The sequence below is a fragment of the Hevea brasiliensis genome, chromosome 9 (genome assembly GCF_030052815.1).
Source record: "Hevea brasiliensis isolate MT/VB/25A 57/8 chromosome 9, ASM3005281v1, whole genome shotgun sequence".
In the NCBI taxonomy this organism is placed as follows: domain Eukaryota; kingdom Viridiplantae; phylum Streptophyta; class Magnoliopsida; order Malpighiales; family Euphorbiaceae; genus Hevea; species Hevea brasiliensis.
This window is the reverse complement of record NC_079501.1, coordinates 33,919,313-33,991,401: the sequence shown is the minus strand read 5'-3', so window position 1 is coordinate 33,991,401 and position 72,089 is coordinate 33,919,313. Positions and strand designations below refer to the sequence as shown.

At 33.8% G+C, this 72,089-nt stretch overlaps 1 protein-coding gene and 1 non-coding gene across 4 annotated transcripts; both read right to left on the bottom strand.

The window, feature by feature from the left end:
* Positions 1–40,669: 40,669 nt before the first annotated feature.
* On the bottom strand, positions 40,670–45,628 carry LOC110638564 (ubiquitin-conjugating enzyme E2 28). 3 transcript variants are annotated; one of them, XM_021789161.2, is made up of 6 exons: positions 45,477–45,628; positions 45,287–45,411; positions 44,308–44,435; positions 41,663–41,767; positions 41,479–41,553; positions 40,925–41,070 (listed from the first exon to the last, which is right to left on the bottom strand). In XM_021789161.2, exons 2-5 carry the CDS (start codon positions 45,354–45,356, stop codon positions 41,491–41,493), a joined length of 366 nt encoding a protein of 121 aa, XP_021644853.1. In that variant the 5' UTR covers positions 45,357–45,411; positions 45,477–45,628; the 3' UTR covers positions 40,925–41,070; positions 41,479–41,490. The 3 variants fall into 3 exon arrangements, with proteins under 3 accessions (XP_021644851.1, XP_021644855.1, XP_021644853.1); XM_021789159.2 differs by lacking the exon at positions 41,479–41,553 and having other exon boundaries at positions 40,670–41,070; positions 45,477–45,626; XM_021789163.2 differs by lacking the exon at positions 41,479–41,553 and having other exon boundaries at positions 40,670–41,070; positions 45,287–45,380; positions 45,477–45,624.
* Positions 45,629–61,088: 15,460 nt separating this feature from the next.
* On the bottom strand, positions 61,089–61,194 carry LOC131183690 (small nucleolar RNA R71). Its single transcript, XR_009151728.1, has one exon. It is a non-coding gene; the product is annotated as a small nucleolar RNA R71 (small nucleolar RNA).
* Positions 61,195–72,089: the final 10,895 nt, after the last annotated feature.

The window sequence follows — 72,089 nt, the reverse complement described above, 5'->3', positions numbered from 1 at the left end:
TTTTTCTATGCCTTACACAACTATGCCATTTGCCCTAAACAACATCTAAGGACTTACCATGTCACACCTTACCCCTCTGTAAGGCATAACATGATCCCGTAGAATACTAATGAACTACCGAACTTCACCTACCGATAACTCATTAAGTACCCTACAAGGGATTTTAAAACAATTTTCTTACATTTTGGAAGTGGTGAGCATTTTGGTAGGAATTAAAAACCATTTATTCAAAGTTTAAATACTAGTGAAAATTTTTGTCCATTTAAATTTTGCCGCAAATTTTATAAAAATTTTGATAGAGTTCCATTTGTAATTGGAGAAAACAGTTCTTCAAATACCTAAAAAAAACACTTCCAAAAGTTTTTCACAACTCCCAACCTTCAATAAATCTCAATCAACCCAATTCAATCACTTCAAAGTAATTTCCACAATACAAATCAAAATTCATCATCTCAAAATATTTAATACTTCATTCACAAGGCATAAATCATAAAATTCATATGTACAAATATTAAATTTACGGAAGGAAATCCAAAATAATATTATTACAATTTATTTACAACTGCTCAACTTACATTGATACATACAACATTTCTATATTTACATCAAAATTATCTACAAGGGTATAAAATAATACCCGTACAAAATGATCGATGTGGTCCACAATTCGATAGCAGCTCACTCTGCTACTTTCTCCTTGCTCTTATCTGCGACAGCAAAATAAGCTATCGCTGAGTATAAAAATACTCAGTGGTGCACAATAAAAATTTAAAATACAATAAATAAATCATTCATTGGTGAAACACAATTTAAATATTTCTCAAATTAACAAAGCTCATAATAACACAATTTAGTCAAACAATTTCATAAACACAGTGTTGCCAAAGTCATACACAACTTAAGCCATGACACAAAATTTCCGATCAATGCCGTGTTGTACACCACGACAAAGCAATCTCAATCCCATTAATCGAAAATCAATGAGGGAGGTGGCTAGCTAGCTAATGAGTACTCATCCGATCTCAACCTCAACTGGCAAGCCAGAGAGGGAGGAAAATAAACGATCTCAACCCCATAAATGGAGGAGGAATAATGTGATACTGTCATGCTAAGTGTGAACATAAAATCAATTCAAAACAATTTATTCAAACAATTTATGAGAAATCTGATCAATTTCCAAAGTCACATTTACGATTATAAAATGGCAACACAGTACATAATTAATCAAAGAAGTCAAAATTTTGAGATTAAAATATTTAAACAATTATTATTGTGCACAAACCTGACGTGAGTCGCCTTTAGGCCTTGACTCAGTCTCTTCGAGTTTCCAAGTCTTTTTCAGCTCAAACACACAATTTCACAGTGTTTCAGTACCATAACTTAGCATAACTCTAAAAAATAAATTTAACTTCATTTTTACTAGCTCTATTGCGTTAAATTCGACGTTCTTGAAATTTTTGTGTTTCGGGTTACTATTCACTACACTATTCAAGTCAAATTGTTGACTTTTTAAGGCTTAATAGGTATGGGAACTCCAACTTCACCCACATACCACATTTTGGTCATTAAATTTGTTGGTTTTGGTCATTTTCTCAAAGCTTAAATCCTTTTGGCCAAATTGTCAAATTTTCAGTTTTGGTGCTCTAAGTTGCATTGTTCTATTGGTCAATCTACTGTTGGAATTTGGCAAACATTTCTACATAGAAAATGTTCCTTATTGTCTTAAGTTTATTCTCATTTTTGGATCACCTCAATTGGAGTTTTGTAGCTCAAGTTATGGCCATTTGAACTAGGGCTACCAGATTGGACACAACCCAGATTTTCTGGGCAATTCTGGTGCTGGCAGATTTGAGTCACCAACTTGGGGTGGCCAAATGGATTGGTTGCTGGCAGAATTTGGACTTGTGTTCTTCATGAAAATTTTAGGTCTATATCTCATCTAACCTCTGGTAAAATTTCAGGTCATTTCGACCTGTCTAGCTCGAGTTATGACCAAATGAACAAATACTGTTCATTTGGTCAGTTTGTACAGTGGCAGACTGCTCTTATCCAAATTTGGTCAATTGGTTCACTAAGTTTTGGTCACTTTTTGGGCATGGTTCCTAAATGAAAATTGTGTCATTTTATGCCTATTTTCATCCCCAATTGGTACCATATCAATTGGACTTGTAAAATTTCAGTTTTGGTCCTTCAAAGTTGACTTGGTCATGCTGCCAGCAGCATGACCATTCACCCTGCGAATTTGGCTTCACTTCCAACAATTCAAACACAACTCATTTGGTCACAATTGACCATTTTTCACTTCACAATAGGTCAAACATGCCATTTACTCATGTCTTGCATTTTTGGTTCACAAACCCTAAGTCCCAAAACCCTAACTCACTTAATTGTTACAATTAATCACATTTATGCATTTCCATCTTACTACCATACTCATGTAAGTTTACTAACACCTTTAATTCATTCTAAACACATCAAACCATACAAAATCATACTCCCCTTCAACAGGCCAAAATTTCAGTTTGGTCCTCCCCATATTTGTTCTCATTTCATTAGTTCCAAGCTCATTTCAACAACCAATTAGGCATTTAAAATGGAAAAATGACAAGTTAACATACTAACCTCAACTTAAAACACCAAATCTTCAATTGTTCTCCTTCTTTCTTCTTCCCTTTTTGTTCTTAGGTTGAGATTACAAGTTCTAGTGAGGTTTTTAGGGGAGTTATGTAGATTGAGTGAAGGAATTTAAGCTTAGATATAAGCTTAGATGAAGGATTTTCATGGAGGAAATTGGGAGGATGTGGGGCGGCATAAGGGAGGAAGAAGATAACTATTTAATTTTTTTTTCTTTTCTTTTCTTTATGCATTTTGGCTTATGGAAGACCACAAAATCCAAATTAATTAATCAAATTAATTAATTTAGTTATGGCATCATGCATGAGGTCATGCATGATGTCATCACCTTTTTACTTTTTGATTTTTCTCCTTTTTTATATATTTTTCTATTAGTTCTTTAATTTAATTCTCGATCCCGAAATTTTCTTTTCTCCGATTTTATTTGACAGTTAGGTCAGGAGTCAGCTCTCGGGGTCAATCGACCAAATTGCCCCTCGCCGGTTCATCCCGGTTTACAAATAATTTCATATTTCTTCCGGCTCCCTGACCTAATTATTTGACTGTCTTAACAGTTCTTTTTCGTGATTTTCTCTTTTCCACTGTGTTCATAAGGGTCCTAAGGACCGTAGCGTCACATTTTACGGTTCGAAATTTGAGTTTAAAATGACTTCACAGTCGTTCCCGAGGAGGTCATCCATCGCTGTGACTCTCAGCTCGTTTAACTTCTTAAGTTCTGTTTTTCTTATTTATACTTAACTAATTGAACATTACTAATTATTGGTGTTTATGGCTTCTCTAGTTGTCTTAAGTATGGTTCTAATCCCCTTAATTGTCCGGACCGATATCGATCACCGGAACAGTGAAATATACCAGGCTATACAAATAGGGGTGTTACATACCAAAAAATATCTGTCATGAAATGTTGTGGGTTTGTATTTAGGACTGCAGTCCTAAACTACCTACGTATCCCTCTCGCTATCCTGAGGAGGAATCAGACCCCTCGTAGTTCGACACTTGAAACTATGGTGATGTATGTTATTCTACGCCTTACACACCTACATGTGACATGTTGATGCATGTTCTTCTATGCCTTACATAATTATGTCGTGCACCCTAAACAACGTCTAAGGACTTACCAAAAAATATCTAATTTATGATTTGAAAAAATTGGGATGACTGGGTCTCAAAATTCTCTCTAATTTTTGTGCTTCCTGTATGCTATTTCCTATCATGGGAATGCAAATTTTATTGGAGATTCTATAAAAAAAACATAGTTTTCTGAGGGATCTCTATTGCAAAAACTTTATTTTAGCCTCAAAATTTTTGAGAAAAACCATTCACTAAAAAGACTTCCTTAAGGTCACAATACAATTTCCCTCTGATTTTTCTTTTTCTTCTCTCCCCCTATGGTTTCTGCCTTGACTCATTTCTCTTCCATGAACTCCATTCTCTATGCCCTAACTTTTGCCTGAAATGCCCTTTTGAGTTTTCATCTCAGCGGGCTTGCTCTAACTTTTGCCTAAGCGACCCTTTCGGGTTTTCCACTTAGCGAGCTCTTTTTTTTTTCTTTTCTTTATCTTTTTTTAAATTAGACAATTACCAGGGCATTCATATCAAGCACCTATCTTGTCATGCTCAGAAGAAATAGATTAAATCAAAACAATAGTTCAATTACTTAATCATTTGATGTATCCCTCAAGACACAAACATTTGCGATCATAATTAAATAAAATTCATTCCTAGTTAATGCAATAAAAACTTCTTTATTTATTCAGGTACACTATTACTCCCTCTTATATTTAGTTTTGCTAAATTTCTAACCTTTCAAAGTTAGAAATAAGCTTTATAACTTGCCGAATGGCCTTTTCAAGTTTTCCATCCAGATCTTCTCTCATCTCTCCTTTTGCCTAGACTGCCTTTTGCAGGTTTTCAATCTAGCATTTTTTCTTTTCTTTTCTTTTCTTTTCTTTTTTTCTTTGGCCCTTACTTTTGCCTAGACCGTCTTTTTTAAGTTTTCAGCCTAGCGGGCCTATCTCACACAAAGTACTGTTTGAGCTTGTCTAAGTTGGCTGGTTCTTGAAATTTATTCCCATCCAGGTTTGATATTCTTACAACACCTCTTGGCAAGATCTTTTTGACTATGTATAGACCATCCCAGTTTGGTTTAAACTTTCCTCTTAGATCAAAAAGGATGGGCTGAGCTTATTTCAAAACCCTGTCTCCCTCTTTGATCTTTCTTGGCTTCACCTTCTTATTAAAGGCCCTTGCTATCTTCCTCTGATAAGCCTACATATGATACAAGGCTCGCATCCACTTCTCATCAATCAAAGCTAGTTCTTCATATCTTTTCTGGGCCCACTTATTTTCCAGAATCTTAGCTTCTAGTGTCACTCTCAAGGATTTGACCTCTAGCTCAATGGGTAACACTGCTTCAGTCCCATACACTAAAGAGAATGGGGTCGCCCCTGTGGATGTTCTTGTAGTAGTGCGATAACCCCAAAGAGCATAAGGGAGTTTCTCAGGCCAATTCTTATAAGTTTCAACCATTTTTCTCAGAATGGTTTTCACATTCTTATTTGCTGCTTCTACTGCTCCATTAGTCTGTGGCCTGTATGGTGAGGACTTGTGATGCTTAATCTTGAATTCAGTAATTAATTCTAAGAAATCACCTTTGAACTGGCTACCGTTATCTGATACTATCTCATGGGGTACCCCAAACCTGCAAATCAAGTTCTTTCTCACAAACTTACTTATCTGTTTGGCCCCCACTACTTTATAAGATTCAGCTTCAACCTACTTGGTGAAATAGTCAATTGCCACAATGATAAATCCATGGCCATTAGAAGCCGTGAGAGAAATCTTCCCAATAATGTCTATGCCCTATATTGAGAATGGCCACGGTGAAGTCATACTGTAGAGTTCACTGGATGGTAGATGATTCAAATTCCCCTCAGAATGGTTTTCACATTCTTATTTGCTGCTTCTACTGCTCCATTAGTCTGTGGCCTGTATGGTGAGGACTTGTGATGCTTAATCTTGAATTCAGTAATTAATTCTAAGAAATCACCTTTGAACTGGCTACCGTTATCTGATACTATCTCATGGGGTACCCCAAACCTGCAAATCAAGTTCTTTCTCACAAACTTACTTATCTGTTTGGCCCCCACTACTTTATAAGATTCAGCTTCAACCTACTTGGTGAAATAGTCAATTGCCACAATGATAAATCCATGGCCATTAGAAGCCGTGAGAGAAATCTTCCCAATAATGTCTATGCCCTATATTGAGAATGGCCACGGTGAAGTCATACTGTAGAGTTCATTGGATGGTAGATGATTCAAATTCCCATGGATTTGGCATTCATGGCATATTTTCACAAATTTAGCGCGGTCAGTATCTATGGTAAACCAGTAATAGCCCAATCTTAAAATTTTGCCTGCTAATGCCCTTCCGTTCATGTGAGGACCACACACTCCTGCATGTACTTCCTCCATTATCTGCTCAGATTGCTTTTTTGTCACACACAAGAGCAATAGTCCTTTGAAGAACCTTTTGTAGAGTTGCCTCTCAGCCAAAGTGAACTGAGTGGATAATCTACGAATCGTAGCTCTATACCTACTATTGGCTAACTGTGGGTATTCTCTTACCTCTAAATATCTTCTTATGTTTTCTTACCATTTCATCTCATCTTCTAGATCTAAATGTACTATTATTAACCCTTCATAGCATGGGATTCTACTCCTCATCAAGATAACTGGGTGGGTCAGCTTTTAATCACCCTTCTCCCATAAGGATGCCAGCGTGGCTAAAGCATTAGCCATCTGATTCTGAGTTCTAGGCATGTGTTTCATAGTCACTTCCTCAAAGCTAAATAATAGTTTCTTACCATACTCTAGTTATGGCCTCAACTTTTCTTCTTTCAATTCCCATTTTTCTTCTTTCAATTCCCATTCACCTTTAACATGGGAAACCACTAGCATTGAATCTCCTAACACCTCCACTTTTTTTAGCCCCAACAGCTATTAATGCCTTTAGGCCACAAATGCAAGCCTCATATTCTACAATATTATTAGTGGCTGGGAAACATAGCCTTTTTGACATTAATAATTGTTCTCCATTTGGTGCTTCCAAAACTACCCCTATACCGGCTCCGCTCTTATTCATGGCCCAATCAAAGTACATTTTCCATTGCTGGACCTCTACTAGCTTGAGACTCTCATCCAGGAAGGCTGTTTCGACTTTTCCCTCCTCATTAACTGGATTTTCAGAAAGAAATTCGGCCACTACACGCCCTTTGATGGTTTTAGGAGTCTCATACACAATATCAAATTCAGACAGTAGGACCAACCATTTGGCCAATTTTCCAACTAGTGCCGGTACTTTAAATAGGTACTTTAAAGGATCCATCCAGGATACTACAATAACTCGATGGGTCTGAAAGTAGTGCCTTAACTTCTTAGTTGCCCAAACTACAGCCAGACAGGTTCTTTCTATTAGTGAATAATTCTCCTTATAAGCAAGGAGTTTCTTACTGATGTAATAAATGGCTCTCTCCAGATTCTCTACTTCTTGTACCAACATTGCCCCCAGGACCATGTTTTCCACTGATAGGTAGAGGATTAGAGGGATGCTAGGGATGGGTGGTGACAAAATTGGTGGAATTTTCAGGTACTGCTTTATCTTTTCAAACACCTCTTGACATTGCTCATTCCACACCACTGGCCGATTCTTTCTTAGTAGCTTAAAAATTGGTTCACAGGTAGTTGTGAGCCTAGCTATGAACCTACTAATGTACTATAATTTTCCTAAGAAACCTCTAATCTCTTTTTCTGTTCTCAGGGCTGGCATCTCTTGGATTGCCTTCACCTTATCTGGGTCAACCTCAATACCTTTCCTACTGATTATATGCCTTAACAGTTTGCCTAAAGTGACCCCATACACACACTTACTAGTGTTCAGTCTCAGTTTATACTTGATGACCCTCTGAAAGAACTTCTCTAATGCCTCAAAATGTCTCTCCCTAGTTGGGGATTTTACTACCATGTCATCCACATATACTACAACTTCTTTGTGCATCATGTCATGAAACAACATAGTAGCCATTCTCTGATAAGTCGCACCAGCATTTGTTAGCCCAAAAGGCATGACTTTATAACAATAAGTCTCCCATTCAGTGATAAAAGCTGTCTTTGCCTTATCTATCAAATCCATGGGAATCTGATTATATCCTGAAAAACCATCCATGAAAGAGTACATGGCCATGTAAGCAACACTGTCAACAAGCACATCGATGTGAGGAAATGGGAAATCATCCTTATGAGTAGTCTTATTTAGGTCCCTATAATCTATACACATCTGAACTCGCCCATCCTTCTTGGGGACTGGCACAATGTTGGCTAGCCACTCAGGAAACTTAATTACTTTAATGAAATCAGCCTCAATTAGCTTTTTCACCTCTTGAACTATTTTTTCTTCCCATTCTGGCCTAAGCCGATGCTTCTTTTGTTTTACTAGCCTCATATTAGGGTCTATGGGGATCTTGTGTTGTACTATGTCTCGATTAATTCCCGGCATATCTTTATAAGACCAGGCAAATGCTTCTTGGTACTTTATTAATAAGGCTACAAATTTATCTCTTTCTTTTTGGGTTAAATCTTCAGCTAACTTAATGTCTTTAGGATCATCTGGTGTACCCAAATTAATAGAGATTGATTTTAATGCATTAACAGAAACAGATTCTAAATGATTATGAATGCTATGCGTGTAGCCATTAGGATGAACATCAAACAAGTAAGCAAAAGGACTAGTCATATTATTAATTTTTGCCTCAAAATCATCATCAAATACATCAGAAATAAAAATATCAGTATCACTACTGTGAGCATTACAAAAGACAGACTCAAACTTAAGGGTGTAGGTCCAAGTGCTTGGCTTCCATGTAGACCTTAACTTGATGGCACTGACCTCCTGTTCTAATTCCTCCACATGCGGTAGCTCCTGGTCATCAGTCCATGCAATTGCGCCCTCCCTGACAAACTTGGTGGGCTTGAGCTCCTCTTCATCTTCAATTGGTTGATAGCCCAGCCCATATCTAGTGATCTGCCCCTTTATTTTTGGAAAAGTCATTAAGCCATTAACTCATTTTCCCAGACCCATGCCAGGAAAAAACTTCATCCCTTTCATCATAGCGGCCACCCTAGGGTCCATCTAGTCTTTATAGATCCCAGCAACTTAGAAACTAGACAATAGTGGTACCGAACCACCCACTTGCAGCATAGCTACTTCCCATCTCTTTCAGCATTGACAGTGATTATACCATCTTGGTGCGGGATCTTGATCTTTTGGTGGAGTGTAGAGGGGACTCCACCTAAGGGATGGAACCAGATTCTACCCAACAGTAAGGAGAATGTCATAGGGATGTCTAGCACAGTAAACTCAACTTCGGTTTCTACAGGCCCCACCTTAATCATAGTCTTGAATACCCCTATCATGTTTCTCTTTGAATCATCATAAGCCCTGATAACCAGATCAGAACCAGTTAGTTCAGACATAGAAATTCCTAATTTTGGCAGAATCTTCAGAGGACATACGTTGATGGCTGACCCATTATCTATCATTACACAAAGCACTTTCCACCCTCCAACCTCGGCGGTCATAAACAGAGCCCTGCTATGGTTTCTCCCCTCAGCTGGGAGATCATGATCAGAGAAATTAATATGACCCCCATCTTCTATAAGCACAACTTTGGCAATCTCTTATAGAGTTATCTCCGTGGAGACCTTGAGTACACTTAGGGCCTTGGTCAGCGCGGTTCTGTGTTTTTCTGATGCCAATAACAATTCCCAGACCATTATGCTAGCATGAGTCCTTTTCAATTACTTAAGGACCTGATCGTCCTCTTTATCTGTGTCCTCTTCAGCCAACACCTTGGCTTTCCCTCTCACATCATCCTTCTCCATGGGTGGATCAGGATAATATCTATCACTCTTAGTCATGTGGCTCACCCTACTCTTTTCCTCTCCGTCGGAGTCAACCAAAACATCTAACAAACCTTCCTCATCACTAGAACTATCCCAGATATCAATTGTCATCATAGATCGAGGTTCATCAAGCTTTTGGATAGGTTGGATAAGGTTGAGAACTTGGTCAGGGCCAATTGAGGTGGTAGAAATCATGTAAAGTCCTGGTGGAGGTGGAACATTATGGTTGGGCATTGGGTTGGTGCGTGTGTTGGGTCGGTTTTCTGGGTTAGCTATTTTCTTAGCATTAATCAGGTCCTGAACTTCGTGTTTTAGCCAAAAAAATCTATCAGTGTCATGGCCATGAGTTTGATGGAATTGGCAGTATAGGTTAGCATTGTAATTGGGTGGAAGTGGGTTTGGTGGTGGTCTAGGTGCCAAGGGTTAGAGGAGATCTCGAGCTTTGAGTCGCCCAAAGACTTTAGATAGGGGTTGGTTGAACTGAGAGAACTTTCTAGGGGTGCAAGACACAATTTGAACCTCAATGACTTTGTTTTCCCCAGTAATGTTGCCAGCTGACTAGTATCCTCCCCTATTAGGCTGATAATTCTTCCTTTCATTATTTAATACATCCTCCACTAATACCCCAGCATCATATAGCTGTTTAAAGGTAGCTAAGGGATAATAACAAAGTTTCTCATAATAACTAGGCTGCAGACATTTCACTACCAATCGCACTTGATCCTTTTCAGCAGGCCTTTGGTCATCTTCATGGCCTTTTTCCTCCATCTCAATAGATACTCTGAAAAGGTTTCATTTGGTTTTTGCCTAGTGGTCTCTAAGTCTCTCAGGGTAACATCTAAAGCTGTATTATAGGAGTATTGTTGCATAAATCTCCTAACTAGCTCCTCCCAATCTTTTCTCACAGTGGCTTCTAGCCCATGATACCATGAAGATACAACCTCTTCTAGTGACATAGAAAAGAATTGAGTGACTTGGTTCTTAGTCTAACTAGTTGTTTTCATGACTATCAGATAAGAGCTGAGGTGGGTTTTTGGATCACCAGTACCATTGAATTTAGGCAAATCAGGCATCTTGAATTTTTCGGGTAAATTTCCATCCATCTGGATGTCAAAGTCATCTGCATCTAAGAGCCCCATTCCAGTAAATTCAGCTTGCTTTTTCACACTGGCCTGAAGTTTTTCCATCATCTCAGTAACAACTCTAATCTCCTCACTTGTCCCCTTTTTTTTTTTTGGCCTTGTCTTGGAGATAATCTTCTTCATCCCAAACGTTATCAAAGGCCTTCTTTTTACCAGTCTCTTCTTCGGGCCTTTTCACCTGAACATCATTAGGCCCACCCATCTCTAGCTTCTTCTCAAAGTTGGCCATGATTTTTCCTTCAAGCTCAGCCATCTTGACATTCAAAGCTTCTTCAAGCATCTATTTAAACATGACCTTAGTGTCTTCCATTTTAGCTTGTGCAGGTGTAACTCTTACTAATCTCTTTCCCTCCCTAACCCAAGTGACCTGATTAGAAATCTTCCTGATGTGTTCCAAAGCTATGTTTACTACAAGAGAAAAAAAAATACAAGGTTTTAACATCTTATGCTATGTACAAATGCAATGCATGAATGCATGAATATGCACTTTCATTTTTACCTTTGCCTTTACAAAACCAAAACTGAACCAAAACTGAACTGTATAAACCAAACTAAAATCAGACCAAAGATTTAATAATAAACCGAAAAGAATGTCTCCAGAACTGAATCTTCGCCCCCTTATACCTTCAACTCTGACGTGTAGGGCAAGAAAAAAAATTCTATCCTAGGCTACGGTACACTAGACGCACAAACAGGAGGTGGTCCAGGATGACCTTTCCTCTATAAACAAATGATTTGTATCCTTAAAGTTTAACCATAAGTAAGCATCCTCTTGCTTAACATGGGTTTTTAAATGGACTTGGGCCTATACACACATTGGGTTTATGCATAGGACTAGGTTCATCTCAACTACCACTAGAACTTATGGTTTGAATAGTAAGGATACGAATCCAGCACAACAAAAATCTACGGGGTACCTAAGGTTGAAATCTATGGCTCATGGGTGTAGACCCTTATTTTGTGATGAGTATGTGCATTGACGCCGTGGGAAACCCGATGATGAAAAATTATATGACTGTAAGATGAAATTGGAGGCATGGAGCTGAATTATTAATTCCGTGGCATGATCTTGAAAAAATAAAAATAATAATAAAGTTTTGGGGAAATTAATTTAATTAAATTTAAATAAAATTTTATTTTGTTTAAATTTAATATGGATAGTTCTTAAATGAATCTAACTAAATTTAATTGGGCTCCATGGGCCTAAGAAAGCCTAGTTAGGAATTTTAAATGGGACCCATTTAATTATTTTCTAAAAATTAAAATAACAAAATATCTCTCTCCTCCTTAGCCCCATCCTCTTCCTCACTCCCTATTAGTGCCTTCCATTTTTTTTCTGTCTTTCTATTGGTTGAAACACCTCACCCATATCCTAGTTTTATTCGAATTCTGCAATCATAGTTGTTTAAGTCATCTAAACTTTATCACCCTAAGACTCTAAACCTTACCACACCTCTTCCTCACTCCCTATTGGTGCTTTCCATTTTTTCCTGTCTTCCTATTGGTTGAAACACCTCACTCATATCCTAGTCTTATTCAAATTTTGCAATCGTAGTTGTTTAAGTCATCTAAACTTTATCACATTAAGACTCCAAACCCTATCACACCTCTCTCCCAAAACCCTATAAATACCCTACTAGAGAAGGGAAGAGGGGATGATGAGAGGAAGGAGGAAGAGAAAATTCAGAGCTATAAGAAATTTAAAGATATTCAAGACTCTTTGAGTTCTTCCTTATTTTTTTCTTTTCTTCAATAAGATTTTCATACAAGATTTCTGGAAGGTCAGTTTTCATTGTTTTCTTTTCAAGATCTATGCCACACAATATTTTAATTCTATGCTCTTTGTCTTCAATTTATTTTATATGTTCATATAGATCATGTAATCATGTTTAATTTGAGAGGATACACAACTCTGCACATGTTTAGTTTATGTCTCTCGTATTTTTATTATTTTTCTTTATTTTCTGAATTTGTAAAAAATTTGTAAAAATTATATTCATATTCTACACGAAATTCCATTAATTTTAGGCTCAAGAATCACTAAAAAAGCTTTAATATTTTGTAAGTTATGGCTGTTTGAAGTTAGGGTTCCTATAGAATCTGATTTACAGGATATCCGAGTTGTGGAGCCCATATCTCCCTTGTTCCTTAATATTTTTGTGTAAATCTAGTGTCTAAAATTAACTTCAGAATCTTATGAATCTTTTCTAATTGGATTTGCATTCATATCTGTTGTTGTTAATGAGTTATGAATTTTACAAAAAAGTAGTACGATTCTGTCATTTAAGTTACGATTTATGTAGACCATTCGGCTAGGGTTTTATTTGATTTATAAATGTTATGATCTTGTATGATATGTAGGCTGTCTTCTGTAATTTTTTTTTATGATTTTTAGGCATGTATAACTATTTTTAAAAAATCGGATTTCTTGCTACCGTTAATCTGCCAGAATTTAGAAATTGTATATTTATGCATGTTCTTGTATTTTCTTGGGTTTTAATTGATATTTGATCTATTTTTCTATGTTCTTTTAATTCAAGAAGTGTTATGAAGTGTTTGGATCATGTTAGAAGACTTAGACCATTAGGTAGTTGCAACTAATTATGAATCTTAACCCTTTAGGAGACTAGAGTTAGAATCCAATGTAAATTGTTATTAATATTTTCTTTATCTCTTTTATTTTCTTTAGTTTCTTTATTTTTTATCACAAACAAAATTGGTAAGTAGCCCTAAGATAAGTACCAAAGAGGGCATTTGCGTGGAGCTTATATGGAGCTAAACGGGAGTAAGCCAAGAATATCATTGCCATACTAGAAGAGAAGACCCTTTTTTAAGGGTAGCTTGCCCCAGTGGCAACTGCATTTATTAACAGGTAAGTAGCTCTAAACTTCTCGAATAATCATTGGCATGAAATTGTAGTAATAATAGAATTTTTATTTGGTAAATTAAAATTAACTTTGTTTTTAATTTAACTGACTTTTGCATGTAATTAATTTAAATAAATACTTTGTAAATTAAAATTAATCCTGTTTATAAATTAAACTAAAATTAGCATGTAAATAAATTTAATTTAATACTTGGTAATTGTAAAATAAATTTGCATGTTAGAAATCTTTATTAGGTTGTGATTGTTTGGGCCTTATGTAATATTAGAATAAATTACACATGTACATAATTAACTTAGTTTAATTATCCTTAGGGTAACTTGGTAAAAATTAATTAATTAGGTTGAATAGAAACGTAGGGTTATTTGAAATTGAATTTGTTTGTAAATTAAATTTTCAATAATAAATTAATTTTAGTCATATGGTAAATATCATTTAAATAATTAGCAACCCCATAGATAGGAATTACTTGTGCATGAAAATTGTGTGTAAACAAAACCCCTTTTGTGAATTACTTGCATGTGTAGGATTAGAATTGTATTTTTTAGGATAAAGTTTAATAAAGGAATAATAAATAAGACTTCTAGAAACATTAGTAGAGGACTGGCACTCGAATCAACGAGGTTAGACCAGGCATAAGGGGTGCCTAACACTTTCCCCTTACGTACCCACTATCCCGAACCTAGACATTGGGTTATGGTAATGACGGTTGTGGAAACTCTGCAAGGAGTAAGTTGCCATCCATGACCCTCAGAAGAAACACTGAATATGTCCCGGTTATTACCCGGGTGGCGACTCCTATTTATCTATGCCTTCGTGGCTTAAATCCTTAATACCGTGGTAGTGTTATGGGAAAACGGTACTTACCAGTGGTTTAATTCTATTAGGGTTGTATGAAGTGCATGTTTAGGAAATACTGTCTAAGGAGGTAGTACTTAAGTGAGACCATTGTGACTCCACCATCTTTTCTGGGCTAGGTAATGCCAGAAAATGCACTAGGTAATGCCATAATTTACATGGAATTATATCATCCATTGGAATTATATAAAATGCACTAGGTAATGCCCGGGAAAGATGGTGGAGTCACAATGGTCTCACTTAAGTACCACCTCCTTAGACAACATTTCCTAGACATGCACTTCATACAATCCTAATAGAATCAAACCACTGGTAAGTACCGTCTTCCCATAACACTACCACGGTACTAAGGATTTATGCCACGAAGGCATAGATAGGCAGGAGTCGCCACCCGGGTAATAACCGGGACATATTCAATGTTTCTTCCGAGGGTCATGGATGGCAACTTACTCCTTGCAGAGTTTCCACAACCGTCATTACCATAGCTCAATGTCTAGGTTCGGGATAGTGGGTATGTAAGGGGAAGGTGTTAGGCACCCTTTATGCCTTGTTTAACCTCGTTGATTCGAGTGCCAATCCTCTACTAATGTTTATAGAAGTCTTGTTTATTATTCCTTTATTAAACTTTATCCTAAAAAATGCAATTCTAATCCAACACACGCAAGTAATTCATAAAAGGGTTGTTGTTTACACACAATTTTCATGCACAAGTAATTCCTATCTATGGCGTTGTTAATTATTTAAATGATATTTACCAGATGACTAAAATTAATTTATTATTGAGAATTTAATTTACAAACAAATTCAATTTCAAATAACCCTACGTTTCTATTTAACCTAATTAATTAATTTTTACCAAGTTATCCTAAGGATAATTAAACTAAGTTAATTATGTACATGTGTAATTTATTCTAATATCACATAAGGCCCAAACAATCACAACCTAATAAAGATTTCTAACATGCAAATTTATTTTACAATTACCAAGTATTAAATTAAATTTATTTTACATGCCAATGTTAGTTTAACTTACAAACAGGATTAATTTTAATTTATAAAGTATTTATTTAAATTAATTACATGCAAAAGTCGGTTAAATTAAAAAACGAAGTTAATTTTAATTTACCAAATAAAAATTCTATTATTACTACAATTTCATGCCAATGATTATTTGAGGAGTTTAGAGCTACTTACCTGTTAGTAAATACAGTTGCCATTGGGGCAAGCTACCCTTAAAAAATGGTCTTCTTTTTTAGTATGACAATGGTATCCCTGGCTTACTCCCATTTAGCTCCACATAAGCTCCACGCAAATGCCTTCTTTGGTACTTACCTTAGGGCTACTTACCAATTTTATTTGTAATAAAAAAAATAAAGAAACTAAAGAAAATGAAAGAAATAAAGAAAATATTAATAACAATTTACATTGGATTCTAACTCTAGTCTCCTAAAGGGTTAAAATTCCTAATTAGTTACAACAACCTAATGTTCTAAGTCTTCTAACATGATCCAAATACTTCATAACACTTCTTGAATTAAAAGAACATAAAAAAATAGATCAAATATCAATTAAAATCCAAGAAAATATAAGAATATACAATTTCCAAATTCTGGCAGATTAACGGTAGTAAGAAGTCTGATTTTTTAAAAATAGTTAGACATGCCTAAAAATCATAAAAAAATTACAGAAGATAGCCTACATATCACAAAAGATCATAAAATTTATAAATCAAACAAAACCTTAGCCGAATGGTCTACATAAATCGTAACTTTTCTAAGTGACAGAATCATGCTACTTTTTTGTAAAATTCATAACTCATTAACCATAACAGATATGAATGCAAAACCAATTTGAAAAGATTCATAAGATTCTGAAATTAATTTTAGACACTAGATTTTCACAAAAATATTAAGAAACAAGAGAGATATGGGCTTTACAAGTCAAGTATCCTGCAAATCAGATTTTATAGGAACTCTAACTTTAAACAGCCATAACTTACAAAATATTAAAGCTTTTTTAGTGATTCTTGAGCCTAAAATTAATATAATTTCATGTAAAATATGAATAATATTTTTACAAATTTTTTGCAGATTCAGAATATAACGAAAAATAATAAAAATACGAGAGACAGAAAACTGAATATGTGCAGAGTTGTTTATACCCTCAAATCAAACATGATTACATGATTTATATGAACATATAAAATAAATTAAAAATGAAGAACATAAAATTAAACATTACATGGCATAGATCTTGAAAAGAAAATAAAAAAAAAAAACTAACCTTTAAGAAATATCGCTAGGAAAAAATAATAACTAAAAGAATTTTGGCTATTTCTCTCTTTAATTTTTTTTGTCTTCTCCTCCACCTCCTTCTTTTTTTTCCTTTTTTTTCTCTTTTTTTTTTTTAATCAGTGGGGTATTTATAGGGTTTTGGGAAAGTCCTAGCGTGATAAAGTTCAGATAACTTAAACAACTAGGATTGCAGAATTTGAGTGAGACTGAAATATGGATGAGGTGTTTCAAACAATGGAAAGAGAAGGAAAGGGAAGGCACCAGTAGGGAGTGAGGAAGAGGTGTGGTAGGGTTTGAAATACTAGTGTGATAAGGTTCAGATAACTTAAACAACTGGGATCGAGGAATTTGGGTGAGGCCGGGATATGGGTGAGGTGTTCCAACCAACAGGAAGATAGGGATAGAAAACAAGATATTTTCTTATTTTAATTTTCAAAAAATAAATTAAATAGGTCTTATTTAAAATTTTTAACTAAACTTTTTTAGGCCCATGTCGCCCAATTAAACTCAATTAGGTCCATTTAAGAACTACCTATATTAAATTTAAACAAAACAAAATTTTATTTAAATTAAGTTATCTAGAATAGAAGTGGATCATTTTCTTTAAAACAAAAGTTTTGAAAATATAATAAAAGGTATTCTCTATTTTTCCTACAAAAATTAGAGTGGCGACTCCTCACCTTTCCACTTCGGTGTGAATTGTCTGGCAACTGCAAAATACATTGCGACAATAATAATTTTTTAAACTTTGACAGTGTTATTAAAATGTAAAAACGCTTATATAACATTATATAAACACATATCATTAAGTTTAACATTGAAACATGACAACCAAACAATAGAAAATATTTTTTTTAAAGTAATTTTCATAAAAAATATTTTTCATATACAAATTATTTTCCGTAAAAAAAATAAACTTTATTAATATTTCATCTTTTCAAGAATTAATTATGGTATAATTAGGAAGGTTCATTAGTCCTTCATTTGGGTTTTGCAAAGGGTATCCCAAATGGTGACTTCCTTGAAGCAAGTTGTTAGAAAATTCCTATTGTACTTTTCTCAAACAATATGCTATGATTTGTAGGACTATCTTTATAGGGCAGAAATCAATAGTTTTTATATACCCAGAAAGTTTTGACTCTCAAATTGAATTAAAAATGATTCAAAAATTTAAAATTGCATGGCTATGGTTGAATTATTAGACAGCTTTTCAAATCCTCAAATTTAAAATTCCATCCAAGTTGCTTATTTTAACACAAAGGCAGCAACCAGCAGGTTTCAGCCTTTTGGAAAAGGGCGAACGAATTTAAATTTGAAGGCTAAGTTGAATGTGGGATCATTCGCCCCGTTCTCGAGGCCTCACCATATGGAAAGCCCCAGTGAAACTTTTAGAACGTTGCCTATGATAGGGATTTGCTTGTGTATATAAAATGGGTTCTTTTTAATAATTTATATGAGCCCATCTGTGTTTTCTAGCCCACCCCACCCATGTTTTCATGGGAATTGTCTTTTTTTTCTGGAGGCTGTTACACAACCCATTATAAATTTAGTTTTCTTTCTAAGTAGGAATGATAATAGATTGAGATTTTATGATATATAAATTGACAGAATTTTAATAGGATGGATTTGAGTACTATATAATCAGATTTAAAATTAATTTGGTCAGATTCGAATTTTACATATTAAATATCTATTACTCAAAATTATTTATATAAATACATAATTAAATATAAAGTATATATTTTTTATAATAATATTTTTATATTTTATATATTTTATTTTATATAAAATAAAATTTAAATATTTTATGAAATTATTAAAATATAAATTATTATTAAAAATATTTTTATGTAAATAATTAATTAAAATATATATAAAATTAAATAAGTTCAATATTTTTCGAATAATAATTAAATTTGAACGAGTTTAAATTTAAAAATATTAATCAAAATCAAGTTCGAATAATGTGATTTTCACTTATACTCTTCGTTGTCATCCCCATCGTTGAAAGCTCTTCACGCTATGGGGCTATTATCCATAATGATGAAGGGGTTACGTAGCAACTCTCTTGGGTCATTATTGGCTGAGGCACTTGGTCTTCGTGAGGTCCTTAATTGGTTGTTGGTCCATTTTCCTTCTAATGTGGAAGTGTAGACTGATTCTCTTGAATTGGTGCAAGCAGTCTCGTCCTTGGATGAAGACTGGTCTGAGTTTGGGTTGCTATTAGGGACTGCCAATCTTTTTTAGTTCAAGGGGTGGAGCACCCTTAACTTGAGTTAGAAGGCAAGTTAATAAGGTTTTTCATTGTTTAACAAAAACTTCCTTCAATTATGCCAGTATTGTGTTTTGGGATAAACCTCTCAATTTCTTATCTTTTATTGTTGAAGATGTTCTTTTTCGAGGTTTTTTCGATTAATTTTTTTAGTCCTAAGTTGAGTGTATAGAGTAAATCTATTGATTTGGGTTAGTTTGGACCATCTAAATTATATTTTTTCCCTTATTTTCTTAATAATTACTTTTGTATAAAAAATAAATTCTAAGTCAAACACCATTGGAATTAAAGTAAAGATTTAATAATTTAATTCAAATACATCTATATATCTATATCTATGTAATATATAAATGTGTGAAGGGGAAAACATTGACTTTGATCAAATTGTCCTTCATTATTTATAGTATTTGTAATTATATTTTTTAATATTTAATTTAATTTTAGAGTTTATATAAATTTAAAATTCTTAAGACTTAAAATTTACTTGTCTAAATAATTTTAGAGTTTATATTAATCTAAAATTCTTAGTCATACTTGTATTTAATGTCTACTTAATTAAATTTTTATTATAATATAAGTTTTAAATAAAATTTTTCAAAAATACATTCATTATTTATATTATTTACAGAAATAAGAAGGTATTTTATTTATATAAATAAATTTTTAATGAATCCTAATAAATTTTTATCTCTATCTTATAATTATTTATGTAAAATTATTTTAGTATAATTATATTTAAATTTACATGGAAGAACAAGAAAAAAAATATTTTTTGTCAGCTAAACATATGAATTCTTTTATTAATGTTTTTGAAAATTAATTTTGATTTAATTTCTTATAAGTTCATTAAAAAATATTTCATATAAAATAAATTTATATTTTCCTTAATTAGAGATATATTTCTAAAATTTTTAATTATTAATAAATTAGTTATAATTAAAATTGAATTTATAAATCTTATGTAAATATTACTAATTAATAAGATATATATATATATATATATATATATATATATATATATATATATATATATATATATATATCAACAACGGACAAAAAAATTCATATTTGTTAATTTATAAAAAATATTTGTAACACCTCGAATTTTTAAATAATTATTTTATGTGTAATTATATAACTCCGTCTAAGTAATTTGTGCTTAGCCGGTCCCAAGCTTGGATAAAGGAGGAGGGTTGAGGTAGGTGACAACCAGCGTAAAAATTTCGTCACACCTCATGATATGGATTCAAATGATATAAACGTTGGGGCGTCCTCTACTTACGACACACTACATCGGAGCCCAGGTGTAGTGACAAATATGTAAAGGTGTAGGGCGCTGACGCCCGGGTGTGGTGTTAAATGAGCAAGGGTTCCCACATCATTGAATAGTGTAGGTAAAGAAGTTACTCCATAGGACAGATAGTAGAATAAATAGTGAAACAGAACACAAAATAGGCATAGAGAACAATAGAAGATATCATAGAAGAAGATCAATTAGGAAGGAATATGATAGGAGGAGAATCAGGGTTGGTACTTAGAATGTTGGATCGCTTACAGGAAAATTAATGGAGCTTGTAGATACCTTGGAAAGAAGAATGGTGAATATTGCTTGCATTCAGGAGACTAAATGGGTAGGAGAGAAAAGCAAGGAAGTGGGTAATTCAGGTTACAAACTGTAGTTTACAGAAAAGGAGAGGAACAAGAACGGAGTAGGCATAATCATAAATAGGACATTAAAAGATGCTGTAATAGCTGTGAAAATAGTAGGAGATAGAATTATACTAGTAAAGCTAATACTAGAAGGAGAAACAATAAATGTAGTTAGTGCTTATGCCCCACAAATAGGACTAGATAGTGAGAGTAAACAAAGGTTTTGGGAAGATATGGATGATCTAATGCAAAGCATACCGAATGAAGAGAATGTTTTCATCAGTGGAGATTTGAATGGACATGTAGGAAGTGATAGGCAAGGATATGAGAATATTCATGGAAGTTTTCGTTTTGACAGCCAAAATGAAGATGGAAAAAGCATCCTGGATCTTGCTATGGCATATGAACTAATATTAGCAGATACCTACTTTATAAAAAGAGAGTCACATTTAGTGACTTTTAAAAGTGGGCAACATAGAAGCCAAATTAACTTCCTCGTAACCAGGAAGACAAATAGAGCTCTATGCAAGGATTGCAAGGTCATTCCAGGGGAGGCTTTAACAAGTCAACATCCGTTAGTAGTCTTGGATGTCAAGTTTAGGAATAATTCAAGTAAGGTTAGAAGAAATAGTGTAGCTCAAATAAAGTGGTGGGAGTTGAAAGGAGTAAAGCAAGTGAAGTTTAAAAATGAGCTTCTTGAGTCCAAAGCATGGAAGCTGGATGTGGAGGCCAATGATATGTGGATATAGATGGCATCTAAGATTAGAGAAGTAGCTAGAAAAGTACTTGGAGAGTCTAGAGGACATGGACCACCCTCAAAAGAGAGATGGTGGTGGAATGAGGAAGTACAAAAGGCAGTGAAGAGAAAGAGGGAATGGTATAAGAAATAACCTAAGTGTGATAATAATGAGGCATATGAATAGTACAAGCTAAAAAAGAAAGAGGCAAAAAAGGCAGTTAGTCAAGTAAGAGCACAGGCCTTTAAAAAGTTATATAAGAAACTTAGAACTAAAGAAGAAGAGAAAGATATTTATAGATTAGCAAGGAGGAGAGAAAAGAAATGTCAAGATATTTATAGATTAGCAAGGAGGAGAGAAAAGAAATGTCAAGATCTCAATTAAGTTAGGTGCATTAAGGATAAAGAAGAAAAAGTGTTGGTGAACGATGAGTACATTAAAGAAAGATGGAGAAATTATTTTGATGATCTCTTTAACAATAGTCAAAGTGGTAATAGCGTGAATATAGACTACAGAGTAATAGAAAAGAATGTGAATTATAGTAGAAGGATTAGATCTTTAGAAGTCAAAGAGGCACTTAAGAGAATGAAAGTGGATAAAGCCTGTGGACCCGATGGAATACCAATTGAAGTATGGAAGTGTTTGAGAGATATGAGAGTGGCATAGTTAACTAAATTGTTTAATAAGATTCTAAACTCAAAGAAAATGCCTAAGGAATGGAAGAGGAGTATTTTAGTACCTATTTTTAAAAATAAGGGAGACATATAGAGTTGCTCAAACTATAGGGGAATTAAACTCATGAGCCATCCTATGAAGTTGTGGGAGAGAGTTGTGGAACATCGACTACGTCATGACACTTCTATCTCTCCCAATCAATTTGGCTTCATGCCTGGTCATTTAACTATGGAAGCGATCGTTCTCATTAGAAGCTTGATGGAGAAATATAGAGATGTGAAGAAAGATCTACATATGATTTTTATTGATTTGGAAAAGGCTTATGATAGTGTTCCAAGAGATGTCTTTATGGAGAGTGTTAGAACAAAAGAAGGTATCTATTAGGTACATACAAGTATTGAAAGATATGTATGAAGGAGCGACTACTATTGTGTGCATAGTGGGAGGGGACATTAGAGATTTTCCTATCTCAATTGGATTACACCAAGGTTCAGCTGTAAGCCCTTACCTTTTTACAATAGTTTTAGATGAATTGACAAAACATATACAAGAGAGTATCCCTTGGTGCATGATGTTTGCAGATGATATAGTTCTAATAGATGAGATGCAAGAATGAGTCAATAGAAAGCTAAGGCTTTATAGAAGTACTCTAGAGTCAAAGGGTTTTAAGTTAAGTAGAACGAAGACAGAATACATGCATTGCAAATTCAGTGAAGGCCGAACTGGTGATAGAGAATGAGTTAGTTTGGATGGAGTGGTACTACCCTAAAATAATTACTTTAAATATCTCGGCTCAATCCTTCAAGTAGATGGGGGATGTGAGAAGGATGTTAGTCATAGGATTAAAGCCGGATGATTGAAGTGAAAAAGTGCCATGAGAGTTTTATGTGATCGCAAAATTCCCAATAAGTTGAAAGGAAAATTTTACCATACAGCCATACGACCGGCCATGTTATATGATAGTGAGTGTTGGGTACTGAAGGAGTCGTATGTGTCTAAGATAAAAGTTACAAAAATGAGAATATTAAGGTGGATGAGTGGTCATACTAAACTAGATAAAGTCCTTAATGAGAGTATAAAGGTAGGAGTGGTGCCAATTGAGGATAAGTTGAGAGAAGGGAGATTGAGGTGGTTTGGTCATGTGAAGCATAGACATACGGAGGCTCCAGTTAGACAAGTAGAACACATTAGGTTAGAGGATAGAAAGAAAAGAAGGGTAAGACCTAAACTGACTTGGAGGAGAGTAATACAACATGACCTAGAAGCATTACACATTTCTAAGGATTTAACCCAAAATCATTTAGATGGAGAAAGAGAATCCATATAGCCGATCCTAAATTCTTGGGATAAAGACTTAATTGAGTTGAGTTGAGTTATGTGTAATTATATGATTTTTGACTAGTTTGGCAGGATTAGGAGAGGTAATATGATGTTGTTATGATATGGGTTTAAGGCCATTGGACTTAGCAGTGTTGTTTGAGTTGCCTTGCAGGTTGGGTAGATCCTAAGCACAGGGAAAATTTTGCTAAATTGATGACATAAATTAGGGTGTCTTTTGACTCTTTAAAGTCTTATTTTGAGTTAGTGCTGATAAATTTATAATGTAAATATTTAGGTGATCAAGGTCAGTTATCCTCCTCCATTCAATCGCTACAGTGATTCCCAGTGTACTATAAGTAGATATTGATTTTATTTATAATTTTAATATTATTATATATACAAGGCATACTCATGCATTCACTTATAATTATATGTATATAGCTATTATAGGCACGCTTTGTGTTGCATTATTATTTGATGAAATTGATGTGGGTGTCACCTTAGGGTAATTTGGAGCTATGTGCATGTGTCCGCGTGCATGAGGTGTGGTACTAGATATGGGTAGGACAGGAAGATTGGCTTGAGCTAGTCTCGCTTGGGGTGAGTATGGCTTTGAGTTGATCTCACTGACTCTCACATTTGGATTATTAAGAGAAAGTCCAGTTCGAGTTGATTTAGCTGGCAGAGGTTGAAATTAAGAAAGCTGTGTAGGGGATCAGCTCCCATATATATATATATATATATATATATATATATATATATATATACACACATGGGTGTGTGAGTGCTCCAAAATTATTCTTTGTGCGAATATTGTTTGAACTTGATTGAATGTGTTGATATATGTTGCATTTCATCCTTAGAGATGTATTAGCCCTAGATAGTTATAGAAATTATATTTAAAAATAATATCTTACTTTATGAGTCGAATGCTCACTCCTGTTCACCTCATTTTTTTTAGGATATAGGAGAATTCGTTTTGTGATTAACTTATTTCCTTCCTCACAGGTCTATTAGCAGCAAATATTAGTATCATATAGTATTGATTACAAATCTAGATCTTCACATGTGTTAGAAGTATTTTAATTGGTTTGGAACTGTAATAGTTTATTTATTTTTAAAATTGTAAACCTAATATTTATGCATGTATGGATATATGGAATGGGTATTTGTCTTGGATGAGGGAGCTGGGCTCCCATTTAATTAAATTGTTGTGTTGAGTATTATGAGGGTAAGCTGAGCTCCCCAAATGGGTATATTTTGTGATTACAGGTCGAGTGAGTCAAGAACTCCCCGTTGGGTAGCCCAGTTTATGGCTGAACTCTATCCAATTAATTTTTTGAAAATTGGCTCTAGATATGGGTTTTATGGTTGGGCTAAAATCAATTAGGCTTACTATGGGTTTTGGGGGCCTTATGCTGACCCAAGTTCTAGTGCCGGTCCGGCCCATTATTTGGGTTTTGACAAAGTTGGTATCAAAGCTTAGGTTCCAGATTCATGGGAAGTGCATGTCTAGGGTTTAAAAAGAGTTTTGTTAGGAGGTCACATGCAGAGTATAGGATCATATTTCGTCTTCTTCTATAATTCCTTATTTCCAGATTCTGTGTTTTTCCTTAGGTAGTGTAAGAGTACTCCAGTTTAGTGTTTCGATTTTCATGGAACACATGGTGGTGTGAATTGAGCTAGCTGACGTGTTGAGGTCTACTATGGGGATACTTACTCCAAGAAATGTTATATTTCTATCAAGATAGAGCTAAGTGGCGTGTCTATTTAGTGTAAGGCACAAATACTTAAAGGCGAGTTATGGCAGTATAGTTGCCCTAGATGGGAGTTAGGGTACCACTGCTGGCAGTTATAAGTGGATAGCTTAGTCAGAGTAAATTTGTAGTATCAAGGGGGTTAAAGAGAAATGAGAGATTAGGAAACATAGTCTGTTGGGACATACCGTAGTGACCTTTGTAATGTTCTCAATGTTTATGCTATAAGCTACAGATTACAGTACTAACATAAGATTATTGTGTAGAACTACATGCATCCCCAATGTATATCTTAAGGGTGCTGCAGACAGCTTCTGTTTTGGTACAATTATGCCAAAACAAAGTTCTATATTTGCAAAGGAGTTGAGAACTCCTAGTTAGGGGTTTAAAACCCTTAAGTTAGAAAGTTAAAAAATTATAGTTGGGTGGTAACTAGAGTTAATGACTCAATCACTCTCACATAAGCTAGAGTTATATCAGAAGTTGCCATAAGATTAGAGGTTTTAGTATAGTCACAAAGTAAAGGTAGCATGCACAGAATGGGACCGTTTGGTCTCAGGTATGGGATCTTAGTTTTGTCATTACAGTGTACTTTTTGCCTAGAGTTTGATAAAGATATTACTCTTTATGTGACAGTAAAATATAGAGTGCAGTTCTGCTTCCTAAAGTAGATCAAAGGTTACGAATAATGTTATAGCCTATGAAAGGATGTTTTAGAAAATTTTATAGTATGATAAGAGAGTTGATAGCCTTACATAATTGTGGCAATGTAGTAGATATGGTACCTCTTTTACTGTCAGTTGTGCTACAGAGTATGGTAATATCCTTCAAGAGAGACAACAGATTGCTATCGGTGTTGATGACCTATCGAATGGCATCCTAGGTGGGACTATAGTATGTGATAAAGAGTTGTTGGCTCAGGAGTCCTAGAGGGGTACAAGTTTCACTGTAGGAAACATAAATGATCAAATCATGATGGATGTAAAGCCTTCAAATTTAATGATGGGTTTGGATACCTAGTATTTTAAGTTTTGGTGAATTGAGTGGAAATGGAAAAATAGTATCCTTGTAGATATCCTCCTCGAAGTAGTAGAGGATAGCTTGTAGTCTAATAGACAAGAATAAAGATTGTGTAGTGAATGTGTGACTGCTAATCTCTGAGTTCCTTCTCAGCTTCTTACTGCTCAAGACAAGAGTATACTCTAACCAGAGGAAAAGGTAAGGGCAGTAGGTCAGCAAAGATAAATCATGGGATATTAGTAGATAGAAGAAGTGTAGAAAGGAAGTTTAAAATAGTCGGTCCAATTATAGTAGGAGAGATAGCCTAAATGTCAGTTGAAGTACTAGCTAGAGTGGTCAAAAGACTAATTCTAAGTAACATTTAGGTGTAGATGACTTGGTAGAGACAATAAAAGGATACAAGTTTTTGATATAGCAATCAGGTCAAGAAAGAGAATAAAGCTAAAAAGTAAAATGGTCAAAGTTCATATTTGAGTAAGATAAAAAGGAGTTGGCTAAAGAACAAACTGAAAGGTTCAAATTATGATAAGATTAGGAAAAATAGAGTCAAGATACAGAGGAGGCAAAATGCGATTCTAGGAAAGGTAAATGAGGTTAACAGAAAAGTAAGGATATAAAGCTTAGAAAAGGACAACATTAGGGAAAACCTTTGTTAAGGTATGAAACCCAGAAGTGCAGAACTCAGAGCAAGTCATAATTGATGTAGTGTTAGGAGCTTAAACCTATAGCTTAAAGTTGCAGGATTTAGATTAGACTTTGTTTATTTTCTGTCCCCAAGGTAGAATAAGGGGGATATGGGATAAGAACCCTTTAGGTTATTGACAGTATAAGGAAAGTTAGGTGAGGTATGCGATCAAAGTAGGTAGTAGCTATAGGGTGTGCTATGATAACTTAAACTATATTATCAAACAAAGAAGTGAAGTCAGTAGGTAGTAAGTTGAATAAAACTCAACCTAATGGATTCAATTATGCTTGATGAGAAAAGAATAAGGGATAATGACACATAGGCTTTAGGTTAGACTATTGAGATAATGAGAAGGTAGTTAAATATTTGTTATGAATGTTAGGCGAAAATCTTTAGTGTGATCAACAGAGTCACTTTGTAATAAAGTAATAATGACAGAACAACAGTAGGGGTAGAATGCGAAGCGATGTATTTAGGTGGTTATAAGTCTCTAGGAAGTTTAAGGATCAAAATAATGGTTATAGGTAAGGGTGGAGTTAGTATTGGAAGAATTTATTAGTGAAAGATATCTTTCAAAATACAGCAAAAGTCAGGGGCACAATACGAATGACAGTGAGTATGATTGAAGTTAGCTAGGGAAGAATCTGTTAATAAGACGTATCTTCCAAAATATAGTAGAAGGCAAGGGACAAGATAAAGATAGTATATCAGGATTGAATAGTGATACAATAGAGGGTTGGTAAGGCTGATAACTTATAGGTAGAGCACAACTTTTGCAAGGAGATGATAAAATTTGAAGAGAGAGATCAAGAGACATTAGTTAAATATTATTATACAAATAACCATGTGTAGTTGACTGTAGGAGGATATTTCTCTTTCTCTTCAAGTTTAGCTCGTGTTTTTAGCTCTAAAAGGTTATATAATGAATGGAGATTGGGTCGAGGTAACCCAGTTATTTGAGAGTTTGGTAGGCATCAGTTTATATACAATCTCCTGATATGGGAATAATGGTAAGTGCATACCTAATGTCAAGGATGGATGGACGATTAGGGTAGTGATAGGAGTTAGATCAAGTTATTCTGAATTATAAGCTAGAGGGAGTGCTATCTGTGGATGAGATTTGATGGATGAAACTTTTGCTAATGGGTAAATTTGAGGCTGAAGTTTGAAAAGCTGTGAGTAGTGGATGTGGCTATATCAAGGAGAATGAGCACATGAAATATCTTATCTAGGATTGTGGTACAACACACATTTCCCACTGCCAAGTTAGAGGCCCTAACTAACAATGATGAGCAATTTCCTATAAAGAGTAGTACAGAATAATAATATTCTAATGGTTAAGTTGGAGAAGGAGGAATAGCATAAACCTTCCATGGTGAATTGAATGTGCTGTAGAGCATGAGTAGCAGGTCGACATTATAGTGTTATATAACATGCAAAATGTGTTGGTAGGAACAAATCGCAACGTTAAAATTCTAAAAGTAGTGAAGCTAGCAATCATGTTAGACTAAGAAATAAATAAAAGGCCAGAATTGATAATGGGATGGACATCTTCAAAGGAAGAGGCACAAGGGTGAAAAAGGAAAAGTAATGGGAAATGATAGGTTAAGAGAGTAGTTGAACCTCGATCTAAGTGCCAATGAATTAGAAAGTATGTCAAACAGTAAGAAATTTTAGGTTGAAGTCAAATAACTGTCATTTTAAAGGAATGAGAAATGATAAAGTCATGCTAACGAGGTTACTCTGGAATACATAAACTTTTGTCAAGTCAGAGAAGAGACCCAATTCACTTTCTAATGTTGATAGATAGTATATGGATATTCGGCATTTGGATGGAGTTCTATGCAGCTGGTAACATAAGACAGGCAAGAGTTAGTACAATGACCTCATGGTAAAAAGTATACTAGAAGCTCATAATATCATGGAACTAAGAAGTACATGTGCTTTTATCATGGAGAAAAGTCTTGCTAATGCTTCAATAGCCAAATAGGATCAACAATGATTTCTGATAAGGTGCATGCAAAGGTAGTTATTTCAGAAGGGCGCTTCCTGAAGCATTATCTGGCAAGAAGTATAGATCCCCTCTGTGTTAGACAAAAGTTAGAGAGGCGAGGGTACATAATTTAGATATAGTGCAGTACACTTCAAAGATAATTCCTTTGATCAGGGAACGTTTAAAGACAGCTTTCAGCAGGCAGAAGAGTTATGCAGATCCAAGCCGAAAAGATGTAGAATTTGCAATGCGTAATTATGTGTTCTTGAAGGTTTCTCCTATGAAAGGGTTTATGAGATTTAGAAAGAAAGACAAGTTGGCACCCCGTTACATAAGACCTTTTGAGATCACAGACAAAGTGGGAGCAATTGCCTATCAGTTGGAGTTGCCACCAAACCTTTCTCATGTCCACCTAGTATTCCACACTTATATACTTAGGAAGTATGTTCCCGATATGTGCTGCAACCAGACACAGTGGAGTTAAATGAGAATTTGACCTTTGAGGAGCAACCAGTAGCCATAGTAGATTATCAGATGAGATAACTTCAGTCAAGGCAGATCCCTATGGTTAAAGTCCTATGGAAGAGTCAATCTGTGAAAAAATGCACTTGGGAGTCAGAGCGGGATATGTACAGCAAGTACCCATATTTATTTGATATGTACCTCTGTGTCATTATTTTGCCTTGTGCAAAATTCGAGGACAAATTTTTTGGTAAGAGAGAAAAAATGTAATACCTCGAATTTTTAAATAATTATTTTATGTATAATTATATGATCTGTGACTGATTTGATGGGCCTAAGAGAGGCAATATGATGTTGTTATGATGTGAGCCTGAGAACATTGGATTTAGAAGTGTTATTGAGTTACCTTGTAGGTTAGGTAGGTCCTAGGTGCAAGAAAAACTTTGCCGGATTTCCTATATAAATTAGGATATCGTTTGACTCTTTAAAGTCTTATTTTGAGTTAGTGCTAATAAATTTATAATGTAATTGTTTAGGTGATTAGGGTCAGTCATCCTCCTCCACTCAGCTGCTACAGTGATTCCGAGTATACTTTGAATAGATATTAATTTTGTTTGTAATTTCAATATTATTATACATTCAAGGCATGCTCATGAATTCACTTATAATTATATGTATATAGCTATTATATGCTTACTTTGTGTTGCATTATTATTTGATGAAATTGATATGGGTATCGCCTGAGGGTAATTAGAGCTGTATACGTGTGTCGACGTGCGTGAGATGTGGTATTGAATATGGGTAGGACGGGCAGATCAGCTTAAACTAGTCTTGCTTGGGGCTCGGTCCTTTTTGTGATAAATCGAGATAAGTATAGCTTTGAGTTGATCTCGCTGATCCCCGCATTTGGATTATTAAGAGAAAGTCTAGCTCGAGTTTCGCTAGGAGATCAGCTCCCATATATATATATATATATATATATATATATATATATATATATATATATATATGATTAATGTGACACACAGGTGTGTGAGTGCTCTAAATTATTATTTGTACGAATATTATTTAAACTTAGTTGAATATGTTGATATATGCTGCATTTCAGCCTTAGGGATGCATTAGCCCTATATAGTTATAGAAATTATATTTAAAAATAATATCTTATTTAATGAGTCGAACGCTCACTCCTGTTCACTCCATTTTTTTTTCCAGGATACAGGAGAATTCATTTTGTGATTAACCTGCTTCCTTCCTCGCAGGTATATTAGCAGCAAATATCAGTATTATATAGTTTTGATCACGAATATAGAACTCTGCATGTGTTAGAAGTATTTTAATTAGTTTAGAACTGTAATAGTTTATTTATTTTTAAAATTGTAAACCTAATATTTATGCGTGTATGGCTATATGGAATAGGTATTTGTCTTGAATGAGGAAGTTGAGATCCCATTTATTTAAATTGTTGTGTTGAGTATTATAAGGGTAAGCTGAGCACCTCAAATGGATATATTTTGTGATTACAGGTCGGGTGAGTCAAGAACTCTCCGTTGGGTGGTCCAGTTTATAGTCGGATTCTGTCCGGTTAATTTCTTGAAAATATGCTGTAGACAAGGGCTTTATGGTTGGGCTAAAATCAGTTAGGCTTACTACGGATTTTAGGGACCTTATGCTGACCCAAGTCTTAGTATCGATCCAGCCCATAATTTCGGTCATGATAATATTTAATTAGTGTGTAATATATATTAAAATTAAATGAATCTAAAATTTTTAAATAATATATAATCACGTACAAAGTATAAAAAAAATTATGTATGTATAAAAAATTAGATAATCATATATTATTTAAAAAATCAATAATTAACAGAATATGTTAAGTATAAATTTAATTATATAATTAATATAATTAATACAATGATTATAATTTATAATACTTTATTTTAAAATGATACATAATTAAAAGTTTAAAATTATTAATGCATGTATATATAAAAAAAAATATTTTTTTAAATATTTTAATACTATAATGTAATCCTAACTTAGTAATTAGTGAATATGTATAAAAAGAATTAGAAATCATACTTTCAATATAGGATTGTTATTTCAATTTAATAAATTTATATTTAAATATAAATATAAATTGATAATTTAATTAAAAAAGTTATAATTTTCATATGAATACAGGGATTATATCATTTAATAGATTTTTTATTTATATAGATTCAATAAATTTTTATTGGAAATTTGATGTTTATTCCTAGAAAAATAATTATAAAAAATTTAATTTAAAAATACGATATAAGTTAGTTTAATAAAATATTTTACTACAATCGAATAATTATCTATGCATCTTTTACTGTATTAATTTTAATTAAAAATAATAATATATTAGCGTTAGTATTTTTTATTCTATTAGTATCAATTTTTTTTATTTTTTATACAAAAAAAAATATTTTAGTTATTAATTTATTATTAATAAATAATTTATTAGTACGGATATATTTTTCAATCTTATTTTTAAACTTTTTCTGCATATCATAAAAAAATATAAAATTATGTAAAATATTATATATCAAATAAAAATTAATAATATTGATTTTTATTAATATGGATGTGCAAAATTAATTTTATCAAATAAAATTAAAAAAATAAATTCAAAAAAACTAGAAATAAAAAAATCAATATTATATGAAATTATACCAAATTAAATTTATTTTACTACTATGTGTATAAACTCTTAAATAGTATTAGAAAATTTTAAATTTTTCATGTTAATTATATATGTTGTATAAAAATTAATTAGTTTTGATAAATTGAATGCTTATAAATTAACAAAATAATAAATAGTTAAAGTTATGTATTTATAAAATACTTAAATTATAAAATTTTATTATAATAATAAAATTTTCATTATAAAATTAATGCTATAGTTTCTTGTTTCTACTGATATACCCTCATTTTTATTAATTTAATCTGAAAATAATAAATGCATATATAATATAAATGTCACGAAAAATGAAAAATTATTATATTATCATAATAATAATTAATATATTACAATAATATTATATCATATAAAAAAATAAAAGATAATATATAAAAATTTTAAATTATGAGTACATACAATGAGTATAGAAGGTAATGCACGTTTAAAAAAAAACTAGTTATATATAAATATATAAATTTTAAATTCTTAATTCTACTTATACTTAATTTCTAAATATAAAATTTTCTAAGAAGTAGCTAACTAAAATATGAAATTAATAAATAAAAATAAAAAATAAATTATTTATCTATCTATTATTTATAAAAAGATAAAAAAAAGTATTTATAATGACAGATAAATAATTCACTGTCAATAATGCATATTAAAGACAATAACGTGTTAATCTATATAATTTTGTCATTAATATTATTTATTGACAAAATTTCATTACAATCGTTGCTAATCTTTTAGCGATAGAAAATTTATTCCTAAATCGTTTAAAATGCTAACTGTACGATATTCTACATAGCCTCTAATAACTTGTAGTGATAAAATATTTGACACTAAATATCTAATAATTTTATTTTTTAATATTACAATAATTAATAAAAATTAAAATTTTAATATTATTTTTATATTAATTCTACTTATACCAAAAAAATATATTATAATTTGTAATATAGTAATTCTATAATTATAATCTTATAAGTATTATTAATTCATTAAAATTTTTTAATTTATTTTAATAAAATTAATAGAATATATATATATATATATATATATATATATATATATATATATATATATATATAAAATTAAATAAAAAATTTAACGTTAACTTTATGTTAAAATTAAGAATTTGAATTTTTAATAGAATTCAAGTAGATAAACCACATTATTAGATATAAACTTATAGCTTTTTTTTTTAAAATTATTTATATTGATAAAAATATAATTTTAATCAAATTTAAAATTTATTTTTATATGTAAATAAATTTTATTTATTTCATTTCCAATAAGAATAAAAATAAATAATTTTATATTTTCAAATTATTGTTTAATATAATAAATTAAAAAGAATTTGTATTGAAAAATTTAATAAAATTATTATAATTGCATTTCAATTTTGATTAACTTAAGTAAATAGAATAAAACTAAACTACTTTAGGTAAATAGAATGAAACTAATACTAATTTTATAATTTGAATAAAATCGGCTAAAATTTAAATAAAATTACAAAAGTGCTTAGAATTTTTTTTAATTAATTACTCCTATTTTAAAATTAATTTTATTCTTTACATCAATAAAATATTATAATTTATAAATATATTAAAAATTTTCATAAAATACCATTCATAAAAATTATTTAGTCTTTATTTGGATAATTACTTGTTTAAAATAAAAATAAATTTTAATTTTATATTAAAATATAATAAAAAATCATAATATCAAATTTAAATACTTATATTAGTCTAATTGGATTGCTTTATTGACAAAACCAATTCAAATATTTGTATATTATTAATATTAATCAATTTTTTATTTTTATATCAATTTTAGTAGTTATTCTCAAATTGATATAAAATATTATTTTAATTAATTTATCTATCATTTTGAAAATTATAATTACATTTATTTTGGTTTTATTATTTGTTCATATTTTATTTTTAAATATTTTATTTTTTCTTTTTATACCTTAAATTTGAAATAAAATAATGTGAGTTAAAAATATAAGTGGAAAGAAAGAAGAAAAAAAAAATAAAAATTTAGATAATAATATTAGATATATTATTCATTTTTTTTTTATTAACAAGAAGTTTGTTAATGTCACGACTCGATTCCATGGGTCGAACCGGCACTAGAACCTGGACCGACATAAAATCCTCGAGGCCCGTAGTAAGCCTCATTATTCCCCAAATCCATAATCAGGGCCAAAATCTGAGGCCCAACATGCAAATAATATAAAATTAAAATATTATACTTTTATTCGGGCCAAACCAATCTAATAACCATCAGATAATAAAATTAGGGGAGCCCAGCTCAACCCTGATACTACCATTTGCAAACAATTTAAATATTATAAAAATTTTAAATTTATTAAAAATACAAAAACTTAAATTTACATAGCATCTGACAAGATTATTACTATTGCTAACACATGCAGAGTTTTATATTACAAATTAAAAAAAAATAATACAAATAAATAACTGCTAATAAACCTGCGAGGAAAAAAACATGTTATTCTGAAAAAGAACTCCTCCTGTAGCCTGAAAAAATAGAGTGAACAGGAGTGAGCGTTCGACTCATAGAGTAAGTTATTGATTTTACATACAATTTCTGTAACTATCTAAGTCTAGTTCATCCCTAAGAATGAAATGCAACATCTTCACACAATTCAAATAAGTCAAGTCATAATCACACCAAAGGCAATCTGGAGTACTCACACACCCGTGTGTCAAATCTATACTCACACATATATATATGGGAGCTAATCCCCTATACAGCTCTCTTAGTTTCAACCTCTGCCAGTGAGATCAACTCAAAATCAGATTTTCTCTTATTATCCAAATGCGAGGGGCCAGCGAGATTAATTTGAGCCATGCCTACCCTGACTTATCCATGATAAGAATTAAGTCCCAGCAAGTCAAGCTCCAGCCGCGTCTACCCGCCCTGCTCATATCCATATACACACCACACACACTAAACTCATGCACATAGCTCCAAATTACCATAAAGCAACATATACAGCAAGTCATCAATTACATATGCAACACAGAGCGTACCTAATAATTAACTATGTACATATATTTATAAGTGATGAATAAGCGCCTTGAATATATAATAATATTGAAATTATAAATAAAATTAATATCTACTCATAGTACTTCAAAAGTCACTGTGGTGGCTGGACGGAGGAGGAAGGCTGGCATGGCTCACCTAAATAATTACATCACAAACTGATCAATATTTGCTTAAAATAAAACTTTGAAAGAGTCAAAGATTGCACAGGTTTTGCTAAAAATTTAGCAGAGTTTTCCCTGTATCTAGGACTTACCCAACCTGCAAAAGGGCTCAAATAACAATTATAAATCATACACCTCAATTCATATCCCATCAACATCATATGGCCCCTCTTGGGCCCTCCAAACTAGGCAAATCTCATAGAATCAAAAGATTTAGTTATAGCCCCTAGAACAAGCATTCTGCAAATATCATTCAAACTAGCTCTAAAAATTCTAAAATTTTGTCCTGTGGTCCTTAACAATGTTATAAGACTATTACAAAAAGAATTATAATTTTCTAATCACCTATGAATATTTTATAAATTTTTATTCTAAACTCGATACTAGGTAATTAAGGAAACTTAGGTTTTGAGTTTACCTATGCTAATTCCAATGCTTGAAATACATCCAGGGTATCTGAAAACGCTAGGATCGACTATAATATTGGCTATGTTTCAGGATAGGCCAACGGGCAACCAGATCTAGCTGAAAACGTAGTCCCGGGCGTCAGTGAGCTATCATCGATCCGATCATACCTAAATTAAGCCAAAAAAATTGTTAATAATTATTATAAAATTATTTTTAATTTTTGAAAATTGAAAAAGTCTAAAAATCTCACCAAGCGATCTGGATCGTTCGATAATTGCCTTTTTCAAATAGTGTCCAATTGAAGCGGGGCCTATCCTATTTTGAAGGTTTTGTCACCCTAAGTCCATTAGTGGTCTCGGATTTCTGATCCAACTATCGGATAACTAGAAAAGTGGTCGGAAAGCTTGAAATTCATATGTTTTTCTTTCAATTTTCCCTCGTCGAATCTTCTCCCTTTGGCCACTATTGGAGGTGAGGCTGGTTAGGTCTTGAAGCTTGCTATGCCACTAGTTGAATGGGCTCAGCCTCGTCAAAAACAACCACCGAACGACGTTGCAATGAAGCTTGAAAATGGCGGCCTCGCACATGCATCCATCTCCCTCTCTCTTCCTTCCCGCGGCTATGGGAGGCTTTGTCGGCATTCATGACGATTGGAGGATGGCCGGTCGATGCCGGGGTTGTTGGAGGAAGTGGTTGGAACCTTGGTCGGTAATGGGTTGCGTGGGTGGTGGCCGGAAAATGAAGGAGAAGTGGGAGAGGAAGGAGTCGGGGAGAGAGAAAGGGTGCTGGAGGGAGGGGGAGGGGAGGGGGGGGAGAGGGGGGAGACTGTTGCTGCTGCGTTTTTACTTTCCTTTTTTTTTCTTTTTAACTTTTAATTACATTATTGATCCTTAAACTTTTCTGGTTTATTCAAATAAGTCTAAAATTCTTTTTCAATTGGGTCCTAAATGCAAATTTGTATATATTTAAACAACAATAACAATAACAATAACAATAACAATAACAATAACAATAACAATAACAATAACAATAACAATAACAATAACAATAACAATAACAATAACAATAACAATAACAATAACAATAATAATAATAATAATAATAATAATAATAATAATAATAATCAAATTAATAACAATTTAATCAAATCTTAAAATCAAGATTAAAAATAATAAAATAATTTATTTTGGTAATTAATTTAATATTAATTTATAAAATAACCATTTAAATTAAGATTGGGCTATTAAATAATTTATAAGGTATCTTTGGAAATAACATTAAAATATATAAAATGAAAGTTTTATAAAAATTATAATTTAGTTAGATAATATTAAAATATTATTAAAATACTATGTATAAAAATATGAAATTTTTTTTTTTAAATTCGAGTTATTACAGTTAAAATTAATAAAAATATTAAAATTATTGAATATAGTTAAAATTGATAATAAATAAAAAAATTTGAATTATTTTTACCAATTGATGAGTTAATTGCTTTTAATTAAATTTATTATTAAAATTGAAAATATTTGGCAAGGTTTATGATTAAATTGATATAATTAAAATTTTTTACTAAAATTAATAATTGATATAAAAGTTTTGATTGTTTTTGTCTTTTAACCTTAATAAATATAAGAATATGAATGGAAAAATTTACCAAATGATCAAATTATTTTATAATTTTTTAATTTATAAAAAATAGTATTAACATATTAAAATATTAGTCTTATTATAATTTTTATTTCAAAAAATACTTATATAGATAAAAATCCTAACTCATAAATAATTTTATTAATAGTAAATGATAATATGTAATTTAAAAGCTTAATATTAATTTTTTTTTTCAAATTTGTATAATTATAGCTAATTTTTTAATAATTTTAGCATGGTTTAAAAAGTTTTATTTTTTTAATCTATAATCAAAATTAAGTTAAATTAGTTAACATAATATAATTTTAATTGTTAATTTCTATTCCAGCCATAATTTTGACTATTACTTTATTTTAATTTTCACTATTCACTAAAAATAATTCATGTCAAATTAATATAAAAAGCTAGAGATAGAATTAAAACAAAATATCATAATTGTTATCAAAAGTTAGTTATTATTCTAATATTTTTATTTTTATTATTTAAATTCAATTATTACTTATTTATATTTTATTTGTTTGATTTTATTAGTATTTATATTGAAATAATAATCTTTGATTTTATAATCATATACAAAAAAATTAACTAAAAATAACAAAAAATTATATGAAATTAAATTAAATCATGAATAATAGGTATAAATAACGGGTATAAATAACATGCATAGCAACTTTAAAACATATTTTAAATGTGCAATTTAATTTTAAAAGAAATTACATTAAAAATATAGTTTGTTAGAATATATATTCATTAAATTATTACATATAAACAATATAAAAAATATTTGAATTTTAAGTGATATAATTAAAATAATTAAATTATTTGTTCTATCATAGAATAATCCTCTAATAAAGCTTACTTATTTTAATAGTAATCGATTTACTTGTAATTTCTAATAAAATTATGAAATGAAGGTATTATTATTATTATTATTATTATTATTATTATTATTATTATTATTATTATTATTATTATTATTATTATTATTATTATTATTATTAAGCTAATTGGACTAAAAATGTTAAATATTTTTGTCATTTCACATTTATATAAATAACATTTAATTTTATGTGAAATAGTCAAACTTTTAAAATTTGTCTATCCAAGTGAGTGAAATTAAATTAAAAAGTTAACTGTAAATGATAATATAATACTTGAAATTTTATTTTATTAATAAATAAAAATTTTGGATATAAACGTAATTTAACGTAAAGGTTTAGCATTTATAGTCAATTGATTAAATTTTATATTTCAAAATAAAATATATTTTATATTTATTAATTAAAATTTTATATTAAAAATATTTTTATTAATTTCAATTAACATAATTGCCTTTTGAATTAAGCCAAATGAAAATGTATTTGAATATAAAATGTAAACATAAATTTATACCATTTTACAAAATAATTTTGTCCATTTCTCTTCAATTGAAATTTGAACTTATTAATGAATTTTTTAAAATTAAAAAAAAAAATCAGTGAAAAAAATTTATATTTTAACCTCAATTTATCATAAAATGTAGCATTCATTATATAAAATGCAAATATTAATTATAATAAACTATATATAAAATACATATTTTATTTAAGGGTGTTTCCGTTAATGTGCGATACATTCTTTTCAATTATATATTCTTTTTAAAATTATTTTGCAAAAAATATGAATTTATTTTTATATTTTATATTCAAATATATAAATTTATTTGATTTGATTTAAAAAATAATTACGTTAATTAAAATTAATAAAAATATTTTTTAGTATAAAATTTTAATTAAACATAAATATAAAATATATTTTATTTTTAAATATAAAATTTAATCAATAAATTAAAAATATCAATCATTTACATAAAATCACAATTATATCTAAAATTTTCATTTGTTAATTAAATAAAACTTCATATGCTTTTTAAATTTAATTTTATCCCTTGACAAATCTTAAAAATTTAATCAAATATGAATATACAATGTGATTTGATTTAAATATTTGATATTTTTAATCTAATTGATATTATTATCTTATTTGAAAGTGTAACATTCCGTGCGGAAAGGAATGTCTCGACTGGAGCGATCTTCTGGGAGTGACAAGGCTCATTGGTGTCATTGTTTAAATGGGGGACAGGAATGAACCGAGTCTCACATTAGAAAGGGAGGAAAAAGTGAATGGCCTTATAAGGTGGCAAGCCTCTAACCTAGATAGCGCGCTTTTGGGCCTCAAAAAAGACGTTCAAGGGATAAAGTCGTGAAGTCCAGTCGGCCAAAGCGGACAATACTATCCAGTTCCAAGAGAGGCGTTACAATAATGATATCAAAGCCAACCTTCCTCAGTAATGGTTCGGGGACGACCCAGGCGGAAACTAGTAGGCCTATAACATCCCATTCAGAAAAGGAAAGTCTTGGCTAGAGCAGTCATATGGGAGGGACAAGGCTCGCTGGTGTCCTTGTCCAAAAGGGAGGTAGAAATGAATCGAGTCCCACATCGAAAAGGGAGGGGAAGGTGAAGAGCTTTATAAGGTGACAACATCTAACATAAATAGTGCGCTTTTGAACATCAAAGAAGGAGTCCAAGAGACAAAGCAGTGAGATTTAGTAGGTCAAAGCGGACAATGCTATTCAGTTCTAAGAGGGGTGTTACAGAGAATATATTAATTTTTTTTAATTTATTGTGTTATAAAATTATTTTTAGAAGAAATTTAGAAATTGATTAGATTTATTTTAATAATTTAGTTCATACACTAGGACATAAAAATTAGTAATTGCACAACATATATTTAATATTTATTAAATAATAAACTAGTCAAACCTACACAACCTTGATTGAATCTTAAAACTTACTCTATCCCTATCTCAGAGCTAAAAGGGAAGAGACCAAAACCAAGCTTCAGTACGCGATTTTGAGCCGATCCAATTTCAAAAACCACTATCGATTTTGATCAAAATTTTGCCAGGTCAGTCTCAATTCCATAAGGACCATAGCCAGTCCTATTCCTAGCTATCGCCGTCAGAATCATTTAGGACATTAGAAGCTTATTCAAAATCTGTTTACAGAATTTTCCCCACCAGCAAAAATCAAAGGATCATTATCATTCAACGTTGTGATATTTTTTAAGTGTTTATTTAACATACATTTAGAGATCCAAAATTATTTTTCCTAATAAAAATATCATTTTCAATATTATTAAAAAAAAATAATTTAAAAAAAATACTATTTTATTATTTTAATATTATTATAATTAAAATTTATCAAATTTAATTTTAAATTATTTTTAAATACTCTCTAACTAATATATTTAAAAAAATAATTTTCTCAACAACAATTTCAACAATACCAACAAATCCTAAGTTATTTCAGTCAAAGACAAATGTGAGGTTGAGACATTTGAAGCAGTTCTAAACATACTTTCCATACAAACAACTAAAAGCAGCAAATGTGTTTTAAGAACGGCAGAAATCAGACCTCTGCCCTTGGCCCACTTATAAGAGGCACAGGTAACACTTCATCATTCATACATATTTTTAACTTAGACCAAAGCCACAGGAAAAGAAGCCCTCCCTATCACACAAAGCAGCACCGTTAACCCATAGCATACTTCTGGGTCCAGCTCCTTGCCGTTGCCTCATATTTGCTCCTATCAGTCTTGTACATGTGGGCAATCTCTGGAACCAAGGGATCATCAGGATTTGGGTCCGTCAGCAGAGAACATATCGAGAGCAACACCTGAAAAATCAATGAATCAGTTGTTTCCCAAAGATGCATATTAAAAGAATTCACAAATAAGTCAAAAAGTATATATCCATCCAAAGGATGCAATAATATCAAATATATTAAAACCATAAATCTTCCCAAGTACTTAGTTTCTTCGTACTTTGAGAAATCTTTGTATTGTTGTGCACATAGAACTATTATCAGAAATGAACTTCCAACCAAAAATGATACGTGAACTTTATCAATTATGTTTAAAACCTTTGTGTTCAAATTCTTGATTTGAAAGGAGAATTTGTGCTTCATACAGCACTAGAACACAAAAATTCATCAAAGAATGGGGCTTTCAAAGGAATTATAATTCCATTACTGCATGAAATGCTATTCTCTGCTGCAAGCCTAGCCTTTAACCAATATTCTCACCTTCAACAATTACTAATGATGAATTTGCTGTAATGGTCCCTCAAAATGTAAGGCCTGTTGACAACAGTTGAGCATCTTGGCGCAAGCCAATAACATGCATGTGCAAGCACACTCCAAAATTAAGTTTAGAAACCTCAAGGCATTTTAATGGTATAGCCTATTTAGGCTATTAAAGAATTAGAACCTTGGATATGGTGAGGGCAGGGCTCCACTGCTCCTTCAAAATATCAAGGCAAATGCTGCCATTGCTGTTGATATTGGGGTGAAAGACCTTTGTCCTGAATGCAACCTGTGTAAAAATTAAAAAGAAAGGCAAAACAGGTTAACACAAAAACTATGCGTTAACATGGGCAGTTCTCTCTCAACCATTATAAGCTCATATATTTGTGGTCATATTTCAAGGCACTGTGGATGAAGTTCACTATAATAGTGGGTAACAGCAAATGAACTGTCACAATGCACAATGAGCATATCGCTAAATGAGAAAACAGCTAGTAATTATCATATATGGAAAGAAAAACAACCCAACACAGCATTCAAGTGGCAGAAATAATATAAGGATGTCTCCGAGGAAATACTGTTGATACTCAGAGGCCCATTCAATTCACTGCATATCAATCCAGACAAGGTGGGAGGGTTGCGTAAATTTTATCTTCTACTCCGCTCCATCCTAACAAAATGTATCCATTGTTGTGTATTTAAGAAGTAAATTCTTTTTTGCAACCTCAACCCCAATCATTTTTTTGTCTCTCTCACTCAAACCTTTCAGATATGGAAATCACTCTTTCTTAACCATGTCTTCAACAAGAAAGGTGTTCAATAGAAGAGTAATCTTTTTATCATGAATGTGATAGTCATTTCCTTGAACCTGAAAGTCCTCACAACGCATGCCTTGTTTACAGCTCAAAAATGATTCCCAATAACCAAAGCATGCTAGTAAATAAAATAGAGGTGGTCACAACCATAGTTATTAAAGGCGCAAGGTGCAATACAAAGCAAAAGGATCTTGGGGCCTAAGTGCAAACGAACACCTAAATAAGGCGAGGCACATAAAATAAAATTTACTAAAAAATAAAAATAAAATCAAATAATCATAGATATAACTCCGTTTAACCAAACTTATCAATTATCAATCTACAAAGCATTAATAAGCACCAAAAAAAAAAAAAAAAAAAAAGAATATAGACTTCACCAACAATATCCTTTTTTTCCTCCTCTTTAAGAGAACACTGTAGGAACTTGCTAGAAAATAAAATAAACCCAAATTTTGGACATCCATAAAAAAACCCAAATAGCACAGTTAGTATTGTTAGAAAAAAGGGGGAAAAACAACTTCAGATAACCTAGAAACAGAGGACATAAATAACATGTAAGAGTTTCCATTCTTTTTTTTAAAGACACAGAAGGCCAATAATCAACAAGCATATGACCTAAGTAGCATATTATTATTATTATTAAAAAAATAAAAGGCAATTCTCTAATGTGGGCATTAGCTGATAAAGGGCCAAGGAACATGGGAAAAAAAAAATTGAAACAAATAATAGATGCTCAAGCGTTAGCATCAGGTCTAACTGTCTAAGCTAAAGTGGAAAGAAAATTTTAGACAGAAAAACCCAAGTGGGAGCGAGAGGAGATTTTGGGTTGTGGGGGTGTGGAGGAAGGGAAGAGAGAGAGATGGAGAAGGAAAGAACAAGATAGAGAGATAAACACACAATATTTGATTTTGAAACCCACCAGCAGCAATCAATCATCTATTCTTTTAAATCTTTTTCTTTTTTCTTTCCTTTGGACAACAGACAGTGAAAGAGAAAGAAACCCTCATTTCATTTGTAGTTGATTTGGTGAGTGAGAACACATAAGATTATGCAAAAATAAATAAATAAATAAAGATTTAAGATGGACTGGAATCTAGCCGAAGTGCGCCTTTGGTACACCTCGCACTTGGCACAAGATGTGCACCTTAGGCAATCAGGCATGCTCTTGGATGATGCTGCAGCCTTTTGCCATCAGAGGCGTTGAGGCTGTGCCTGGTGAACCTTGTTGGATTAAAAATTCCACGTCGGTAAAGTATAAATATAAAAAGATAAATATAAATAGTTAGATTGCAACATTAATTTGACTAGTCATTTTGATATGTAAAACAATATAATCACTTATATAAACCCAAATTAAAAATGAATTAAATTATAATTTGACCAACACTCTCTCTAAATTTAAATATAATATCAGAGCCCAGACTAGGTTGTGAATTTCAGCCGACGATAAGGCCGTATTGAGCCGTAAGTGACAACCATATAGTTGCACATGAGGGGGGAGTGCTGGATTATAAATCCCACATCGAGAAAGTATAAACATAAAAAGGTAAATATAAATGATTAGATTGCAAAATTGACTTAGTTAGTCATTTTGATATGTAAAGCAATCTAATCATTCATATAAATCCGAATTAAAAATGAATTAAATTGTAATTTGACCAACTCTCCAAATTTAAACAAACCTAAGGCACGCCTTTAATAATAGTGGTCATAACTCAAATAAAAAACTACCAAATTCAAGTTGATTATCATGATTGGGAGGAGTAAAAGCTTTCCATAACAGAATGTTGAATTAGATGATATCAAAACTTTAGAGATTTGTGATACTGGATAATCCAAAAACGCAAAGATACTAAATTAGAAAATTTCCCATACATGAAAGCCAGTATGAAAAAAAGAGAAAAGAAATTAAAAAGAAAATAAAAACTAAAACCGCTTGAATAGGAGGAAATAATGTCTCCATGAATATATACTACCAGCCATTTACTTGAAGCATCGAAAGTCAGTTAAGTACCTTAGGAGGTTTAAATGGATAGTCTGGTGGAAAATGAATTGTGACAAGAAACACTCCGCCTGCATATGGACTATCAGGAGGACCCATAATTGTTGCTTGCCAATGGAACATGTCTTCAGCAACAGGGCCTGAATAATCGACCAAAGAGAGAAAATCAGAAAAAAAGAAATTGTTGCATAAATCAACCAAAAGAAACCAGTCCAAACAACATTCATAAATAAGAGTAGAGGAAACGAAATAGATAATAGTATAGTTTTGATACACTATCGAATATTGATAACCTAGAAGAAAAAAAGAGTGTCAAAATTAAACTGTCAAAAAAAGCACAAAATTTCACTCCCACAGAGAGTCACACAGCATTGCAATTGGCTACTTTCTTTCAAATAGAAAGTGCAGTGTGCACAGTAGTCAGTTAGTTCAATGGCCTTACCGACCTCAATCATGTAAGTGAATTTCCATCAGGATTCAGTCTATAAATAGCTCATACAGAAATAAAAAAAGGTGGTCATTTGCCTGCAAATTCTATGCTCAAAATATAACTTTCCATTAGACTTCAAATTCGGCACTTAATAATCCAACTCAATAAATATAACTTGCACCCTTCAAAGAAATTTTCAGTGTCCTATTATTTCAATTACAAATCAAATAACTACAGCTAAAGCTCCATTTCTTTCTACTCATGCATGAATCACAACGGTTAAATAAGGCCATAACTATACTACAAAATCAAACACTCACACTTACACTTAATTAAAATGCAAAGCTATTTTCTTTTTCCTTCTTTCGTGCCACTAGCAAAATTAAAACCCGAAAATATTCAATCCAACATTATCCAGACACAGAGGTGATCAAAAGATCGCAACAGACTCGAGAATCCAAGCAAATGAAAAATAAAATGAGAAATTCCACGAGATCAGCCAAACAAAAGAAAAACAAGGAAAGAGAAAGGTGCAGATCTCCATATTAAAGGTGAAAAGACCTGCGCTGCAAGAGGTAGGAGGATCCTTCTGGAGATCCTTGAGCTCCTTCAAGATCCGCTTCGATGCCATCAACAAGAACAGAAGATAAAATCCCTAAAGAATTGGCAAACCCTAGATCCCTGAGCTGCCAAAATTACAATATCAAAAATAAAATACAAAGAGATTGAAGAGACGGCTGGGGGGATGTACCTGGCTGAGAGAGATCCTCCTGATTATTATTAGAATCTGAGAAAAGCAGAAAATGTAGAAAGAGACCTGACAGTGAAAAGGCAAATTGGGTTTTATATAGGAGGGAGTGGGTCTTACTCTACTACTCTTTGCTTGCCATTGATTCTTCACTTCTTCAATTGTGCTGGGTGGACCCCACTCACTGATTTTTTTTTTTTAACTTGATTGATAATAATATTTATAATAACAACAAATAGTTGATAATTGAATTTTTTCAATTTGTACTTTTTATTTCAATTAATATTTTAAATCAAATTAATTTTAAAATTAAATATTAAAAAAGCATTTTGGCTAATTCCAAAATCCATTTTGGATCTCATAGGTAGCAAAATTTCTGGGTTTCTTTGAATTTATTCGTTTGAAATTTTTATTTCATTTTTTAAATAAATGATAGGGATTATATTCCAATAAAGGCACACATTATAAAAGAGCTTTAAAAGTTATCGAATAATTGAAACTCAGGCTTAGGCTAAATACAAAAAATAAATCCATGGGAGCAACCAAGCTTATTGTCTTAAACAAGAAAATCCAACAACTAGCATTGACCCAACCCAACTAGATACAAGAGATCTCTTCACCTCAACAAGTTGCAGAGAGTCCTAACCACACTAATTGCAACTTAATAAACTCGCAACAAACAGTCGATGTTAAGCTCAGAAGCACCAGAAACGGCGGAGGCCTAACTCTATAGGAACATAAACTAATCGAAGTCCAATGAGACCACATATAAAGCCCATCAAATAGTTGACATCATAGAGCTCTAGAAACCAACTCATCATGGATCAAATGTAGCAAGCTCATCTGGGTGATATGGTAGTGCTCTTAGGTGTCATAGCTATTAAGGGACAAGAAGATAACATCTAGCATAGGAGAGTCCCGAGAGGGGTCATATCCTTGAAAGTAAAAACCCTTGAACACTAAACAAACAAAAGCAGAACCACGACCATATACCATGGCCGCTTAGCTTGAGTAGGTACTTCCATTACTTGTCGTACAAAGGCCCTCACCATTAAAACCATACATGCATACAACCAAAAGCAACTTAAAAATATTTACAGCCTTGCTCGGGGGAGGAAATGAGACCCACAGCTAGGTGAGGATTCTGCCTAGAAGGAGCAGGGGATAGTTGATGAACTTCAACAGAGAAGGAGACCTTGAGTCTCAGAAACAAAGAAATTCGAAAAAAAAAAAGAGAAAAAGAGATACTTAAGCCCTATTATATAGTGAGAAAAAGAAAGAGGAAAATGATGTGGAAGCCATTTTGTTTTCCATCTAAATTAAGCAGAAAGAGTGGAAAACAATGTTAAATTTTTTATTTTCCTTTTATGCCCTTATTTTCTCTGATGATTGCATTATTTAATATGGATATTATAGTAAAAGTATAACAATTTTTTCTTTTCACTTTTCTTTCCATCAAAATATGGAAAATAAATTCCTTTCCTTTTCTCATGGAAAAGAATTTATAAAGAAAATAATAATTTTTCTGTCTTTTCAAATGAATTTTACATTTCTTATAATTCTACTAATTTTTTTTTTCTAGTTAACAGGTTCTTACTCGTTGAATTAACCCAAAATAGAATGTCAATGATATTATAATTTTCATTTGGTGTGTTCTTAAGTTGCTAAATTTAGGACTAAAAAGTTAAGGCTTTGTTAGGAATTTTGTGAATTTATATATGAGTTATGGGATGAAGCAAGGATTTTTTTGTGAATTTGGTTAAGCATTCATCGATTTTAATAGAAAAATAAAATTGAATAAATTTAGTTTGATTTTTTTGTTCAGTTTTTCAATTGATGAGTTTGGCTTCATTTATCATTTAAAAATATTGATTTTTTAAACTTGGTTAATTACGTCAAAATCAAATATATTTTTCATCTGTGCTGCGTCGTTTTATGTTCTCCTTTATAAAATCTTTTTGTTTGCATTTTCCTTCTTCATGCCTTTTTTAGTTCTTCTCATTGTTTTTGCATTCTAACTCACCTCCTCAAAGTCAAACGCCCATTCACTCCTTCCTCATATTCCCATAAGCATTTTCCCCTCATTTTTCCATCCAATCATTATTAGGGTTATACGCGGTTTCTAGGGACTTCGAACCTGTAACATCCTGAATTAAAAAAAAAAAACTATTTTTTTCTTAAATTCAAAATAATATTTTAATAAAATATATTATCTTATTGATTCAATTTTAGTGTTTTAATATTTTTTTTTATAATTTCTAAAATTATTATTAGTATTATTATTAAAATTAAAATTTAATTTGAATGTATTAAATGTTTTGGTCTTGCTTGAAGAAAACAGAAAATTATAGGGAGTTATAAGAAATTAAAGTTAAAGAAAAAAAAAGAACAACCAACAATTCTTCTCCCTCTCTCTCGTCACCTTGCTCCTCCCTCTCTTTTTCTTATGCCCGGTGAGTCCCCAGCCATAAATGACGGCCGACGAGGAGGCCCATCACCCAGGCGACGTTGGCAAGCTTTCTACCGGCTGGAGCAGCGCTAGCAATGGCGCAAATAGTGGGTTTTTCTTCTTCAACGTGCGTGTAGGGGGGAGGGCCTTGAGCTCGATTTTGGCTTCATCTGAAGTCCAATCAAGACTTTTTGGTGGTGTTGTAAAGCTTATTATGTGAGCTTTCTTTTGGGACCAATTTTGTAATATCTGGTAGCTTGATGAGTGAGATCAAAGGGAGAGAAATTTTGGGTTTTTGTGACTTTTCAACCAGATCCTGGCTAATCGGCGATCGGTTTGTACGATCGAACCTAGGGGTTATGATCTACGCTCCTCAAACTTCATTTTGACATCAATTACGCCTTGGTTGGAGATCAAACGGAGAAGATGCTCATCGGACAACCTAAACTAAATCGGCTGATATCGGGTGATCAGAGCAGAGTTTTGATAAACTGTCAGCAAATTCATCACTAACAGCTCATGAGCATTCCGGATATGCACTTAGATCGATGATAGCTCACCAGCACTCGAGATCGAGTTTCCAACTTGATCTGGATGCCCAGCGATACGTCTCAAAACATTGTCAATATTACAATTGATCACAGCATTTTCTAATTTTCCGAATGTGTTCCAAGTAGCATAATTTATAAAGGTAAACCAGAACTCAACCTGTGCAGTTTTACCTAATTCTAAACTAGCTGATTAATTTGTAAAATATCCCTGGTATGCTGAAAATAATAAAAATAAATTGTATGGACTTTAAAATGATGAGAAGGACCCCAAGAATATATTTAAAAATTTTGGAGGGTTTTTGATAATTATTTTAGACTTTAAAAGAGTTAGGAACTCGAGCTAGATATTAGAGATCTAGACTTAGATTAAGTTTATTGTAGACCCCGGATGGGCATTGATGATTATTGTTGTGGGCTTGAGTCCCTGTGTGTTGCGTTTTATTGAGTTTTTTTTATAGGAGGTAGGTCCAATTATAAGAGATACTTTGCTAAAATTCAACAAGAACCTAGGGTTAATTCTTGCTTCTTTCATTTAAAATAGTTATTTTTGTCAATAATTTAATGGAGGTCAGTGTGCCTGTATAGGTGATCAATGCCCACCATCTTCTTCCTTCAAGCTAGATCAGCTACAGTCTAGTTGACCAGTCTGTGAGTTAAATGTTGATTATTTTTCTAATTTCAATGTTATTTATCTATCTGGCATGCTCATGCATTCTTTTTTATAAATATTTATTTACTTATGCATATAATTAGTTAAATTATATTAGGGGCATTTTTGTTGTTGCATATTTATTTGTTGTTAATTACTTGTGTTTGTTGCTTTGAGAATAATTTGGAGTCATATGTGCATGTTATATGTGGCATACAATGGATATGGATTGGACGAGCAGTTGCAGCTTGAGCTAGTCTCGTTGGAACCAGATCCTTAAAAATATGGACAGATGGGGTAAGGCACGGTATTGAGTTGATCTCGTTAGACCTCGCACTTAAATTTAAGTGAAAGTTCAGCTTGAGTTGAGCTCACTAGTAAGATTTGGATTGAGAGAGCTGTATAGGGAATCAGCTTCTACATATATATGCATCGATGTGATACACTGGGTGCATGAGTAGCTCCAAATTATCTTCTCGTGTGAATATTGGGTGAATTGTTTGTTATATATGTTGGATGTGCATTTCATATTAGAATTGTATAAGTTTTAGGTATTTATAGAAATTGCATCTGTAATCAATATCTAAACTCTCTGAGTCATCATTCCTGTTCAAATATTTTTTTTCCATAATGTAGGAGAAGCAAGTTTATTTTTGGGTCTACCCTGTATTTTTCTCCACAGGTATTGCTGCTTCTTAGTTAATAGTTTTTATTATATTATTTATTTATTTATTTATTTATCTACTAATTTAAATATTATAACTCCGCTATAACACTAATATATAAATATATTGTATTAATTAGTGAATAGTGATGGTATTAAATTGTTATGCATATTGGATATCAAGGTTGAGCTGGGCTTCCCTAGCTATGGATTTCTAATATTTATCAGGTTGAGTTAGCCCAAATTAATTTATAACTTTTTATCTTATTTTGTTATGTATGTTGGACCTTAATTTTGGGTCTAGTTATGGGTTTGGAAATAGTAAGGCTTACTATAGGTCTCAGAGGCTTTATACTTATCCAGGTTCTAGTGCTAGTCCAGCCCGTAGACTCATGTCATGATAAATATTAGTATTAGAGCTTTGGCTTTAGATTCGTGGGAAGGTGTGTACCTAGGGTTGTCACATGTGAAGTATAGGATTCTATTTCAATTTTTCTTTTTGTAATTCCTTGCTTCTAGTATCAATTTTATTCTTTGGGTAGCGTGTTAGGGAGTTTATTCAGTGTTTTGGTTCTCTTGGGGTATAAGTGATATAAATTTGAAATAGCATATGCATCGATATCTGTCATAGTGATATGTACCCCAAGAGATGATGCGATTGGTCAGAATGGGGACATGTGGCATGCCTGTTTAGTGTAAGGCATGAGTATATATGAATAAGTTTTGGTAGTGTAGCCACCTTAAGTAAGGGCGTAAATACCCCTATTAGCAGGTTATCAGTGGACTGCCCATTCAGGGCAAGCATATGATTTTAGTATAGTGTTTTTTTAGGACACGATTTTTCATATGGAGTACAAAAAGGTGCAAGGGGTTAGAGATGACAGTCTATTGGACGTACCGCAGTAATCTATGCAATACTTTCATTGTTTGTACTGTAAGCTACATATTACAACACTGATATGGGATTATTATATAGAACTGCGTGTATCCCCATTTGTGTCTAAATGGATGTTTATAGCCAACTCTATTTTGATACAGTTATACTAGAATAGAGATTTATTTCTACAGAGGAGTTTGGAACTCCTAGTTAGCGATTTAAACCCTTGAGCTAGAGTATCAAAGATCATAATTGGGCAGTAAATAGAGTCAGTGACTCAGTTAACCTAACATGAGTTAGAGTCATATCATGAGTTGTCATGGGATTAAAGGGTTAGTATGGCTGTAATGTAAGGATAGCACCTGTTAAGTGAGATCTTTTCGTCTTTGATATGGGATCTTGAATAGTATTGGCATTACGATGGAAAATTTTACCTAAAGTTTAGTTAAAATAGTATATCCTTTGTATGGCAGTAAGGTGCAGAGTATGACTTTACTCCCTAAAAGAGACCAAAGGTTACGAATAATTTTCATAGCCTATGCAATAACATTTTTGGAAAGGTTATAGTATGATAAGAGAGCAGAAAGCCTTATATAATTAAGGCAATGTGGTAGAGTTAGTACCTCTCTTACAATCAATTGTGATGTAGAGTATGGTAATGTCTTTTTAGAAGAGATAGAAGATTACTATCAGTGTTGGTGACCTATTGAATGGCATTCTAGATAGGACTTTAGTGTGATAGAGAGTTGTTGGCTTAAGTACCCTTGGGAGGGTACAAGCTCCACTGTAGAAATCATAACTGATTAAATCAGGATAGATGTAGTTCTTTATTGTTTAATGATGGGAGTTGGGTACTCAGAACTTTAAGTTCAATTGGATAAGTAGTAATGGAAGAAGGGAACCCTATAGATCCCCTCCTTGAAGTAGTTGAGGGTAGTCTGTAGTCTAGCAACAAGAACAGAGATCATACATATATGCATGGCTATTGTTCTCTAGGTTCCTTCTCTGTTTCTTATTGCACAAGACAAGACTATACTCTAAACAGGGTAACGTTAAAGGTAGTAAGTCAGCAGAGACAAATCATAGAATACTAATAGATAGAGTAAGTGCAGAAATGAGAATTAGGACAATTGGTTACAGATGCAGCATAACCCAAATGCCAGTGGAAGTGCCAGCCAAAGTGGTCAGAAGATAAAGTTCAAGTGGCATAAATAAAGCCCAAGTACCACAAAGGTGTGATGACTTGGAAGAGTCACTGAAAGGTATAGTTATCTAGTATAGCTATCAGATCAGGAAGAAGAATGAAGCTAGGAATAAAATATTCAAAGTTCGATTCTGGGAAAGATCAAAGGAGTTGGCTAAAGAACAAACTAAAAGGCCTAGAATAAGATAAGATTAGGAAGAATAGTGTTAAGATACAGAGAAGGAAAAGTGTTATTCTAGGATAGGTAAATGAGATAAACTGAAAAGTAAGGATAAAGAGCTTAGAATAGGACCACATTAGTGTGAACACTTATCAAGGTATAAAATTCAGAAGTGCAAAACTCAGAGTAGGTCATAGTTGATGCAGTGTTAGGAGCCAGAACATAAAGCTTAGAGCTACAGGATCTGGATTACACTTTTTCTATTTTCTATTTCCAAGGTGGAATAAGGGGCAATGGGACAAGATCCTTTTAGCTTGTTAATAGTATGAGAAAAGTTAGGTGTGGTATGCAACAAAAGCAGTTAGTAGTTAGAGGGTGTGTAATCGTAACCTGAACTGTCTTATCAGACTGAAAAGCGAAGTTAGTAGGTAGTAAGGGATATATTTATATCATATAGGTATTTTAAGGTACCTTTGCATTACATTTCATAGCATTTGGGAAGTTAATTACATGAATTTTACTTAAGTTCATTAGTTTTTGTTAGTTTTAATAATCTCTACTTAATTTCATATTTTCTGCATCTTTTCAGGTGATTTAATAAAGATCTAAGGCATAAAAGTTGATTGAATAGGTCTAGAAGATAGAAAAGTCAAGAAGGCATACTACACAATAATACAAGGGCTGTGTAGACCGGAAGCATGACTTGTGTAACCTTTTGGCTAAGAGAATCTATAAGAGCACAAAAAACAACAGTACACGAGCCATGTAGTTTGCCCTGTAACCCTATGTAACTTGTTGTCTTCCCCAAAATACAAAGCATGAAGTTGTCCAAAGACTTACACGGTTCATGGCCGTGTAGTGCCATACGGGCCATGTACCTCACACCAGACAGACTTCTGTTTTGACTTGGATTCTGCTGCAGTCATTCAACAGACTTCTAAGGCTCTTGAGACTTTGAAACATGACTTTTAAGGACCTTATATAAATATTAGAAGACCAAAACAGGCAGAGGAGTTTGCTTTACTTTCAAACCCTAGTTTTATAAGCAATTTGGAGAGAATTTGCATCAAAGCTCAGGGAGAAAGACTCTCAGCTAAAGTTCCAAAAGTTCAAGGCTACAGATCTTTGTTTTGGATTCTTTTGTTTTATTTCTTCAGATTGTCTTTTGTTCTTTCATTTTAATTTCATTATATTTGTTAAACTCACTATAAGTGAGTAGTTTGTTTAATTCTAAGGTTAGGATAGTAGCACTTTCAATTTTTGTTATGGATCTATACTAAATTTATTTTATAAATTTGAGTTTTGTTCTTTAATTCAATATTTTGTGTTGTTAATGAATGCTATATGTTAGTACGCACTTAGTGATGATATAAGATACTAATTGAAAAACTGAAAGGTTAAGATTAGTATGAGAAATTAAGATTTTGAGCCTAGGAAATCTAACCTAGAGACAGACTGAAATCCTTTGTAGAGTTTCATAATTTATCAAAGAGCTTAAAGAGTTTTAATTAAGATTGATTGCCATAAAAGTAGGGTTCAGGTTTGTAGATACCATATTTTATCCCGGTCAATGAATTCTTTCTAATTGGCTTGGTGAAAATAACAATTGAAGTTTAATGCAATTTGGTTTTTTTTTATCATTTAAGTTTTAAGTTTTAATTACATTTCTAATCGTTCGCTTAGTAAGTCTTAACTAAATTTTATCCCAAATTCTGTAATTGAATTCTAATCTTTTTATATGCTCATATAATTTTTGATGTCAAACTTCAGTTTTATGATTATCTAAGGGAAGTTCAATTTCTTCATGCTGGCTATCTGATCTTAATAAAGCTCAATTTTATATACTTAAAATAGTTTCAATTGTTTTTAGGTTTTAATTGAAGTCTAGTCTTAAGATTATCCTTTCTCAATAAATTCTGATGCTAAAAAGTTAGAAAGCGAAAATATTAAAAGATCGATCTTCAAAGAGATGTTTTATTATTCAAGGGATAAAATTACAAAAAAGTCACTCAGCGGGCAAATCTCCCCCAACTCGAGCCTCATCTACATTATTCCCCTCCCATTTGCTCTCACTCTCGGCCTCTACACTAGGGGCAAGTTTCTCTAGCTAGGAGAAGTTTTCCTGAGGATAGCATTTAAGTAGTTCGGTAAGGAGATCACTATGAGCTTGCATGTAAGCCCTAGCTTCTCTCTTGAGAGCTTCATTCTCCTTTGCCTTCAGCTCATCCTCCTTTGCCTTCAAATCTTTAGTGTATTTGACCAAGTTAGCTACTCTGCCTGCCTGGGCATCCTCAATTTCCTTTTGCTGTCGAGCTATAACATCCTCGAAAGACTTTAACCGTTGCTCAAGTTCTCCAACCCTAGTATTGGCAGCAGTCAACTAGCCTTTGCAAGTGATAAGTTCATGGACTGTTTTAGACATCTCCCGCCTCAAGAAATTCACCTTCTCTTTCACCATGTGCTGGGTGGCTACGGTTTCTAGACTTAGGCTCATTGAGTGGTTAAAGAGATCATCGATGCTCTTCGGGGCCATTGAAGCTCTATTTTTCGCAAAATAGATTATTGCACTAGTGACTTGGGCCAGGTCTATGTTGTCCTTCATGGTTCTATTCTTCTCCAAAGATCGCACTAGCACTTGGGCACCCTTAGAGATTGGATGTCCAGATGAGCCAGCTTGCCCACATGAACCACCCTCAGAGGCAGTAGAGGTCGATGGTAGAAGCGGAGGTTGGTCAGGGGGGGAAGCTGATCTCTCATTAGTGGGTTCATTTTCAGCTAGAGCTTGAGAGTTCACCTTTTTCACCCGAGCTCTCTTTTGGGCCTCGAGCTCCTCAGCCTTAGTAGCAGCAGCAGCTGCTTCCTTTTTCTTGAGAACCCGCTAAGTGAGCTCTCTCTTCCTCTTTTTTGCCACCTTATCAGCATCGGTACCCTTCATATTTGCACATAAAAAGCATTAGTGAGTTTATACTAATTAAGAGAACCAAAACAAGGGAGTTACCCTTTCTAGGCCCAAGATCAAAAAGTTGAAACGAAACATTTTCTTGGGTAACCACATTCATCAACCACCATTTCAGTTCAGCCGCAATGACATCAGAGCATAGATACTGATGAGTATTTGCCTGGCTCTTTAGCTCCTTGACCACTACCATCTCGTCCTGAGTAAGGATGATCGTTTCCTCGAATCTCTTGGCCTAGTAATTCCAACTCCATGGAATGCCTTCGAAGCCATGGGGATCTCGACTCCATAGAATGAAGAACCGATCTTTTCAATTCTTCAAGGAGGAGGGGAGTTTGGCAAAGAGCCAACAATTTGGTTTTGCATAGAAGAATCAGTAGTCATTCTTCCATCTGGCAAGGCGGTGTAGCTTGGTAAACACTTTCACCATAGGCTTTAGACCTTTAGCTTGGCACAAACCCCGGTAAGCAACTAGAGTTTGCCATAAGTTTAGGTGTAGTTGAGCTATATAGATGTGGTGATAGCCTAATACATCCTTATAGAACTACTCCAAGGAAAACCATAGCCTGGCTTTAAGTTGTTCCTCATATACAATGATCTAATCTCCCTCCTTGAAAAAGTTATCGACTCAGAGATCCTCGTGGCATCTAATGAGTTTGTGCGCATTGGCCGAGAGGTTGAACTCCTGACTTATTTATGCCAGTTCAATATGCTTCAGAATTGACATAACTTTATCCACTGGGGGAGATTCTTTCCTGGGGTTCAGAGTCTATTCTTGGCTCAGCCCAGAGAGCTAGTTTAAAACTGGTCTAGCTAACATCTCAACCTTATTTCGCCCGCTTATTCTTGCCTCCTCCCCCTTGTCGAAGATCCAAGAAACATTAACTGATGACAGACTTGCCACTTTCTGAATTTCACCGTTGCTCATTTTCCAGTGAAACAAGAAGAATAATAAACGATAATAAAAAATTGAGGATTATACGTTCGCCAAAATAAAACCACGTTGCGAAAGAATGGAAGCTTAAAAGAAAACTCGCAATAGAGATTTGAGAGAAAGCATAAAGTGTGAAATGACAATCCCTTTCAAATTTATATACAGCCTTGTACATTAATATTTATGAAGTTTGAGGTGACATCTCAAATAAATACACATTCAATGCTTTCCTAATTTCCTAGACTGAGCTTAACAGGAGATTGATGATTAAAAAATCAGCCAAGATAGTCACCTAATTAAGTTCAAATTCAAACAAGACCAGTGCTTCCTATCTCAACTAATAGAAAGCCTAACTCTGGGAAATTTAAACCATGGCCAATCACAATAGGATCAGATAAAGAGATCGGTTAAAGAAAGATCAAATGAAGAAGATTTGGATGATGAGAGATCAGATAAGGAAATGTAATAAAGAGATTAGATAAAGAGGGATTGGATGGAGGAAACCAAAAGGAGATCAAATTAGAAAACCAAATAAGGTTGGACAAAGAGATCAAATAAGGATCGGGTAAAAAGGTTGGGCAAGGCAAAATTTTAGAAACACACCACTCTGCTATTGCATCATAGCCCTTAATTTTGTAGATCAAGTTTTCACCATCAGATTTGAGCTAGTTAAAGCACTTTGGTATGCCTCAATCCTCAGTATTGATCATACTTGCAAGGATAAATCATAGACCCTTGGATCAAAAGTAATAAAGACAAAATTTGTACTTTTTAACCTCAACCCTTGATCTAGAGTGTAAGGCCCAATTCTCAACCTTTGGATCAAAGAAAGAAGGGGATAAAGGAGTCCTAAGTTGATCTATGCCCTTGATTTTCAATCTCTTTAATTCCTGACCCTCATATTTTGTCCTTTTAAATTGCAACCCTTCCTTTTTCCATCTTGAATCCTGACCTTCCATTTTAGGGCTTCTATTCCCTATAAATACCCAAAATGTTATTGTTAAATGCTTTCAAAAAGGATAAGCCAAACACAGATGAGTGCTTAAGGGTTAATATCATAGACAAGCTAGTGGAAGAGGAATTCTATAAGAGATATCCTGAAGATCCTCTTTAAGCAAGCATTGTGCACAACAACACCGTAGATGATGATAATAAGGAAATAACAGCCTATGCAAAATCATTTGAAGTTAGCCCACCTCTACCTTTAGCTCAAGCACTCTAAGTGGAGGAGTTAAAGGAATCATAACCCATGGCTGAACCACAAGAGGCTAAAAAGCAGGTAAAACTAAAACCTCTTCCTTCTACTCTCAGGTCTGCATTTCTGGACTCAGATTTTAATTATCTTGCCATAATAAGTGCTAGCCTAACTGAGTTAGAAGAGGAAAACTTTTAAAGGAACTAAGGACCCATAGTAAAATGATATGGTACTTCATAGAAAACGTTAAAGGGATTAACCCTTCCATTTATATGCATAGAATACCTATGAAAGAGAATAACAAACTCACCATAGAACATTAAAGGAGATTAAACCCTAACATGAAAGAAGTAGTAAGGAAAGAAATTTTGAAACTATTAGATACAAGTATAATACATCCAATTTCTAATAGTAGATGGGTTATTCCGGTGCATGTAATGCCTAAAAAAGGTAGAACAACTATTATAAAAAATGACAATAATGAGCTGATTCTCATTAGGACATTCACTAGTCAGTGCATGTGCATTGATTACAGGAAACTAAATAGTGCCACCAAGAAAGACCATTTTCCTCTTCCCTTTATTGACCAAATGCTTGAAAGGCTAGCCAAGTATTCCTATTTTTGTTACTTGGATGGGTATTCGGGATCCCAATTCACCCAGAAGACTAAGAAAAGATCACATTCACTTGTCCCTATAGCACTTTTGCCTATAGGAGGATGCCTTTTGGTCTTTATAATGCCCTAGCCACTTTTCAAAGATGCATGATAATTATTTTTTCTGATTTTATTGAAAATATTATGGAAGTTTTTATGGATGATTTTTCTATTTGTGGAACTACTTTTGATTAGTGTCTAGTTAACTTGTCTAAGTATTACAAAGATGTGAGGAGTCAAACCTAGTCCTCAATTGGTAAAAATGCCATTATATGATAAGAGAGGGCATAATGCTTAGTCACCCTGTGTCAAAAAAAGGGTTCAAAGTGGACAAGGCAAAAATCAAGATAATAGAAAAGATTCCACCACCAACATCAGTTAAAGGAGTGCAAAGCTTTTTGGGACATGCAGGCTTCTATAAAAGATTCATAAAGGATTTCTCAAAAATAACTAAGTCGTTAACAAATTTATTAAATCAAGATGTTTCCGTCGACTTTGATGATAGTTGCCTTGACTCTTTTTGCAAGATAAAAGAAGCCTTGATTTTTGCACCCATATTGCAACCACCAAAATGGGAGCTACTATTTGATGTAATGTGTTATGCAAGTGATTATGCAATAGGAGCAGTGCTTCAATAAAGGAAGGATAGAAAAGTTTATACTATCTACTATGCAAGTAAAACACTTGATGATGCACAGGTCAATTATGCAACCATAGAGAAGAAACTTTTAGTAGTAGTGTTTGCAATTGACAAATTCAGATCCTACTTAGTTGGATCCAAATTCATTGTATACACAGACCATGCTGCTATCCTAGACCTCTTGAATAAAAAGGAAGCCAAACCAAGGTTGATTTGGTGGATTCCTCTTTTATTGGAGTTTGACCTAGAAATCAAAGAGAAGAAAGGGACTGAGAATGTGGTAGCAAACCACCTCTCTAGACTTAAGCAAGAGGAAAAAGGAAATCTTTCCAAGGACCTACTTATTGATGACTCTTTCCTAGATGAGCACCTCTTATCCATCTCTCAACCCCCATGATATGCAGATATAGTTAATTATCTTGTATGTAAAGTTTTGCCACCAAATATATCCTACCACTAGAAAAAAAAAATTCTTACATGACATAAAGGATTACACTTGGGAGGAACTGATACACATGTATCATAAAGATGTTTTTAAGTATAATTGTATAGTGTTTCATAGCATTTAGATAAGTAATCTCATGCATAATCATTGATTTCATTAACTTTTATAAATTCCATTGCCAAGCTCTAAATTCTATGTTTTCTGTATGTTTTTAGGTGTTTCGAAGAAGTTCCAAGGCATAGGAGCAAAGAAGAAAGCTTGGAAAGACCAAAGGACAGAGAGGTGTTGCTGATACACTTTACACAGGTCATTTAATCAAAACCACAGATCTATGTAACTTACTGTCAGGAGAAAGACAAAGAGCTAAGGAAGAATTAAAGTACACGGGCCATGTATCATGCCTCGTGTAAAATATGAAGACCCGTGTAAGTCTCTGCAGGGCCAGGATTGAAGATTTACCCGAAGTATAAAAGTACATGAGCCATGTAATCAGGCCCGTGTAACTACTTGAGGTCCGTGTAAAGTCTTGTCCCGATACAAGTTGCAACAATTCAAGCTCCAATAAGTTACATGGCCCTGAGCTGTGTCGTGACACACGGGTCGTGCATCACGCGACAGCCAGTTTCCTGATTTGGCTCAAGTTTCAATTTTTTACAGAAAAAAAGACTTCTAATGCTGTTAGGACTCTAAAAATCTAACCTAGACACTGTATATAAATAGAAGCAGCAGAAAGCTGTGAAGAATATCACCTTCACTATTTTCACACAGTCGTTTAGAAGAATAGTGCACTGGCATCAAGAGCTGTAGATTTTCTTAGGTTCTTTTGTTCTATTTCTTTAAGCAGACTTTTTTTGTTCTTTCATTTTATTTTCATTATGTTTGTTAAACTCACCATGAGTGAGTAATTCCTTTATTCTGGGATTAGGAGAGTAGCACTTGTGATCTTTATTATGGATCAATATTATGTTTCTATTTATTGGATTTGAGTTTTGACCTTTGATTTAATATTCTGTGTTCTTAACGCATGCTGTGTGCTGGTACCCACCTAGACATGATAAAAGATGCTAATTGAAGAACTGAAAGGTGAAGGTTAGTGTTGGAAAATTAGAATATTAAACTTAGGAAATCTGACCTAGAGATAGACTGAAATCCTTCGTGGAGTTCCATAATTAATCATAGATGTTAAAGGGTTTTAATTAATTTAATCACCACGAAAGTAGGGTTTAGGTTAATTAAAATACACCTTAAGTGCCTTGAGAGAAGACCTAGGATATCTTAGAATTAATTTCCATCAAAGCAATGATTCTCAATCCAATGAATAGACAAGATCAAAATCTATAGTAAGGTTGCAGTGTAAAATCTTAATTCTGGAATTACTTTTATAAATAATTTAATTCAAAATTTACTTTCAGCATCCAAAATAGATTTAACTCACTCTTCATCTATATTTGTTAGCCTAAACAGTCAGAATTGGTGTGTAGCTTGGTATTTGCTAACTAAATTCCTAATGGGAACAATACTTCACTCACTACTTTATTACTTATTAGCGATCCCTACACTTGCGGTGGTTGTAAAACAAGCAAACAAGTTTTTGGCTCCGTTATTGGGAAATTTATTTTTAACAATATTAGGCAATAGGCACTTTAGCTTATTTAGGCATTTATTATTATTGTTTAAATTTACATAATTAATTCTTTTATTTTCTCTCAGGTATTTGGTTTGGTGCATGACTAGAACAAAGCTAGAGAAAGAAGTTTTGGACTTGGAACTCGAAATAGATAGAACTCTAAGAGCCATCAGGAGAGAAAGGAGACACTAAGAACAAGATCAAAAAAATCTAGAAACTCCAATCATGGCCAACAACAACAGGCCAAGACTCTTGAGGGACTACGGAGCTCCATCTATATAAGGATTCTAGCCTAGTGTTACAAGACCCGCAGTAGAAGCCAATAATTTTGAACTGAAACCAGCATGGCTCCAGATGATTCAATAAACCCAGTTTGGGGGTTCACCAATGGAGGATCCACATTATCACCTCTAGTGCTTTCTTGCCCTATGTGATACATTTAAGATGAATGGAGTCTCTAATCAAGCTATAAGACTTAGAGTATTTCCATTCTCCCTTCGAGACAAAGTGAGGAAGTGGTTACTTTCTCAACTAGCTCGAACATTCACCACTTGGGAAGACCTCTCATAAGCTTTTCTAGCAAGGTATTTCCCACCTACAAATACTGTAAAGTTGAGAGTTGAACTCAATACCTTCAGACAAAGGAAGGTGAATCACTTTATGATGCATGGGAGAGGTATAAAGACCTGCAAAGGGAATGTCCACACCATGGCATAGAGGATTGGCTCTTAATTCAGAATTTCTATAATGGGCTGTTGCCTTCCACAAGGAGCACAGTAAAGTCAGCTGCAGAAGGTGACCTAATGGAGAAAATGGTAACACAAGCACTTGAACTTTTGGAAAGGGTTGTGTATCACAACTACGAGTGATCAAATGAAAAAGGAAATACAAGGAGAGTAGTAGGGGTCTTGGAAGTGGATGCCTTAAGCATGATAAATGCTCAATTTGACCAACTCACAAAGAGGCTTGACAGAATGCAAGCCAATATTGTTGGAATAAGCAACCAACACTGTGACAGCTGCGGAGGAGGATATATGACTTTGGAATGTAACAACTTCAACGAATCCTCCACAGAATAGATGATTTATGTGAATAATGGAGAAAACTTCAACCAGAGGTAGCTCAACAACCCATATTCAAATACTTATAACCCTGAATGGAAGAATCACCCTAATTTCTCATGGTCCAACTCGCAGAATCAGCCAATGAACAAACAGCAAGGGTACAGACCACCAGCATCCCCTAGGTTTTAGAACAGAGGACAAAACTTTGCACAGCCACCACCACCTCTTCAACCTCAATAGCCTAAATTGAAGATGACCATGGAATCCATGATGGAAGGCCTCCTGGCAACTCAATAACAACAGAATGAAATAATCAAGTAGCTGACTTCCAGAATGGACCAACTTGCTACTCACAACAAGATATTTGAAAATTAAATTGCTTAGCAAGTAGGTTCTTTAAGCAAAACTGCTGGTAAACTGCTTAGTCAACTAGAGATGAACTCAAAGGAGCATTGTAAGGCAGTTACATTGAGGAGTAGAAGAATTCTAGAACAACTAGAGGAAAAACCAATAGAGGAAACCTTTGATAAATCTGAAAGCCAAGCAGAGAAGAAAGAGGAAGAAGTCAAGAAGGATCAGGAAGAGGAAGCAAGGAAGAAAAAGAAGCTACCAGAGCCATATCAGCCTCCCCTACCTTTTCCTCATAGATTGTAGAAAGCCAAATTGGACCAGTAGTTTGGAAAGTTTTTAAAAGTTTTACAGAAACTCTACATTAATATTCCCTTCACCGAAGCACTTTCTCAGATGCCATCCTATACCAAATTCCTTAAGGAAATTCTGTCAAAGAAAAGAAAGCTGGAGGATTATGAGACTATTGCTCTAACAAAGGAATGCAGTGCCATACTGTAAAACAAATTGCCTCCAAAGCTGAAGGATCCAGGAAGTTTCTCCATACCTTGTCTCATTGGCGATAAGAAAATAGACAAGGCCCTCTGTGATCTTGGGGCATGTGTGAGTCTAATGCCTCTATCAATATGCCAAAAGTTGGAGATCGGAGAACTGAAACCCATAACAATTTCACAGCAATTGGTTGACCAATCTGTTAAATATCCAATGGGCATACTTGAGAACATCCCTATCAAGGTGGGCAAATTCTTCATTCCAGTTGACTTTGTTGTCCTCGAAATGGAAGAGGATGTTCAAATCCCTATCATCTTGGGAAGACCTTTCTTGGCAACCGCCAAAGTAATCATATATGTCAAAAATGGGCAGCTAACTCTCAAGGTAGGAGATTATGAAGTGGAATTCAACTTGTTCAACACGATGAAACACAAATTTGAACCTGATGAATGCTTTAAAATTGATACGGTTGACAAATAAGTTAAAGAGGAATCACGTAAAGCGTATCCTAAAGATCCTCTTGAAGCATGCTTACGGCACACTCACACTGCTAATAATGAAAACATAGAAATTGTAGTTTTCACACAATATTTAGTAGCTCATCCACCCCTACCCTTGGCTCAAGCTTTCAAGGTGGAGGAGCTAAAGGAGGAACAACCTAAAAGCAAGCCAGAGAACAGCACTGAATAGGTAGAACTTAAACCTCTCCCCTCCTCACTAAGGTATGCATTTTTGGACTTAAACTCTAAATATCCTATTATTATCAATGCTAGCCCGTATAATATAGAAGAGAAAAAATTACTAAGAGTACAAAGGACCCATAGCAAGGCTATAGGGTATAAAATAAAAGACATGAAATGGATTAATCCCTCGATTTGCATGCATAGGATAACCATGGAGAAAAATAGTAAACCCATTATTGAAAACCAAAGAAGGCTTAACCCAAACATGAAAGAAGTAGTTAAGAAAGAAATTCTGAAACTATTAGATGCAGGTATTATATACCCAATTTCTGATAGTAAATAGGTTAGTCCAGTACATGTAGTGCCTAAGAAAGGTGGGACAACTGTCATCCAGAATGCAAACAATGAACTGATCCCTACTAGGTTAGTCACTGGTTGGCACATGTGTATAGACTATAGGAAATTGAATAGTATCACTAGAAAATACCATTTTTCTCTCCTTTTCATCGACCAAATGCTAGAAAGGTTAGTAAAACATTCTTACTTTTGTTATCTAGATGGGTATTCGGGATTCTTTTAAATTCCTATTCACCCAGAAGATCAAGAAAATACCACATTCACATGCCCTTACTGAACCTTTGCATATAGAAGAATGTCTTTTGGTCTTTGTAATGCCCCTGCTACCTTTCAAAGATGCATGATGGCTATTTTTCTGAGTACATTGAAAATATCATGGAAGTCTTTATGCTTAATTTTTCTGTCTATGAAACTACTTTTGATGATTGCTTAGCTAACTTATCCAAAGTATTGCAAATATGTGAAGAATCGAACCTGGTTCTGAATTAGGAAAAATGTCATTTCATGGTAAGAGAAGGCATAGTCCTTGGTCATTTGATATCATAAAGAGGGATTAAAGTTGACAAGGAAAAGTTGAGATCATAAAAAAAATGTCACCACCAACATCAGTCAATGAAGTGTGAAGTTTTTTGGGACATATAGGCTTTTACAGAAGATTCATCAAAGATTTTTCCAAAATAGCTAAACCATTGACAAATTTATTAAGTCAAGATGTTTCCTTTGATTTTGATGAAAATTTTCTTGCTTCTTTCAACAGGATAAAAGAGGCCTTAATCTCAGTGACTATTATGCAACCACCTGATTGGGAGTTACCATTCGAAATCATGTGCGATATAAGTGATTATGCTGTGGGAGCAGTACTCGGACAAAGGAAAGATAGAAAACTCCATGCCATTTACTATGCCAGCAGGACACTTGACAATGGACAAATCAACTATGCTACCACAGAAAAGGAATTCCTAGTAATAGTGTTTGCAATTGACAAATTCAGATCCTATCTTCTTGGATCAAAAGTCATTATATACACAGACCATGCTGCTATCAGATACCTTTTGAATAAAAAGGAAGCGAAGCCAAGATTGATTCGATGGATCTTATTACTTCAAGAATTTGACCTTGAAATTGAGGAAAAGAAGGGGGTCAAGAATGTGATAGCCGATCATCTCTCAAGGCTGAGACATGAGGACTTAGAAGAAGCTGAAGAGTTGCCAATAGATGACTTATTCCCGGATGATTACCTATTAGCCTTATCCCAAGTTCCATGGTATGTTAATTTTGTGAATTTTCTTGTATGTAGGGTTTTGCCACCCAACATGTCTTACCAGCAAAGGAAGAAATTTCTGCACGATGTGCGATTCTACACATGGGAGGAACATCTGCTATACAAGAGATGCAATTATGGTATGATAAGACGATGAATACCGGAGGAGGACATAGAGAGCATTCTCTAGCACTGCCATTCATAACCATATGGAGGACACTTTGGAACCACAAAAATAGCAGCTAAAATTTTGCAAACGGGATTTTACTTGCCTAATCTGTTTAAAGATGTGAGATCATTCATGCTAGCTTGCGATCAATGCCAAAGAACAGGTAACATTTCCAAAAGGAGTGAAATACCACTGCACGGTATACTTGAGGTAGAGCTATTTTATGTGTGGGGAATAGACTTCATGGGCCCATTCCCCTCTTCCTTTGGAAATAAGTATATCTTGGTTGGTATTGATTATGTGTCAAAATGGGTAGAAGCAATAGCCACGCCAACCAATGATGCCAGAGTGGTCACAAAGTTCCTTAAGAAGAACATCTTCACAAGATTTCGCACACCACGAGCAATAATCAGCGATGGAGGAAGTCATTTCTGCAACCAACAATTTAAAACACTATTGAAGAAGTATGGAGTGACTCATAAGGTGGCCACACCTTATCATTCTCAAACTAGTGGTTAAGCAGAAATTTCAAACAGGGAGCTAAAACGAATCCTAGAGAAAATAGTAAACTGCTCAAGGAAGGATTGGTCTGTGAAGTTAGATGATGCATTGTGGGCATACCGCACTGTATATAAAACTCTAATTGGAACAACACCCTTTTGACTAATTTATGGGAAATCATGCCACCTCCCTGTCGAACTTGAACACAAAGCCTACTGGGCAATTCAAACCCTAAATTTTGACCTCAAAGCTGCTGGTGAAAAAAGACTCCTACAGCTCAATGGGTTGGACGAAATAAGGCAAGATGCATATGAGAATGCCAAAATCTTCAAAGACAAAACCAAAAGATGGCATGACAGACGCATAGTAAGAAAAGAAATAAAAGCACGAGACCTTGTCCTGCTCTTCAACTCTAGGTTAAAACTTTTTTCAGGGAAGCTGAAGTCAAGATAGTCCGGGCCCTTTAAGGTTATGCAAGTCTTTCCGCATGGAGCTGTAGAGATTTGCAGCGAAACCTTAAGTGCATTCAAAGTGAATGAGCAAAGGCTAAAGCCATATTTTTAGGGAGAACCCATAGAGAAAGGAGCCAATTGCGCCTTCGACGACCCTCAAGACAGACCGTGAACAATGAAGGCAGAGTCGAGCTAATAACTATAAACAAGAGCTCTTTGGGAGGCAACCCAAAATTTCTAAATTTCCTTTATTCTAGTTCTTATTTTATTCTTGTTTTCTATTTACTCATGTTCTGTTCTGTAGGTACCCCAATTCACAATTCTGTAAAAGCAAAGAACCAAAGGCAAAGGAGGAGAGGAGACGTCAAACCAGACAAGAGGAGACTGCACAAAACTGGGGAAGTAAACCTGTTGCTACTTTTTACATTCATTTCATTCATAGTGATAGCATTATATTTTAACACAAGGAGAATTGGAGAGCTAGAAAATTACACGGGTTGTGTAAAAGTTTAACAAGCCTTGTGTAACCTTCTGGAACCCCAGAGTCAAATCTACACAACCCCCAGAAACTTATACAGGCTGACCTCGTGTAATATTACACGGGGCGTGCTTTGACAATAGAGAGAAAAATTTTAAGTTTGAGGGAGACAGGAAGTTACACAAGTCCCAAATCCAATTTACACGAGCTATGTAACTTGGCTAGCAAAGTAACTTGGAGACAGAAAGTTACATGGGTCTAGTAACAGATTTACACGAGCCGTGTAACTTAGCAGAAAAAGGAAAATTTAGGACAGAAAGTTACACGGGTCTGATAGTCGGGACCCGTGTAGTGATACACACTCCGTGTTTCACATCGCAGATGCGATACCTGGGGCATGAAAAGTATGAAACGAAGGGTCACAATAACCCTCTAAATCCGCATAACTCCCATTAAACATCACCTCACTTAGAAACTCTTCCTCTCCAAGCTTCCTTCCCTTTAAAAACCCCTCAAATCTCCTCTTTCTCTCACAAAACCCTAGCCTTTCCTTCTCCAAAATCTCCAATGGCGCCTACAAAGAGAGCAGCCAGACGAATGGGCTCCTCCTCCAGGCAAGAACGTGATTCCTCACTTTTTTCTCCTCAACCATCACCTCAACGCCCACGAACAAGGCAAATCAATCCACCATAACCATAACCCTAACCACCACTAGCACCTCAACAGCAACCTCCACAACCACCACAACCTGAGTTCTCCATTACCTAGACATTCCATGATTTTGCCCATTGAGACTTGTGTGCACGGCTCGACAACCAGAGGATTATTTCTATGAAGTATATAGATTTTAGGTTATTGGAGCAACTCGGCCTGTGTGACGAGATTAATGGGCTACTTGACGGCATTGGGTGGACCAGATTCACCCAACTCCAGTTTCTGTCCTATAAGGACACCACTTTGGAATTCCTTGGTAGTTTCAAGGCCACACTATGGCCCACAGACCAGAAAGACAGGGGGAGGATTGAATTCTGGCCTCTTAGCATTGATCGAGTTATGAACATGGAAGAGTTTAACGCGGTGTTTGGTTTTGACAGTATAGGATTCTAAGAAATTTTACAAAATTGAATGATCTACAATAGTGTGGACTTCTGGCGCTCCATCACACCAAACACTGAGGTTTATAACTCTAGCAAATCTAAATCTTTCAGCATTACCAGTCCTGCCTTGTAGTATATACAGTGACTGTGACACCCCTTACCCGTGTATAGTATACCCGAGTAAGTAATGCCACACGGTGTACTGGCACACTCTAATATATCTTACTTAATTTGTGTCATGCTTTTGAAGCTAATTTATGAAATATGATTTATTTAAGCCATTTATCGAAATTATTATTTATTTGGGGTTCCGAAAATTTTAAAGGAAATCCGGCGGAGTACCGGCTAAAAATGGAGGAACCAGTTCTTCGGAACCTGTGAAAAACACTTCCTATATTCATATTCCATCATCTCAACTCCATTTATCAAATTCTCAACATTTTTCAATCATTCATTCTTCATATACAAACAATAAATAAATGCTCAAGTTTTGCATTTATAACCATAACTTTCATTATTTACATAAACATCAAAATACATTACATAGATCCAAATACATATGAGAAAATCAAAATTAATTACAGAATGCCAAAATGACACCTAGTGTCCTACTAATGCACTGCAGAAGTTGAGGTGACAAGGACACTGATCAGAACTGCAGGACGGACTCACCCAGTCTATGGTCTACTGGGCTCACGATCGGGATCTCCAGTACCTACGCGTGGCAAAAGCAACGCGCTAAGCAATGATGCTTAGTGGTGCAATAATATAATAGAAGAAAATAGCAAGAAATTAAATGTGTATGGAATGTGTATGCTTTCTTTGTTTGGTATTGGTACATTCGTGATTTCATTAACGTTGTTCACTTTTATTCATTTGGTTGCCCCAAGTAACCTACACTAGACGATCGGATCGATAACGGTAAATCGCACCGGGTACCTAGTACCTCGGCCGTCACACCATCGGTCACATATGCATCTCCCGGTGTGCAGCAATGTAACAACAAGTAAATAATATCGTGCACAAGGCCAAGTCTCAATACAAAGTCGAATGGCTAAAAGCCATGAAATCACTGAATGGCATATTGCCATGTGCGATCTTGCTAATCGAACCCTATTGGCATGCCAAACTATCCAAACCAATCTTGTTAGGTATACTAGGGCATTTGAAACTTTTAAATTCTTCAATTTGTGAATTTCATGTTTTGGTGTTACTATTCACCTCATTGGTCAACAAAAATGTTGAATTTTGGATAGAAAATATTTACATTGACTTTGGCACTCCCAACATACCACATTTGGTGTTTAAAACTTGTTGGCATTAAGTGTTAATACCATTTCAAAGTGTAAACCCACACAAGCAGAATTTTCAGTTTTGGTGAGTCAACTTCACTGTTCCATTGGACACTGTTACTGTAGGAATTTGAAGAAATGTAAAACATGAAAGTTGTTCCTTATTTTGTCTAGTTGAATTTCCTTTTTTGAATCACTCCATTTGGAGTTTTGTAGCTCCAGATATGGCTCAAAAACCCAAGCTGGCCGGATTGCCAATCTGCAGAAATTACCATATCTACAGTAACATGAACAGTGACTGCCACTGCCATTTGGGTTAGGTTCTGGCCATAATTTGGGGTAGGTTTCTTCATGAAAGTTGTTTGTCTATGTCTTAACTTGTTGCGGTAAAAATTTCAGGTCAATTGACCATATCTACAGTGAGTTATGGCCAAATGAACAGTTACTATTCATTTGGTCAATTCTGCAGAATCAGTTGCAGGGTGTCCGGATTGGGGCCAAGTTTTGGTCCTCTTGCTTTGGTCTTTTGGGCATGGTTTCTTCAGCAAAAATGTGCCATTATAAGCCTAGTTTCATGTCCAATTGGCCAAACACCAATTGGACCAACACAGCCAAAGTTATGGCTGTGTAATTGGACTGAAATCTCAATCCATTGCTGCTGTCCTAGGGCAGATTTCACCTTCACTTTACCATACTATTTTTCAGTTCTAATTATGGTCAACTTACCTAAAATGGTCACTAATTGACCATTAAAATGTGCTCTAACAATTTCACAAGCCAAGCCAATTTTTCACTCTTCAAAACCCTAGTTCCATTATAGGTTTTCACAACACCTTAATTATTAGCTCCTTCAATAATCACATACACACATGGTTTAAACTTGATCTATAGCCCACTTTAAGTACATCAAAACAATCAAAATAATTCCTTCACAAGGGCTGCCAAAAATTCATAGTATGTGTACACAAAATTCTTGTTCATTTTAGTTACAATTCTTACTCAATTCAAGTTGCAAATCATGAAAAAAGGAGTTTTAAGTATCTAATGCACTAACCTTGATTAGGGCAGATTTTTCCCAAGCAATTCCTTCACTTTCTTGGCTTTTCTTGGCTGCCAAACACTCCAACAAGGTGTGGGGTTAATTTTTATTGAAGGGATCTAGGGTTTTTGGTGCAAGATAAGCAAGGTTTCAAAGCTTGGAAGCTTGAACTATGGTGGAAACCCTCTCTTTTCTCTCTCTACGTTTTTGGCTGGTTTTGGGGAAGGAGATGGCTGCTGGATCTTTGATGAATTTAGTCTTCAATTTGTCTCTTTATTAGTTAGTCAAATAAGGGCTTAATTGTGATTGGTTGGTAATTATAAATGACATCACCATGATGTCATAAATAGCCCTTTTTCCTCAATTTCTTTTCTTTTCTCCACTACTCAATTTCAATTTAATTTCTAGTAATGTTTATTCATATTTTATGTCATATTAATTATTTACTCAACTGGACAAGTCGGCCAAAAATCACCTCTGAAGGCGAAATGACCAAAATGCCCTCCGTTTGGCTTAACGGGTCAAAATTGTCTGTACCGATTAAAAAATTTTTCTAGGTATTTTCTTGGCATTCTAATGCCATGGGAACCTCAATAACCCTTCTCTGGAGTCCCAAAAATTATTTTATAATTTTTCTCCTGGGTCTAGGGCTCCTCGTTGCGAGAACCGCAACTTCCCTCTAGTTACCCATCGCTTGGGCACCGGCTCGTTTAACTCGGTTGTATTTAATTCCTAAAATTTTTACTAAATTTTTCTTATTAATATTTGAGTTAATTATGGTTCCTGACTTTAGTTTAAATATTTTTCCGAACATTCTAGCTGTCCGGGCTGACACCGGTCACCGGAACAGTAGGATGTACGGAGTGGTTATCGGGAGAGTGTTACACTGACTCGCCGCCCACACCATCACGGGTCGTGGTGATAGCCTAGGCATGGTAAACGCCAATGAGCTCTTCTTTCTATGGTGTATGGTCATCGAGCAGCAATGCAACATGGGTTTCTTCCTGTGTAACCACCTTCACCGCATCTCTTGCTAACCGACAGACCACATAGTGCTTGGCAGACTCATTACAGCCATAGCACTCCACTTCTAATTCATTCCCAGTCATCATAGGCTACGCTCCATTCCAGACGCCTCCAATACTAACCAGACCATCTACATATCCATGGGGATATGTAAGAAGGTCGACAACACGTGCTATATAATAAATGCCGAAGGGAATGTCATCCATAGGAGAGACAAAGCACAAGCAGATCCTGGTGAACCTTCATAGCCATAGGAGGAAACCCAAGAGCCACCCCACCATGAGTCCCCAGCACGAGTGCCTCCCTACACTCCACCACCGACGGAACCCATCCTTGCATACCTTTAGCGAATGGAGACCACCATAAACAACAGGATGCAAGCACTCGAGGACAGTCTCCAAGAGACCCACAATAAGCTTGACATGATCATGGAGAGACTCGATGTAGAGGGACCATCATCCCCATTAGAGGCTTTTTAGAGTTAGGACTATAGGATAGGTTCCTTCATGTAAAACTTTTGTGCCTTAGTCCTACTTTATGCTCATAGGTCTCTAATTCTAGCTTTTTGTCCAAACTTTAAATTTTTAATACATAATATGCTTTTTGCTAATTTTGTGTGCTATACCTTAATTTTGCATATTGTGTTGACATTGAGGATAATGTCAGATTTGAGTTTGGGGGTACAGATGCATTTCATGCACTGCATATCATTGCATTTTATTGCATTACTTAATTATATACACATTATACTTGTGTATCAAAATTCCAGAAAATTTTATAAATTTTGAACTGGTTTTTTGAAGGAGCGGAAGCATGAAAAACACAAGTTTATACCATTGAATTAAAAAATTTTCACCTAGGGTCACATGCATCATGCAAGGTTTATTTTTATCTATTTGATTTCAATGATAAACAACATATTAAAAAACTTTTAATATGTTTTTGGATCTGTATTTGTCATTTAAGATTTTAAAATTAATCAGATTAATTTTAGAACCCTAGATTAGATCAAGAAAAAATACACTAACATCTTGATGCATTACAGTGTATTTGTGCTTTTCAGATGCGTTTTCAGGACACCAGATGTTATCCCTCTAGCTTGTCCATACCAAGTTCACCTATAGCAGCCCTTGAACAGCTTCTAAAGCTTTTTTCTATTAATTAGAAAATCAAGTTTTGCCTTTTAAGAGATTAAAGATGTAAAAAGGACACTAGAAACGATTTCTAGTATTTTTAATTCAAGAAATTGTTTGCTAATCTCTTGGAATAGATGAGAGAAGAAGATGAAGAGAAAGGGAACCTCTTGGGTGACGGCACCAAAGAGAATAGCTACTGGTTGTGTTGTTTTCTT

What these genes read in the sequence shown, in the direction of transcription:
- LOC110638564 (XM_021789159.2), bottom strand. Translation starts at nt 45,356, where the DNA reads ATGGCATCGAAGCGGATCTTGAAGGAGCTCAAGGATCTCCAGAAGGAT. An exon ending in TCCTACCTCTTGCAGCGCAG is followed by an intron (nt 44,436 to 45,286) that starts GTCTTTTCACCT and finishes TCGATTATTCAG; the next exon opens with GCCCTGTTGCTGAAGACATG. An exon ending in ATCCATTTAAACCTCCTAAG is followed by an intron (nt 41,768 to 44,307) that starts GTACTTAACTGA and finishes ATTTTTACACAG; the next exon opens with GTTGCATTCAGGACAAAGGT.